This window comes from Bos indicus, chromosome 3 (assembly GCF_029378745.1).
Source record: "Bos indicus isolate NIAB-ARS_2022 breed Sahiwal x Tharparkar chromosome 3, NIAB-ARS_B.indTharparkar_mat_pri_1.0, whole genome shotgun sequence".
NCBI lineage: Eukaryota > Metazoa > Chordata > Mammalia > Artiodactyla > Bovidae > Bos > Bos indicus.
The window spans coordinates 110,836,981-110,889,083 of record NC_091762.1 but is presented as its reverse complement, the minus strand read 5'-3'; the positions used below and the strand labels follow the sequence as shown (position 1 = coordinate 110,889,083).

General features: G+C 39.2%; 1 protein-coding gene across 9 annotated transcripts; it reads left to right on the top strand.

The window, feature by feature from the left end:
- Positions 1-9,111: 9,111 nt before the first annotated feature.
- On the top strand, positions 9,112-50,976 carry ZMYM1 (zinc finger MYM-type containing 1). Of its 9 annotated transcripts, none has more exons than XM_070786867.1 (10): positions 9,112-9,358; positions 21,518-21,681; positions 22,796-22,868; positions 23,075-23,324; positions 28,213-28,387; positions 28,477-28,689; positions 30,602-30,755; positions 31,698-31,820; positions 31,987-32,024; positions 32,635-50,976. In XM_070786867.1, the coding sequence occupies exons 2-10, from the start codon at positions 21,586-21,588 to the stop codon at positions 34,906-34,908; spliced, it is 3,396 nt and encodes a 1,131-aa protein (XP_070642968.1). In that variant the 5' UTR covers positions 9,112-9,358; positions 21,518-21,585; the 3' UTR covers positions 34,909-50,976. The 9 variants fall into 9 exon arrangements, with proteins under 9 accessions (XP_070642968.1, XP_019813437.2, XP_019813438.2 ...); XM_019957878.2 differs by having other exon boundaries at positions 31,695-31,820; XM_019957879.2 differs by lacking the exon at positions 21,518-21,681 and having other exon boundaries at positions 31,695-31,820.
- Positions 50,977-52,103: the final 1,127 nt, after the last annotated feature.

Genomic DNA, 52,103 nt, shown 5'->3' with positions numbered 1-52,103 from the left:
CCTGTACAATGTCATGAACCTCTGTCCATAGTTCTTTAGGCACTCTGTTTATCAGATCTTATCCCTTGAATCTATTTGTCACTTCCACTGTATAATCCTAAGGGATTTTATTTAGGTCATACCTGAATGGTATCATGGTTTTCTCTACTTTCTTCAATTTAAATTTGAATTTGGCAATAAGGAGTTCATGATCTGAGCCACAGTCAGCCCCAGGACATAACTCTTTGGGGATATTAATTAAAGTTGATGAATTTTTAAGTCATTTTCTTCTGTTTCCTATATTGTATCTATTTATTCCAGGTTTATTTTTCCTGCTTCTTAGTTTTTGGTTTCTCCTTTTTACATTAAAACTTTCCTCATGTGTCTGCTGACCCTTGGTGCTATGTTAATTTTTTAGTGCAGCTCATGGAGGAGTAGATTTCACTGGATTTTTCACTGGGAGATCTCCAAATGGCTCATCTAAAGATTTCTCAAGGGTTCTGTTTCTCTGGGGAAGAATTCTTCAGTTCTTCAAGTTCTCACCTGATGATCAATGTGACCTGGGCACAACATGGGGGGAAAAGACTTCAAGTCTCATCCTTCTGTTTGCAGACTTTCATTGTTTTCATACGCTATTTTAATCTCCACTCACCATCCCACCCTCCATTGTACCTGATGTCTCCAACCCTAAAGGCCCTCTGGTTCAATTTCTACAAAAAGGAGTTGGGAGTGGGTAATTGCCTGGCTGTAATAGATGCTGGCGAGAGTGCCGGGGGATCTAAATGTTTTAAGTTTAGAGTGTCTATCAATTCCTACTTTTCCTCCTTATGCCAACTCTCACCATATGCGATGCCTGGTACTTCTGTGTGTACATGCTAAGTTGTTTCAGTCATGTCCAACCCTGTGCCAACCTAGGGACTGCAGCCCACCAGGCTCCTCTGTCCAAGGGATTCTCCAGGCAAGAATACTGCAGTGGGTTGCCATGCCCTCCTCCAAGGGATCTTCCCAACCTAGGGATCAAACCCACTTCTCTTAAGTCTCCTGCCCTAGCAGGTGGGTTCTTTCCCACTAGCGCCACCTGGGAAGCCCCGGTGCTTCTGTATCCACAGAGTCTTTGTGGGCTTCTGTGGAGTGGATTGACTTCCTTCTAGAGATACCTCACCTCTGCAGCTATACAGGTTTGCTTGTGTAAGTTTTACCACTCTATCACAAGCTTTCAGTCTTCCAAATTGTGTTGAACTCTTCTGTTCTTTAGTATGTCCTTTCCCATATTTTTTGCCCTTTTTAAAGTACAGATCTTTTCTGTATTCCTTTTAATGTCAGTTTAGTTGAATTGAAGGAAGAAGCATTTTTAACTAGAATTTAGTCCAGTCAATTCTACTCCCAAATATTTTTCACTTTCTGAGGGAAGCAAATAAACCTATGTAAAGGCTTGTCTCCTGCCATCCTACCCCATGCCAGGAAATGGGCCTGCCATGAGTGGGAAGTCATGGCGATGGCTTGAATAACTCAATGAAGTAATGAGCCATGCCATGCAAGGCCACCCACGATGGATGGGTCATAGTGAAGAGTTCTGACAAAACACGGTCTGCTGGAGGAAGAAATGGCAAATACCTCCAGTATTCTTGCTGAGAGAACCCCATCAACAGTATGAAAAGGCAAAAAGATATGATACTGGAATATGAGCTCCCCAGGTTGGAAAGTGTCCAGTATGCTACTGGGAAAAAGCAGACGGCAATTAATAATAGCTCCAGAAAGAGTGAAGCAAATGGGCCAAAGCAGAAATGACGCTCAGTTGTAGATATGTCTTGTGGTGAAAGTAAAGTCTGATGCTGTGAAGAACAAAACTGCACAGGAACCTGGAATATTAGTTCTAGGAATCAAGGTAAATTAGACATTGTCAAGCAGAAAATGGCAAGAATGAATATCAGCATCTTAGGAATCAGTGAACTAAAATGGACGGGAATGGGTGCATTTAATTCAGGTAACCTTTATATCTACAATTGTGAGCAAGAATCCCTCAGAAGAAAGGGAGTGGCCCTCATAGTCAACAAAGAGTCCAAATATAGTACTGGCGTGTGTAAGGAATATGCTGTGCACAGGCCTGTACTATAATTAACAGGGCTTCTTTCAAAAATAAGAATGACTTTCTCATCACCCCCCAGGTGAAGGGCTGGGAGCAGTAGAAAGTACATCGTGGAAAAACATGTTGAAAACAAGATGTTGAAGTACTGATGTGACTGATGGAAAACCATTAGAGACTGTTCTCATAACCAGAGCCTTGAGGGAGTTGCTGAGAAAGGTCATCACTAGCTGAAGGGCTAAACAGAGTCATGAAAGGCCTGAAGGTTTGACATTGAGGACTGTGCATTGTACATCTTTATCCCTGATCTGAGATTGTAAAAACCAGATATCTCTAGAGCACGTACAAAGAAGTAGATGTTAGCAATAAAAAGCATGCAAGGATTAGGATCTGGGCTTTTGCCTGTGAGCGGCATCAGCCCCCCATCCCCACCTTATTTCTGAGTCTTATTTTTCCTTATTCTTCTGTGGCATCGCTCCCTCAGGTCAGTTCATTGTTGGGCTGGTCCCAACAGGGTGCAATCTCAAAACAGCAGAATGACCTCAATTTGTTTCTAAGATAAACCATTTACTATCATAGTAACCCAAGTCTATGCCCCAGCCACTAATGCCAAAGAAGCCGAAGTTGACCAGTTCAATGAAGACCTACAAACAATCTAGAACTAACACACACACACAAAAAGATGTCATTTTCATCATAGGGGACTGGAATGCAAAAGTAGGACATCAAAAGATACATGGAGTAACAGGCAAGTTTGGCTTCATTATACAAAATGAAGCAGGGCAAAGGTTAACAAAGTTTTGTGAAGAAAACACACTGGTCATAGTAAACACCTTCTTCCAACTACACAAGACGACTCTACACATGAATATCACCAGATGGTCAATATTGAAATCAGATTGATTATATTCTTTGCAGCTACAGATTGAGAAGCTCTATACAGTCAACAAAGATTAAAACCTGGAGCTGACTGTGGCTCAGATCATGAGCTCCTTATTGAAAAATTCAGGCTTAAATTGAAGAAAGTAGGGAAAACCACTAGGCCATTCAGATATGAACTAAATCAAATCCTTTATGATTATTCAGTGGAGGTGATGAATAGATTCAAGGAATTAAATCTGGTAGGTAGAGTGCCTGAAGAACTATGGATGGAATCTTGTAACATTGTACAGGAGGCAATGACCAAAACCATCCCAAAGAAGAAGAAATGGAAGAAGGCAAAGTGGTTGTCTGAGGAAGCTTTACAAATAGCTGAAAAAAGAAGAGAAGTGAAAAGCAAAGGAGAAAGGGTAAGATATACCCAACAGAATGCAGAATTCAAGAGAATAGCAAGGAAAGATAAAAAGACCTTCTTAAGTGAACAGTGCAAAGAAATAGAGGAAAACAACAGAATGAAAGAGACTAGCGATATCTTCAAGAAAATTGGAGATATCAAGGGAACATTTCGTGTAAGGATGGGCATGATAAAGAACAGAATGGTAAGGGCCTAACAGAAGCAGAAGATATTAAGACGAGGTGGCAAGAATGCAAGAACTATCCAAATAAGGTCATAATGACCTGGATAACCACAATGGTGTGGTCACTCAATTAGAGCCAGACATCCTGGAGCATGAAGTCAAGTGGGCCTTAGGCAGCATTACTATGAACAAAGCTAGTGGAGGTGATGGAATTCCAGTTGAGCTATTTCAAATCCTAAACTATTATACTGTGAAAGTGCTGGACTCAATATGCCAGCAAATCTGGAAAACTCATCAGTGGCCACAGGACTGGAAAAGGTCAGCTTTCATTCCAGTCTCAAAGAAGGGCAATGCCAAAGAATGTTCAAACTACCATACAATTACACTCATTTCACATGCTAGCAAGGCAATGCTCAAAATCCTTCAAGCTAGGCTTCAGCAGTACATGAAACAAAAACTTCCAGATGTACAGTCTGAATTTAGAAAAGGCAGAGGAACCAGAGATCAAATTGCCAACATTTGTTGCATCATAGAGAAAGCAAGGGAATTCCAGAAAAACATCTACTTCTGCTTCATTGACTATGTTAAAGCCTTTGACAGTGTGGATTGCAACAAACTGTAGAAAATTCTTATAGAGATGAGAGTATCAGACCACCTTACCTGTCTCCTGAGAAAGCTGCATGTGGGTCAAGAAGCAACAGTTAGAACTGAACATGGAACAAAGGACTGGTTCAAAATTGGGAAAGAAGTATGACAAAGATGTATATTGTTACCTTGCTTAACAGGGTAACTGTTTATGCAGAGTACATCAAATGCCAGGCTGGATGAATCCCAAACTGGAATCAAGCTTTCTGGGAGAAATATCAACAACCTCAGATATGCAGATGATACCAAATTAATGGCAGAAAGCAAAAAGGAACTAAAGAGCTTTTTGATAAGGGTGAAATAGAAGAGTGAAAAAGTTGGCTTAAAACTCAACATTCAGAAGACTAAGATCATGGCATCCAGTCCCATCACTTCATGACAAATCGAAGGGGAACAAGTGGAAGCAGTGACAGATTTTATTTTGCTGGGCTCCAAAATCACTGCAGATGGTGACTGCAGCCATGAAAGTAAAAGACACTTGCTCCTTGAAAGGAAAGCTATGACAAACCTAGATAGCATGTTAAAAAGCAGAGATCACTTTGCCGACAAAGGTCCATCTAGTCAAAGCTATGGTTTTTCTGGTAGTTATGTATGGATGTGAGAGGTGGACCATAAAAAAGGCTGAGTGCTGAGGAATTGATGCTTTCAGTTTGTGGTGCTAGAGAAGACTCTTGAGAGTCCCCTGTCCAGCAAGGCAATCAAACCAGACAATCCTAAAGGAAATCAACCCTGACTGAAACTGAAGCTCCAATACATTGGCCACCTTGTATGAAGAGCTGATTCATTAGAAAAGACCCTGATGCTGGAAAAGATTGAAGGCAGGAAGAGAAGATGGTGACAGAGGATGAGATGGTTAGATAGCAAACTCTGGAAAATAGCGAAGGACAGGGGAGCCTGGTGTACTGTAGTCCGTGGGGCCGCTACTAGTTGGACGTGCTCTGTCCATGCTTCCCTTCACAAGCATCCCACCCCTGCTGCTGCTGCTGCTAAGCCGCTTCAGTCGTGTCCGACTCTGTGCGACCCGATAGACAGCAGCCCACCAGGCTCCCCCATCCCTGGGATTCTCCAGGCAAGAACACTGGAGTGGGTTGCCATTTACTTCTCCAGTGCATGAAAGTGAAAAGTGAAAGTGAAGTTGCTCAGTCGTGTCCGACTCCTAGCGACCCCATGGACTGCAGCCCGCCAGGCTCCTCCGTCCATGGGATTTTCCAGGCAAGAGTACTGGAGTGGGGTGCCATTGCCTTCTCCAGTAAATAAGAGAACCAGAATTTACACACAGGCTGTCTGACCCCAAAGATAGTATTGCTATAGAGTGACTCCTTGCCTACTCTTATGTTAAGAACTAGGACGAGAGCTGTAAGAGCAAAGATACCCAGTTTCAGAAACAGAGAAAGTACAAGTCAGGCAGAGATGCAGAGCAAGAGTTACATAGTGAGTTTCGTTTGAGTTTGTGTGATAACCAGCAAAGAAAATCCAATATATCTTTCAAACAGTTCTCTTTAGACACATAGTTAGGGTGCTTTTAATTATTTATTTATTTTTGGTTGTGCTGGGCTTTCGTTGTATGCACTGGCTTTCTCTAGTTGCAGGGAGCAGGGGTGACTCTTCGTTGCAGCACGCAGGCTTCTCATTGCACTCACTTCTCTTGTTGTGGAGCAAAGCTCTAGACACACAGGCTTCAGTAGTTGTGGCTCACAAATTAATTGTTCCATGGCATGTGGGATCTTCCCAAAGCAGGGCTTGAACCCATGTCCCCTGCATTTGCAAGTGGACCCCTATCCACTCTGTACCACCAGTGAAGTACTGCTGCTGCTAAGTCACTTCAGTCGTGTCCGACTCTGTGCGATCCCATAGATGGCAGCCCACTAGGCTCCCCCATCCCTGGGATTCTCCAGGCAAGAACACTGGAGTGGGTTGCCATTTCCTAGGGGGCTTTAAAAATGCTCTTTTTTAGTATAAAGAACACTGAGGAGGGAGAAGGGCTCTTTAAGGAGACAAACAGAATTATGACTCATTCTTACTCTCCCTGGGGCACATTGTTCCACTTATTGCCTGTTAGCTGGGTATGAACAAGCTGTTGAAATCTCACACTATTTGCATCATTCTTTGACTCTTGATTTTTTTTCCCCAAAAAACTTATGAGACTTTCCCCCCATTATAAAAGTGATACAAAGTTATATTTGGAGTAGTAGGGAGGTAAATCGGAGAAGGCAATGGCACCCCACTCCAGTACTCTTGCCTGGAAAATCCCATGGACGGAGGAGCCTGGCAGGCTGCAGTCCATGGGGTCGCTAAGAGTCGGACACGACTGAGCAACTTCACTTTCACTTTTCACTTTCATGCACTGGAGAAGGAAATGGCAACCCACTCCAGTGTTCTTGCCTGGAGAATCCCAGGGATGGGGAAGCCTGGTGGGCTGCCGTCTATGGGGTCTCACAGAGTTGGACACGCCTGAAGCAACTTAGCAGCAGCAGCAGGGAGGTAAATAAGTAAACAAACAAATATTTTAAGCTGTAAGGTAAAAAGAAATCAACCCTCAGTCTCATTGTCTCAAAGGCAACTATTCTTTACATTTAGCATATTTTTCCATATCTTCTATGAGTCATTTTTTAAAATTTATTTGAAATCGTACTACTTATGCAATCCTTCTCACTGTGTGGTAGCCAAGTGCTTTGAATGGGACTGATACTACCTCCCAAGTCTAAGAGTGGTCCCTGATTGGTATAATTCAATAACAGTATCCTAGACTCCTTACCACACTAATTGGTTCAGAAACATCACAAGATCCCAGATAGGCCTGCTGATGTGAATGAGGAAGCAGATTCTGTGGTAATGACCTTGCTACCATGAAGGAGGCCACCTTGAAAATAAAGTCAATCAAAGAGGGCAGAGCTTCATTATGTTATACACCTGAAACTAGCATACTATTGTAAGTCAACTATATTTCAACTTTAAAAAGAGGGTAGAACTGAGAGAATTATACCACCTAGTCCAGACAAGTATCGAACTTATCCCCTTTCTATCAGAAGCAGAAGTGTGCATTCACTGCTCCAGTTCTCTTAAAGTTGTTACACAAAAGTTAAAGCTTGTCTCACGGATTCTGATATTTTTCACTTCCAAGAGTCATTCATTAGAAACAGGAGCCTACACATCTTATAGGCTCAACTGCTTTATTTTATCAAGTAAGACAAACTTTATTAACCTAGAAACTAAAACACATTTATTGTTAGGAATTGCTCATGAGTACATTTATGAAAAGATAAAGACTTTGGGCTGCAAGTGACAGAAAACCAGGGCAATGTAAGTTACGTACAAAAGAAAATCTATTGGCTCACATAATTTGAAAGTTCAAGAGTTGGATATCACAAATGGGGATGACTGGGGAGGGAAGGTGTCAAAATTGTCATTTTATGACCTAGACTGGAATCTGAGTACTCCGTCTCCTGGGCATTGCGATTAGGTCAGTGATGGTCATTTGATGGAATCAGCACTTTGCCGGAATTTTTTTCCTAACTTATCAAGAAATACACTTCCATATCCAGTGAAAATATCCTTCAGGCATGGGTATAAAATAAAGACATTATTAGAAAAGGAAAAGCAAAAGAATTTGTTACCAACAGACACACTAAAGGAAGTTCATCAGAAGGAAGCTGGAACATCCAAGAACGAAGAACAGAAATGGTAAATATTTGGGTAAACATAATAGACTATTCTTCTCCTTTTGAGTTCTTTAAAAATATTTGATATTTGACAAAGAAATTATAACACTATCTGATGGTTTATAATTCTAATACATGAAGCAACTATAACAAATAGTGGGAAGAGGACAAAAGGATTTATATGGTAATAGTATTTCTACATTCCACCTGAAGTGGTAAAACATTGATTCTAAGTAGGCTATGAAAAGTTACTTATGTTTACTGTAAACACAAAGTGATCATTAAAGAGATACATAAAAAGAGATACGTCATAAACGCAATTGATAAAATGCAATACTAAAAAATGTTCGAATTAGTCAAATAAGGCAGGAAAGGGGAACAAAGGGAACAGAGTAAGTAATAAAATGGTATACCTGATTACTATGTAACTGGATTAGGAAGGCAAGAGTAACTGTTGAAGAAACTTTAGTTACCAGTCTAGTATTCTAGTGAGTTTAACTGTAGAGTATATTTATGGACCAAAGCAGCAGAGGAGTCCCTTTTGACCTGGACGTCACATTTGCAAACGGCCTCATATTTAGCCGTTTGCTATCATCTCAGAAGTATGTTCAAAGACAGGATTGCAGTAAATTCACCATGGAACTTTAAAAATATTTTACAATCCTATTATGACTTGAGGAATAGCACAAGTGTTTGATTCTATACTATTTTAGTGTTGAAATTTAATTTTTTAAGTAGCATTTACAATAGCCATGATTTTTGCCACACCGTTTTGAGATTATTTTAATGCTAACATAGTATTGGCTCCTCAAAACGGAAGAAACCTGAACACCTTCTCTTACTTCTGGGGTAATTCCTTTTATCGGGAATTTACTCTGTACCTGGTATTTTTACTAAGTACCACTGCCTTGCTAATCTTCACAAGTTTACGATGCAAACACTAAAATTATCCCCGCTTCTAGGACGAAAGTGAAAGTCGCGTCCGACTCCTTGCAACCATGGAATTCTCTAGGCCAGAATACTGGAGTTGGTAGCCTTTCCCTTCTCCAGGGGATCTTCCCAACCCAAGAATCGAACCGGGATCTCCTGCATTGCAAGAGGATGTCTAGGACGAAGACACTGGGATTTACACAAATTGCCTATAGAGCCGTCACTCAAATTCAAGAAACCTAAACGCCCCGCCTGCCGCCGCCACGCCCACCGGCTTTCCAGTCCCAAGGTCGCCTTTTCAAGGGGGTGAGCCTGGCCGGATGCACTGCGCAAGCTCGGCCGCAGCGCACGACGGGAAAGGGGCGGGGCCTACGAGACCGTTTTGCGTCGAAACTGCTTTTAGAAACCTCGCGTGGCGGGCGTTCCTGAAAGAAGTTGGGAAGCCTCCTTAAGCGGTTGTGGCGTCGATCTTTATTCATGTGCTTTACCAGAGGCGAGCGGAGAGTTTCACCAGTCAGAGGGAAGATGAAGTGTCCGGGAGAGCCGGGGTTCTAGGAACCCAGCCTTGCCTGTGGATGCCGCCCTGTGGGGGTCGAGAATTCAGGGTCAGTCCCCCTGGCTAGTGTTTGTCGTCTCCTTTAACTTTGTCCTCAGAGTCGGGGCGTCTTTGCCAAGACTTTCCGCGTTTCTCGCCGCCTACTACCGCTGCGCCGTAACTGCTTTTCAGCCTTGGGTGTCTCTCTGCGGCCTCCGTTTCTGAAACGTTTCATTAGATCACACCTGTGGCTCTATCTACCTCGTTAAGGCAATTATTTTTTCAAACTTAAAAAATCTTGACACTCCTTTTGCAAATAGAATTGTACACGGGATGTTTGCTAAGAGAGAGTTTCAAATTATAAGAATTTCGTAATTAATTCGGATTTGAAATTGGAATTAGATGAAGGTGCAGTCTTCATCATTTTATTGCAGTATTTTGCTCTAGTGTACAAGATTGAAAGTAACTTGGTTTCATGGATGGTTACATTTTGAACTTTCTCAGGTTGCAGTCTGATACTTTTCAATTAAACTGAACCGAAAGCTCAAAAGTCGGTAAGTGGAGAGTTCTCTAAGGGTTGAATCATTAATAACATCTGACGATTGCTTGTATTTCTCATCACAATTATATGACAAGACGCCCCCAAAATATATAACACGAAATATATTACAGTTAGTCCTGATGGAATCAGGACTCAGCACTTTGCCCAACTAAAGTCTTAGTCTTAAATCAAGAGTGTTACTCAGAGGAGTAGACTCCTTTGCTAAATAGTGAATTTACTTATAGGATTTTCTGTGAGTGGATATATACAGTTCAGAACCCAAAAAGGATAGGTCCAAAGCTGTAATCTTCCTTACTAGTGATACATCAACTGTGTTCACCTGGATGGAAAAATTATTTTCTATAGGTCTCTGTAATTTAGCACAAATTAAAGCTTTGGAGGTCTCCAAAATACCTAACATTTAATGTGTAACACAGCTGAGTGTATCTTAGGATTTTATTAGGTTTATTTTATTAGGTTTTTTTTTTTTTTTAAGTAAATTTTTACTTAAGAAAAGAACTATGAATGAAATGGTTGCTGAACCCCAAAAGCTTAAGTACAAAGTTTTTATATTCAAGTACTTTCCTGATATGACTCAAATCTACTCTTCTAACCTTATTTCCTTCCTCTGGCACTCTTGCATTTTATCTCCAACCGTATCTTCTTATAGCATAGTTGAGTTAAGGAGACCAGAATTTTGGGTTGCCTAAGTAGTTGAATGGGAAATAGATGGGGAAACAGTGGAAACAGTGTCAGACTTTATTTTTTTGGGCTCCAAAATCACTACAGATGGTGACTGCAGCCCTGAAATTAAAAGACGCTTACTTCTTGGAAGGAAAGTTATGACCAACCTAGATAGCATATTCAAAAGCAGAGACATTACTTTGCCAACAAAGGTCCGGCTAGTCAAGGCTATGGTTTTTCCTTTGGTCATGTATGGATGTGAGAGTTGGACTGTGAAGAAAGCTGAGCGCCGAAGAATTGATGCTTTTGAACTGTGGTGTTGGAGAAGACTCTTGAGAGTCCCTTGGACTGCAAGGAGATCCAGCCAGTCCATTCTGAAGGAGATCAGCCCTGGGATTTCTTTGGAAGGAATGATGCTAAGGCTGAAACTCCAGTACTCTGGCCACCTCATGCGAAGAGTTGACTCATTGGAAAAGACTCTGATGCTGGGAGGGAATGGGGGCAGCAGGAGAAGGGGATGACAGAGGATGAGGTGGCTGGATGGCATCACTGACTCGATGGACGTGGAGTCTCAGTGAACTCCGGGAGTTGGTGATGGACAGGGAGGCCTGGCGTGCTGCGATTCATGGGGTCGCCAAGAGTCGGACACGACTGAGCGACTGATCTGATCTGATCTGAAGTAGTTGAAACTCAAGTGGTACAATCTTGGAGGAAAGAACCTCTGAGGCATAAGCCCTCCAAATTTGCAGACAAATATTCCCCTCCTCCACTTTTTGGGCTTCCCTGGTAGCTCAGATGGTAAAGAATCTGCCTGCAATGCAGGAGATGTGAGTTCAGTCCCTGGGTCAGGAACATCCCCTGGAGAAAGGAATGCCTACCCACTCCAGTACTCTTGCCTGGAGAATTCCATGGACAGAACATGGGGTCGCAAAGAGTTGGACAGGACTGAGCGATTAACACTTTCACTTTCCACTTTTTAGCTAACTCCTGAACTGCACATCTACAAAGCAAGACTCAAAAAAACCTAGGAGAAAACAGCAGTTGGGAGGATAAACACCTAAAAGTAGATTATAGTAGCTTTGCAAAGTTAGGAGCAGTCGAAGTTTAAGTAGAGGGGACTTGGTAAACGTGGACTTTCAGTTGAGATTCCTGCAGGTGGGGTGGGGGGTGGGGAGAGGGGGGCGCCAAACCCTAGAAGTAAAGGTCACAATTCCTAAGAGATAAGACTGCTTTATCCTGGAAAGTGTCCTCAGGGGTAGTCTTAATTTTATAATTATTGCCAGTGGCAGGGTTTTAGCATGCTAGAAGCTATTCTGATAGGCCTCAATTTATCTTGTCTAAGCATATCTTAGTTTTAGTTCTCTCCAGTAATGGCAACCCACTCCAGTACTCTTGCCTGGCAAATCCCATAGACAGAGGAGCCTGGTAGGCTGCAGTCCATGGGGTCGCTAAGAATTGGACATGACAGAGCGACTTCACTCAAACTTTTCACTTTAATGCATTGGAGAAGGAAATGGCAACCCACGCCAGTGTTCTTGCCTGGAGAATCCCAGGGACGGGGGAGCCTGGTGGGCTGCCATCTATGGAGTCGCACAGACTCCATATGGACACGACTGAAGCCACTTAGCAGCAGCAAGCAGCAGCAGCAGAGCTGAGTTGGTTTAGAAGCTGAGTAGAATTTGAATAGGCAAAAATGACTTTGCAAGTAGGAGAAGAGTAAGAGCAGAAGTATAGTGGGGAAGAATGAAAAGATTAAAGTGACTCAGTTTGAAGCATCAGGTTTGATGAAGTTTATATCTTAAGGAAAGAAAAAAATTTAAGCATAGAATTATCTTCTGTGTCCCTTTGGGCCTCCTCTCTCCCCCTTTAGTGTGTAGTGTTCATCTGCATTATACATTAACCAGACCTCCCCCAAAATGGGAATGCCTTCAGGCATTTATTATTATAATGCCAATATATATAATGGCCAGTAATATTATAATGCCGATTATTTTTCCTCCCTCTAGCAATGGAATTTCCTAAAAGATTAGTGTTCTTTCCAAGCTCAGTGAGGAGTCATGGTGACTTACTGCTCACTTTCTACATGCTTATCTAGACTTTGTATCTTTGATGACCTTTATGTAAAGTGTCAGTGTGTTATTTTGACATATGATCCTTTGTCTTGAAAATGAATGTGATGGTGCCTTCATCTCCTAACAGATGAAACCCTCCCCAGCGCTTTCTGAAAGACTTCCCAGTTTATACTCCAGTTGGCTCAAATAAAATCCTCTCTCTTAGATTGACAGTTGTTTAATTTTTCATCAACAGGTTTTATATATGCAGTATTGTTATTTCCAGGAGGGAAGTGTATACATTTCCTCTGGAGGTCTGTTTATGTATCTGGAAGTAACTTCTAATAGCTTGCAAATTCTTTGCAGTCTCATGGGTTTTTCTTTGTTTCATTGAAGTTGACACAGTATTGTGTTAATTTCAGGTGTATACCAGAGTGATTCAGTTATATATTTATAATATATATATATACAAACACATATATATTTCCATAACATATTATTTTCCATTATAGACTATTATAAGATATTGGCTGTATGAATGTTTACTGTGCTATATATAAAGTAAATCCTTGTTTTATGTATGAAAGAAAGTGTTAGTCACTCAATTGTGTCCAACTCTTTGTGACCCCATTGACTGTAACCTGCCAGGCTCCTCTGTTCATGGGATTCTCCAGGCAAGAATACTGGAGTGGGTTGCCATTTCCTTCTCCAGGGGATCTTCCTAACCCATGGATCAAACCCAGGTCTCCTGCATTGCAGGCAGATTCTTTACTATTCTAGCCACCAGGGAAGCCTGTTTTATGTATAGAGGTTTGTATTTGTTAATCTCATCCTCCTAATTTATCCCTCCTTCCCCTCTTTCCCTTTTAGTAACCTGTTAAGCTTATTTTCTGTGCCTATGAGTTTGTTTCTATTTTGTGTATAGACTATTTGTATTATTTTTTAGATTCCACTTATAAGTGATATATTTGTCTTGTCTAACTAAATCACATCATCGTGATTATCTTGGTCATGAAGAACTTTTTTGTACAGTTGTTCTGTGTATTCTTGCCACCTCTTCTTAATATCTTCTGTTTCTGTTAGGTTCATACCATTTCTGTCCTTTATGGAGCCCATCTTTGCATGAAATGTTCCCTTGGTATCTCTAATTTTCTTGAAGAGATCTCTAGTCTTTCCCATTCTATTGTTTCCTCTATTTCTTTGCATTGATCACAGAGGAAGGTTTTCTTATCTTTCCTTGCTATTCTTTGGAATTCTGCATTGAGATGCTTATATCTTTCCTTTTCTCCTTTGCTTTTCGCTTTTCTTCTTTTCACAGCTATTTACAAGGCCTCCCCAGAGAGCCATTTTGCTTGTTTGCATTTCTTTTCCATGGGGATGGTCTTGATCCCTGTCTGCCATACAGTGTCATGAACCTCCGTCCATAGTTCATTAGGCACTCTATCTATCAGATCTAGTCCCTTAAATCTGTTTCTCACTTCTACGGTATAAGGGATTTGATTTAGGTCATATCTGAATGGCCTAGTGATTTTCCCCACTTTCTTCAATTTAAATCTGAATTTGGCAATAAGGAGTTCATGATCTGAGCCACAGTCAGCTCCCTGTCTTGTTTTTGCTGACTGTATAGAGCTTCTTCATCTTTGGCTGCAAAGAATATTATCAGTCTAACTTCAGTGTTGACCATCTGGTGATGTCCATGTGTAGAGTCTTCTCTTGTGTTGTTGGAAGAGGGTGTTTGCTATGACCAGTATGTTCTCTTGGCAGAACTCTACTAGCCTTTGCCCTGCTTCATTCTGTATTCCAAGGCCAAATTTGCCTGTTATCCCAGGTGTTTCTTGACTTCCTACTTTTGCATTCCAGTCCCCTATAATGAAAAGGACATCTTTTTTGGGTGTTAATTCTAAAAGGTCTTATAGGTCTTCATAGAGCTATTTTAAATCCTGAAAAATGATGCTGTGAAAGTGCTGCATTCAATATGCCAGAAAATTTGGAAAACTCAGTAGTGGCCACAGGACTGGAAAAGGTCAGTTTTCATTCCAGTCCCAAAGAAAGGCAATGCCAGAGAATGCTCAAACTACCGTACAATTGCACTCATCTCACCCGCTAGTGAAGTAATGCTCAAAATTCTGTAAGCCAGGCTTCAGCAATATGTGAACCGTGAACTTCCAGATGTTCAAGCTGGTTTTAGAAAAGGCAGAGGAACCAGAGATCAAATTGCCAACATCCGCTGGATCATGGAAAAAGCAAGAGAGTTCCAGAAAAACATCTATTTCTGCTTTATTGACTATGCCAAAGCCTTTGACTGTGTGGATCACAATAAACTGGAAAATTCTGAAAGAGATGGGAATACCAGACTAACCTGACCTGCCTCTTGAGAAACCTGTATGCAGGTCAGGAAGCAACAGTTAGAACCAGACATGGAACAACAGACTGGTTCCAAATAGGAAAAGGAGTACATCAAGGCTGTGTATTGTCACCCTGTTTATTTAACTTATATGCAGAGTACATCATGAGAAACGCTGGACTGGAAGAAGCACAAGCTGGAATCAAGATTGCCAGGAGAAATATCAATAACCTCAGATATGCAGATGACACCACCCTTATGAAAGAAAGTGAAGAGGAACTAAAAAGCCTCTTGATGAAAGTGAAAATGGAGAGTGAAAAAGTTGGCTTAAAGTGCAACATTCAGAAAACGAAGATCATGGCATCTGGTCCCATCACTTCATGGCAAATAGATGGGGATACAGTGGAAACAGTGTCAGACTTTATTTTTCTGGGCTCCAAAATCACTACAGATGGTGACTGCAGCCATGAAATTAAAAGACGCTTACTCCTTGGAAGGAAAGTTACGACCAACCTAGATAGCATATTCAAAAGCAGAGACATTACTTTGCCAACAAAGGTCCGGCTAGTCAAGGCTCTGGTTTTTCCAGTAGTCATGTATGGATGTGAGAGTTGGACTGTGAAGAAAGCTGAGCGCCAAAGAATTGATGCTTTTGAACTGTGGTGTTGGAGAAGACTCTTGCGAGTCCCTTGGCCTGCTAGGAGATCCAACCAGTCCATTCTAAAGAGATGAGTCCTTTAGAAGGAATGATGCTAAAGCTGAAACTCCAGTACTTTGGCCACCTCATGCGAAGGGTTGACTCATTGGAAAAGACTCTGATGCTGGGAAAGATTGGGGGCAGGAGGAGAAGGGGATGACAGAGGATGAGATGGCTGGATGGCATCACCAACTTGATGGAAATGAGTTTGAGTGAACTCTGGGAGTTGGTGATGGACAGGGAGGCCTGGCATGCTGCAATTCACGGGGTCGCAAAGAGTCGGGCACGACTGAACGACTGACCTGACTTGATTGACCATCTGTGTGACTTCTTCAGAGAAATGGCTGTCTTCTGCCCATTTTTTAATTGGGTTATTTGGTGTTTTTTGATATTGAATTGTATGAGCTGTTTATATATTTTGGAAATTAAGCCATCTGCAAATATTTGCTGTCATTCTGTATGTTTTCTTTTTGTTTTATTGATTATTCCCTTTGTTGTTCAAAAGTTTTTTCGTTTGATTAGGTCCCATTTATTTATTTTTGCTTTTTTTTTGCCTTGGGAGACTGATCTAAGAAAATATTGCTATGATTTATGTCCAAAATATTTTGCTTGTGTTCCCTTCTAGGAGTTTTATGGCGTCTTATAATTGGGTCTTTAAACCATTTTGAGTTTACTTTTGTACATGGAGTGAGGGAGTGTTCTAATTTCACTTATTAACATATAGCCGTCCAGCTTTCCTAACACCACTCGCTGAAAAGACTGTCTTTTCTCCACTGTGTTTTCTCACCTCATTTGTCATAGATTAATTGACCATGTGTGTGTGGGGTTATTCTGTTCCACTGAGCTATGTGTATGTTTTTGTGCCAGTACCATGCTGTTTTGATCACTGTAGCTTTGTAATGTAGTCCAAAGTCTGGAAGTATTATGTTTCCAATGTTGTTCTTTTGTGTTTATGGTTCTGTATAAATTTTAAGATTATTTGTTCTAGTTCTGTGAAAAGTATCATGGGTATTTTCATAGGGATTACATGAAATTTATAGTTTGCTTTAGGTAGTATGGACATTTTAACAGTATTCTTCAAATCTAAGGTCATGAGATATCCTTCCATTTCTTTGAATCATATTTAGTTTCTTTTATCAATGTTATGTAGTTTTCAGTGTATAGGTCTTTCACTTCCTTGATTAAATTTATTTCTTAGAGTTTTGTGAAGGGGTTGACATCATATCAAATGGGATTTTTTTTTTACTCTTTTTTTTTTTTGTAATTTTATTTATTTATTTATTTTTAACTTTTGGCAGCCCTGGGTTTCGGCTGCTGCACCCAGAGCTTCTCTAGCTGAGGTAGGCGGGGTCTGCCCTTTTGCTGCGGTGCATAGCCTCTCTTAGCAGCGGCTTCTCTTTTTGCGGCACACAGGCACAGTAGTTGCAGCTCATGGGCCCCATTGCTCCTTGGCATGTGGAATCTTCCTGGACCAGGGATTGAACCCATGTCCCCTGCATTGGCAGGCGGATTCTTATCTGTTACACCACCACGGAAGTCCTTTTTACTCTCTTTCTGATCCTCATGTTTTCTTTTAAAAATAATGTGAGTTTTCTGCTTCATAATCTGTCCCTCTTTGGTTTAAATTAAAATTTGTTTAATTAACTAGCAGGAAGATGTTCCACATTTATTCTGTGACTATTAATAGTCTCCAGTGTAATATGTGGTTTAGCTCCAGTTTGGGAAGATGGATGGGATTATGTTAAAAAGAGGTCTCTAGGACTTGTTACTCCTTTGTTCATCTTATTGAGAAAGGAAGTAATGAATTTGTTGTTCATGTATGTCTTTTGCTCTTTTTGTTTTTTTAGTAGCTAAAGAAGTGTTATGTACCATTTTCTTCTGTCTCAAATATATTTTGATTAGTTACATTTTCAAGGTACTTTCTATTCTTTGCCTGTGTGATGACTGACATGTTTGAAGGAATTCCTCGATATTCTATTTTTAATTGATCTTTAAAGTTAATATAGCATATTTACTTTCAAGTGAAGGGTATCTACAATCTAGTAGTTAATTTCCAGCGAGTTTTACTCTACTGATTGTATATAATGCTCAAATGGACTGAGCAGAGGCTGTATGAGTTTTTATTGCACCGTGAGGCCTTATTTAATTTTCTGCCTAGAGATAGGAGATTACAGTAAAAGCTGAGTTAAAGATCAGGGTGAGGTTGGTGGTTGAGTTCCAACCTCAGAAATAAAAGACAGTGACAGAACTTGGGGATTTTCAACATACTAACTCAGTATAAAACCATAGACCTGGAATTATTCCAGTAAGAGCTTTAACTTAACCTTATCTGTTTTACTTATCTCCTGCCCTTGTAATCATTATTTGTAAAGCAAAGAGTTTCCTTTTCTCATGGAGGTGGTATAAGAAAAAGAATCCAGGAGACTTGTCCTCTGCAGTGAAGATTAGGAAGGGAAAGAGTTCCAGAGGATTTAGAATTGGAGGTGGCAGCTGCAAGAAAAATGGAAAATAGGCCAAGAACCGTCTGCCAACGCAGGAGATGCAGGAGACGCAGGTTCAAAAAGAGAGACACAGGTTCGATGCCTGGGTCAGGAAGATCCTTTGGCGGAGGGCATGGCTACCCACTCCAGTATTCTTGCCTGGAGAATCCCATGGACAGGGGAGACTGGCAGGCTACAGTCTTTAGAGTGGCGAAGAGTTGGACATGACTGAAGCTACTTAGCATGCAAGGAAAAGAGAATGCAAGGAACCAGTCTGTCCTTGAAAATAGAGGCCTTGGGACTGAACAATTGTTACCTGAAAACTGGGTTTACCTCTTGGTGGTTGTCAAGCCAATAGACACAACCATGCCAAATACTGGGAGAAGGAAATATTTGTCATTATTTACTTCCCTGGTGGCTCAGTGGTAAAGAATCCACCTGCTAGTGCAGGAGATGGAAGTTCGGTCCCTGGGTTGGGAAGATCCCCTTGAGAAGGAAATGGCAACCCACTCCAGCATTCTTGCCTGGGAAATCCCATGGACAGAAAAGCCCGGCAGGCTATAGTCCATGGGATAGCAAAGAATCAGACGAGACTGAGCACATATACATGTAGCAAGTAAGGAGAACACTGGGGAGCTTACCCAAAGCATTGTCTCCCCAACAGCAAAACTGGGAAAGTTTTAAACTAAAGTGAAAGAAAGAAAGTGAAGTCACTCAGTCGTGACAGACTCTTTGTGACCCCACGGACTGTAGCCTACCAGCCTCCTCCGTCCATGGAATTTTCCAGGCAAGACTACTGGAGTGGGTTGCCATTTCCTTCTTCTTTAAGGGTACTTGCATATTCACGAAGGGGCTTGAACAGAGAAGAATTCAGCATAGAATTGGAACAAAGGTCAACAGAGCCCAAGGTTTAGTTGATTGAAGTCTGGAGGGTCAACATCATCTTCCCACCCTCCAGCTGGAAGGGAGCCTTAGTTCCTGTGGACCTCAAAGGTATTCCCTTGAGGAACCAGGGCCCTGCCCCCCACGGCAGCAGTGTTGTTTCTTGACTGCTCCTCCCTTGTTTCAGCATTCCCTCATGTGGCACTTGTGGTAAAGAACCCGCCTGCCAGTGCAGGAGACATAAGAGATGTGGGTTTGATCCTTGGGTTGGGAAGATCCCCTGGAGAAGGGCATGGCAACCCACTCCAGTATCCTTTCCTGGGAAATCCCATGGACAGAGAAGCCTGGCGGGATACAGTCAATAGGGTCACAGAGTAATACACAACTGAAGTGACTTAGCACTAGTGTTAGATTATCTAGTTCAACTCATTAATTTTGGACTTCCCTGGTGGCTCAAACGGTAAAGAATCTGGGGACCTAGGTTCGATCCCTAGGTCGGGAAGCTACCCTGAAGGAGGCAATGGGTACCACTCCAGTGTTCTTCCCTAGAGAATTCCAGAGACAGAGGAGCCTGGCAAGCTACAGTCCATGGAGTTGCAAAGAGTCAGACATGACTGAGCAGCTACCACCACCACGAGCAAGAGCATTAATTACTAAGACCTGCTGAAGGGCAAGCATTGAAGCCAGGCTTAGATCACAAAATGGTTTAGGCCAAAATGGTTCTCTTACGTCAAGAAAGCCATATGTGATTCTGTTTCTCCAGGGACTCTAATCTGCTTTGCATAATCAAAAGGCTCCTGTAGTTAGTTCCTCAAAAGTTATAAAATGGGAGTTCTTTTTTAAGCTAAATGCACGCAGTCTTTTATATTTTGATTTTGGATATTAGCTACTGTTAAAAAAAAAATTCAACCCAGTAAATTTGAAGATCTAATCAGTTTCATTCAGAAATCTGACAATATGCCATCTAGTGAATAGCAGGATATTCAAGGAGCTGTACAAGATGGAAGGTTTTATAGGCAGAAAGAAGGTAGGATAAGGAAGCTAAAAGAGTAGACTATTTCAGACAGTGTTTTGGGCAGATTACCTCATTAGTGCTGACCAAGAAATTAACTGACTGGCTTAAAATTTCACTATTTGGAGAGTCTGAAACTACAGTTCAGTTAGGTATTAGTCTTGATGGGACTTAGCACAAATAAGTCCATCTTGGGCTTGTTGTTTCTTCTTAATACTATTTACCAAAAAGGAATTGATGGGAGGTGGAGGAGGCATTAAGTATAATGAGAAAATAGATTCAAGACAATCATTTGATCCAATTTGGTGATGAGATGTGAGACTTTGGGAGAAGAGGAATTTATGGCTATCCCTAGATTTTTGGCCTGGAAAATTGGGTATATACATACCATAAAGCCATTTCCCAAGAAAGACGACATGTATAAGGCAGGCTTATGGGGATAATACGAGAATTAAGTGTTTTGTGTTCTTTGGCTATGGTGGGTCTTCATTGCTTCATGCAGGCTTTCTCCAGTAGAAGAAGGGGCGCTACTCTCTGTTGTGCGTGCAGGGCTTCTCATGCCTCCGGGGCTGCTCCTGCTGCAGCATGCAGGCTTCCTAGTTGCCCCTCATGGGCTTAGTAGTTGTGGCAAACAGACTTAGTTGCTCCTCAGCATGTGGAATCTTCCTGGACCAGGGGTCAAACTGGTGTCCCTTGCATTACAAGGCAGATTTCTTAACCACTGATCCACCAGGGAAGCCCAGGAATATAGTTTTAAGTCTCTTGAATTTGAGGAATGCCTGGAACATTTAAGTGGAGATATTTAATAGGTAGGTAGTTACCTGGGCTAGAGCTCAGGCATATAGGTGGAAAAGAGCATATAGATGATACTTGAATCCCAGATTGTGCCCATGAGCAAGTGAAAAGAGTCCTGAGGAATTGTGCTTAGAGGAACATAGATATTTAGAAGCAGGTGAAGTAAATGAGAAAAAGACTGGCAAAGAGGTTGGAGGAGAAATAGGTCTTGGAGTTACAAGAGTCAAGGAAGGAGAGAATTTCAAAGACAAGAGAAGAATTGGTCAGAGGGAAGGCAGTAGCTTTAGAAACTGGATTTTTTTTTTTTTTTTAATGTATTTAAATGCTTCTGTGAAAGGAACCAGGAGACACAGGTTTGATCCCTAGGTTGGGAAGATCCCTTGGAGGAGGAAATGGTAACCCACTCCAGTATTCTTGCCTGGGAAATCCTATGGACAGAGGAGCCTAGCGGGCTGCAGTCCATGGGATCACAAAGAGTCGGACATGACTGAAATGACTGAGCATGAAAGGAACCAGTAATCAGGGGAAGGGGCCCCTGAGGGAATAAAAGTAGAGAAGACTAGTCTTTATGCCAGAAGAAGGCATAGAGTTTATTTACTGGAAGTGGAAAAAGCAAAGCTATACTGCAGAGTAATGAATGAAGGAAACGTACTGTGAAAGAACCTTTTGTGCCTCCAGAAAATTACTATATTTGAAGGAACTTTTAAAAATCAGACTCTTCATCAGTTCCTAATTTATTTTAGGAAACTGTTTCCCAAGGAAAAAACCCATTAGTTTGGAACTAGAGGATTTCTTTGCATCAGATACTAAGATGAAAGAATCACCAACAAATGGTGACTGTGACAAGGCAGCGGTGACACAAGTGAAGAGGCCAGAGGAAATTAAGGTGGAACCCGACAATACTCAGGTAGATATTTCACCGTATTTTCTGTTTTCCAGGGTAGCACTTAATTATAAATTTTAGTATGCAGATGCTAGTTTATTGATTGAAAATCTTAATTCCTTCCCCAGAGCAGTTGACCAAGTAATGTAGAATGTGTGGTTAAGTGCCATAATAAGCATGTGCAAGAATGTGAGAGAAAGATGGACTGTTTGGATGTGGGTATTGGGTTTAATAAAAAAAAAGATTGCTTAGGGTATTATGGGTCTGTCTGAGGTTAGCACATACTTGTTTTCATTTTTCTTAACTTGAAACAATACAAATAACTAGTTATATGCTTTTGTGCTACTATCTCTATTAAGTAATAGAATTATTTAGTACATTTTAAGTACTTAGAGTTTTTCTTTGTTTATCCAAGTTAGATTCATTTTTATCCTTAAACTTTTTTAGACTTATCAAATGCTAAAGAACATATAAAGGATAAATTAGATCAAGCTGTAAGCAGGGCTAAATTTCCTTAGATTGTCTGTATATGAACCTGTTGAAATTTACAATGAAAAGCAATTTCATTTTAAATTTACTTCTAGTATTCTGTTTAGAAATAACATAAATTAGTACCAAGTAAAGGGTATGACTCCCATTGGATGACAATGGGCAATATTAATATTGTCCATCTAGAAAATACCTGTTACTTCTTCAGTTCTTGAACATTCAAAGACATAGAGCAAGTTTGGGTTGATTGCCTGATGCTCTGAAAAAAAATCCTGCTTTGTAAGACTCATTCAGCCCAGTCTAAGAATTTTTTTTTAAGGTCCTTATGAAGACAATTAGCTGTTGGTGATCAGAACAAGAAGGGGAAATAAGTACCATTATTGAGTATGTCTACCCTCTTTTTGTAGTAGCTGCTAAGGGACTATGTTAACAAAAACTTATAAAGTCGTATCTAGGTACAGTAGAAAATACTGTAATAATTAGTGGGTGTTACCAGCCAGAAGTCACCAGAAGGGGAGTATTTACTTATATACCATGGTTCAATGCAATAATACAATTCACTGAACAGACTTGAGCATAATATATCATTTTCTATTGATTGATTGATGCTTTTCATTATTTTCAACTTTTTTTTTTTTTTTTTTTTTAGGAGTACTGTCAAGCCCAACAGCCCAAAACTCAGGAGAATGACCTGAAAATAAACTCTGCATTTTCAGACAGTGGTAATAGAATTACTTAAGTTAATCATATTTATTCTGACAAATATGATGGCCAGTTTATTCTCCTTTTTTAGAATCCCCTTGAATAGTGCATTGATTGTTTTGAGTTTCAAGTCCAGAAGAAGTAACCTCTAAAAGATAATGAAAGAATGCATTCTTAATTTTATATAAATACTAATTTTTTTTTCCTTCCTGTTTTGTATTTATAGCTCCTCAGATCACTACAGGCATTCAGCTTTCTCTGGCATCATCTGGCATGAATAAGATGCTTCCTTCAATTTCAACCACAGCTGTTCAGGTTTCCTGTTCTGGTTGTAAAAAAGTTTTTCAAAAGGGACAAACTGCTTATCAGAGGAAAGGTTCTACTGAGCTTTTCTGCTCCACACCATGCATCACTGAATACATTTCATCTGGCAGTTCACCAGCTCTTCCGAAGAGAACTTGTTCAAACTGCTCTAAGTATATAATTATAAATTATGCCCTCTTTTACTTCCCTACATAGATCTTGATCAGAATGTTGATTGTAATTTTGTTTGTTTTTTTTCTGAAGTAATCACCTTGGTTTAGGGTAAAGAAGTTGCTTCTGCTTTTGGTTCCTGCAATAGATTGTTCAGAAGTAGTTTTTGTGTGTGTGTTTATTAAGAGAATTGCAGAAATTAAGACGATAGGAGTTGTGTTTCTCTTTACCTTTAAATAATGTGACTTCCAAAACTTATTTTCCTCTTCTTTACATTGGAAATTCTCTACAATTGGGGTAACTGTGTGCCCATTCTGTTTTATCATTTAACTGTATAGAAAGTAACTTACTAAAAACTTAATCATAATAAGTTACTTTTTGACCTTCCAAGGAGTAAAGTTTTATAATGCTTCTCTTGTAGTGGCAAGTGAAGTTGTTTCATAATTTTCCTTTGAAAAATTTAATGGCCTTCAGTAAACATAGATGTATGTATGTAGTCTTAAGGTTTCTGTGAACTATTATTGGGGTCTCTTTGCTAACTTTTTTACTTATGTGAGACAATTTAGGTAAGGAGAAAAGTAATAGTGATTTAATAACATTCAGAATTTTGAACTCTACACTGAGATATATAAAGGTTCAGTGCTTTGAGAGTCATATGGTATTATAAATCTAGTTTGTTATTTCTCATTAAATTCTAGTGTTAAACGTTTTAAATGTTCTTTGTTTCAGAACAAGAGAATACATGAGCCACCAGTTTTGCCACTAAATATGATTAAATGCCTTTCAAATAGTACCTTGTTTTGGGATCAAATTGCCACGATCTGAATCTTGCTTCCTTAGTTCACATTTTGATACTACATGTGATCCCTGAGTGGCTTTATCAACGTCATCTGGGAGCCTGTTAGACATGTAGAATCTCAGGTTTCCCCAGGCCTATTAATCAGAACTCCATTTATCCCCAAGTGATTCATATACATGCCAAAGTTCAAGCAACATTGAGAACTTCTTAGTATTCCCATCTGTCTTGTTAAATGTACACAAGATTTATGATCATTCAATAATACATTTAAGTGGTCAGAACAATCCTGGCATGTAATAAGAACCCAGGAAATGTTGGCTGTCGGTGGTATTCTCTGAACAAACTCACAAACTCTTTACATTGGTTGCTTTAGCTCCTCATTTGGCTGCTGCTTCAGGAGTTAGCCCTGGCTTCATCTTCCTCCCCAGAATTCTACTTACCTTTTCTCTTGTGCTTTGTAAACCTTTTAACACTGTACTTTATTCTTTTTCTTTTTTGCTGTGGGCTGTATGGCGTTCTCTTCAGCATGCTTTCTTTCTCTGCAGAATCATAAAACTGGAAGGGACTTTAGAGATCATCCTGTTCAAACATTTTCTTTTGGTTTTGAGGAAACTGAGGCCCTGAGAAGTTAAGGTATCATGTTCCTGTGTTTGGAGTTTATCCGTTACACATCTTCAGCAGAGCTCCCAGGCAGATTGAAAAGGCTGAAGCAGGAAAGATTTAGTGTGTAAGTTGTTCTTTAAGGCAAAGAAATCCAATATGAACAAAAAATCAAGTTTTAACTTTCTCTGGAATAAAAATGTTTTGATACAAAATACTTAATTGGTGGAAAGGTAGTGATGCTTAGGCTAGGAGAGGCCATCCATTGTTCAGAATAATGTGTACTTTTTTCAGAACTTTTTATTCTGCATTCATCTGTGTTCATTAGCATCTTGTACTGATACATACTTCTCAGAATTTTTAGCTCATTACCAGTTACCAGTGAGGTTTTTTTTTAATAACAGTGATTTAAAATCTGTTTTGAGTCAATATAGGGTTTTTTTTTTTTTTTTTGAAGATCAGTTGATTTACAATGTTGTGTTAGAGTCAGTGTAGTTTTTATTCTGGTTCATGAGCCAATTGAAAGATAGCTTTGAAAATGACATTTTAAATCATGTTAGAAAGATAAGACCCTTTATTTATTTGGCCATACCTAAAGGAGATCAGTCCTAGGTGTTCATTGGAAGGACTGTTGTTGAAGCTGAAACTCCAGTACTTTGGCCACCTGATGTGAAGAACTGACTCATTTGAAAAGACCCTGATGCTGGGAAAGATTGAGAGCAGGAGGAGAAGGGGAGGGCAGGATGAAGTGGTTGGATGGCATCACCAACTCAATGGACACAAGTTTGGGTAAACTCCGGGAGTTGGTGATGGGCAGGGAGGCCTGGCGTGCTGCAGTTCATGGGGTCGCCAAGAGTTGGACACGACTGAGCGACTGAACTGAACTGAACCACATGTCTTGTAGGATCTTAAGTTTCCTGACCAAGGATTGAACTGTGTCACCCTTGGCAGTGAAATCACAGAGTCCTAACCACGACTGCCAGGAAATTCCCATTTTTTTTGTTTTTTTTTTTTTAATAAGGCCTTAGTATATTAGAAGCCAGCAATCTAGTATGCTAGTAGCAGTGAAAGCCAGTAAGCATTTTAGACTTCCATGCTTCTGCCAGTGTAGTTTCTTCTGCCTTCCTTCCCCTCTGGCTAATTTCTTACTATCTGAAAGATCTGCCTCAGATATTTGTACCCTTTATCTGTTCCCATACCATTCCTTCCTCTCCTTTCCCCCACCTACCACCCAGATAATTGTTCCATGGTCTGGGTTTTCATAGTGTCCATAACTCCCAAAACATTTTTCATAAAATAAAATTCTTAAAGAATTGATATTGTTGGCCCTCCACCTGAGTCAGTGCCCAAGGTGCCACTCACGGCCCCCACTGAAGCCACCTCTACTGAGCAGGCGGGCCCCCAGAGTGCTCTGTAGGTGTAGACTGGGACGGGAACAGGCGGGTCTCCTACACAATACTTCATCCTGAAGAGTTGTGCCTACTTTGTGGCCAGTGGCAAGCTCAATCACCAGAGATGATTGTTGGTGAAAGGGATGAATACACATGAGGCTGAGAGAAGGTAGTACAGATTTGTATGGGAAGCCTCAGTCCTTGCTGTTGTAAATAGATGGGTTACATATTCAGTTACTATTTCAGACTTGTACCAGCTGCATTTTCTCACAATAAAGCTGTATCCTGTCAAAAAAAAAAAAAAAAGAATTGATATTGTTCCAGTTAGACTATGAACCTCTGGACATTAGGGACTAGATTACATTCATCTTTGTATGCCCAAATCCTAAACACTGTTAGGGACACAGTGAATCCTAGAAAAACATTTTGTCACAACTCAGATACTGCATTTAGAGCTACAGCTTAAACCAGTAAAATGACTGGTGTTAGGATAATGAAAACTGACGTATTATTTTGGTGCTGTTTAAGGAGGCAGAAAGCTTATAGTACAGATAGTCCCCAACTTCCAGTGGTTCTCCATGATGACTTTTTGACTTTACAGTGGTGCTAAAGTAGTACACATTCAGCAGAAACTTACTTCAAATTTTGAATTTTGATCTTTCCCTGGGCTAGTACAATAATATGCAGTATCATATTCTCACAATGGGAGGCAGCGGCAGTGAGCCCCAGCTCCCAATCAGTCACATGATCACAAGGATAAACAACTCATAAACTTAAAAATTATTATGTACCCCTACAACCATTCTTTCACGTTTGGTACCATATTCATTAAGTTATATGATATATTCATCACTTTATAATAAGACTTTTTATCGGATGATTTTACCCATCTGTAGGTTGTTAAGGTAAGTGTTCTAAACACATTTAAAGTAGACTAGACTAAGCTATGATGTTCTATAGGTTAGATGTACATTTTCAACTTATGATATTTTCAGTTTAAAATGGGTTTATCTGGACATAACCCTGTCATAAGTCAAGGAAGATTTGTACCTAAAAATTTGTTCATATTGGGGTATTAAAGTAGTGTTGATTTCAGGAGTATTTCATTTGGAAAACTATTATCTTGAAAGATTGATACTCTGAAGGATCTAGGTAGCCAGAGATTTTGTTTTTTCCTGTAGTAGCAGTTCTCAGATTTTCTGGTTTCTGGATCCCTTTACATACAACAATTTTTGAAGACCATCTTTATTTTATGTAGATCACATCTAGCTATACATATATTGTGTTAGAAATTTAAACTGAAGAATTTTTAACTATTATTAACTCAGTAAATAGTGCATATTGACATAAGTATTTTTTTATGAAAACAGCTTTTTAAAAAAATTAGTGAGCATTGTTTTGTTAGTATGGCAAACTGCTTTACTGTCTGGCTGGATTTTCATATCTGCTTGTGCATTCAGTTTGTTACAAAATGTTGTTTTGGTTGAAGTCTAAAGAAAATCTGACCTTACAAATAAATAATTGAAAAAAGGAGGAGTGTTTAGCTTTTGAGATAGTTGTAAATGTGTTTTTGATACTACTTGAATGGTAATTTCTTAAATGTCAGTTGTAGTGTGGAATCTGAAACCACATCAGTGAATTTTTTGTACTGTCACCTGAAAATTTAGTGGTCTGTTTGTACTTAGAATGGTTCTTTTACCCACAAATGATTTTTGCTGCATATTATCATCATTTGGAAAATACTGATTCCCTGAGGTATGCAGACTTCCAAATGTTGTCATTTCATTATGGAGTATTTTAAAATCACATTTGCTTTTGTTTTTTTGTAATTTATTTAGTTCTTACTCCTTTTTTTATTCTATTCTGACTTTTTTTTTTTTTTTTTGGGGCCTTGCCCTGTGGCATGTGGGATCTTATTAGTTCCCCAACCAGAGATCAAACCAAATTCAGATTTTCTTATTTCAAGGCTTATGTTTCTACTATTTTACGGTTCTTCAGGTATATGAAACAAGGGGAGAGAGTTATTTAAGGGAGTGGTTTAGGTTATGAAGAGAAAATAATTGGAGTAGTTTAATGGTGCCCTTGTTGTTTATTTTTTAGAGACATTTTAAATCTAAAGGATGTGATCAGTATTCAGCTGGAAGATACTACCACTAGCAAAACTTTTTGCAGTCAGTCTTGTCTTTCATCATATGAAGAAAAAAGAAAGCCAGTTGTTACCATATGTGCTAATAGTGTTTCAGCCAAGTGCAGCATGTGTCAGACGACTACTGCTGTAAGTTGCAATATTTCTTAACCTTTAGGGATTCTGAATATTCTGCTTAAATATCAGAGTTTTTACTGGATCTTTTTTTTTAATCCTAGATTCAGTATGAAGTAAAATACCAGAGTGTGAAACATAGTCTTTGCTGTAATGCCTGTTTTTCAAAATTTCACTCCGCTAACAACCTCATCATGAACTGTTGTGAGAATTGTGGAGCTTACTGTTCCACTAGCTCTAGTATGTTTCATATACTTCAAATGGAAGGACAGTCTCATTACTTTAATAGTTCAAAGAGTATTACTACACATAAGCAGGTATGAATAAAGATCACTTCATTTTGAATTTGATTGCATAAGACTCAAGTGAGAAATGGGACAGTTGACTCCCATTAGTTGGCTTGTGAATGTTTTCACCTTAGGAAAATGTGGGGGTATAGATTTTAGTATCATTGGAATTATTTTTAGTTGGTAAGATAATGAAAGAGGTGAAAGAATAGTTCTTTTTTACACAACAGTTCATTATAAAAGATGCATGGAGATTTTCCTGAAGAATCTCAGGGTGATCACCTTACCTTGAGAAAAGGCCAGCAGAAGGAAGCTTATTTATAAACTAGATGGCAACAATAACAATAGCCTGTTGGTCAGTAAGACTCAACCACAGAAATGTTTTTTATTTTTAATTCCATATATTTAATTCTTACACCTCATAAGCAAGGCTGAAAGATGAATCAAGAATGTCGCGTGCTTTTCTGAATCAGGAATCCTAGTAGGCAGTAAACCAATGAGAAATAATCCTCTGTTTCTGTTAGGAGAGCCTTGGATGTGTGGCTCTGAGAACAGAGAAGCTGACCCTGCTCTACTGGATTGAGATGACACAGTTAGTGTTCTGAGTCCCTTTCATGAGGTGGACTGTCACATGTCTTGCACATTCAGATACTGTTTTGAAATACAACTCTATGCCTGTAAATTCTTCCTTAAAAACAAGCAGTTGAAGATGGGAGTCTCAACAAGCCACAATTCAAATAGGTCATCTGGGAACCACAGCTTTTCTGTGGCAGAATTCCCACACCATGAGAGTATCCTCCCTTGGGACCAGAAATGGGAGAACAAAGGGCATAGAACTCTGTCTGAAAACAGTTAATGCCATTCCTTCTTTTCTTTCTTTACCCCTCACAGTCAGTAAATAGACCTCCCATTTTAAGAACCTATATTTGAGTACTCAGTTATTCGGCATGTGTGATAGGGTACGACTGATTTGGCTAGATGAGTTAAAAGGCACATCTGACACAATGCCATGCTACATTTAAGGTATTGTATGATTTTGATAATGGAGAAAACCCATACTGTTAGTGAACTGTAGTCAGGAATTAGATTAAGTCTTGGCTTTCCCACATGAGTAATATGTTAATTATATCACTCTTGGTTAATATTAAATATTGGTGAGTTGTTACATTTCTCAAAATATGAAAATTCATACTGATAAGGGACAAAAATAGTAATTTTCAAAATTATACTGTTTTTTGTTACATTGTTCCTTTACCAACATTCTTTCACAGAAAACCTATTATCTGTATTTGTCTTTGCATTTTGTACGCCTAAAAGCTGTTTGATTTCATCACTGTTAGTGTTAACTAACCGTTTCACCAGAAAGAGCAGGTGGTGAACCTCTCGATTTCTATCCTTTTCCTTTGCACACTTAGCTGCTTACAGAATGCACTGTGTTCTGTACCTCTCACTGCTTGTATGTAGCTTTCTTAGAATATGCTTGCAATTTTTACCATGAAGTTAGGCTAGAAAACAGTGATTCCCACAGCATTTTGTAATGTGTATTAGGCCCTTTTTTTGACTCCTCCTTAGCACCAGTGGAAGGCTTTCCTTTAAAGGCTGATGCCCCAGTTGGCATTGGGGAAGGATCTGTAATTATAAGACTTGTGTTCATTTATGAAGTTGGGTTTGATTTCTTGGAATGAAGAGCATCTTATGACCACTTCATTGCTTGCATATGTATTGTTATTGCTATTAATATACCTAACAATACAAATAATTATCTAATAGATTAATCAGTTTCCTTTCATTTTAGTCATTGCAACCTATAAGGGCCTTTTTTTCTGGTTTTTAAGAAAGCGCAAAAATGTGACTTTGTTGTTGTTATAATATTTCAATTAAGCATGGTAGTGGGTATATGTCATAGAGCAAGAATCTGAACATTATTTTACTCTCTTAACAGAAACCAGCCAAATCACTACCACCTGTTCTTTGCAAATCATTGAAGCCCACAGATGAAATGATTGAGACTACCAGTGACTTGGGGAAGACAGAGCTTTTCTGCTCTATTAATTGTTTCTCTGCTTACAGTAAAGCTAAGATGGAATCTTCTACAGGTATTATTTGCTTAGCAGTTATCAGAGATTTAGTAACTGTTGAACAATATTACTGCTTTCCCTTAATTTATAACTTTGATTCATTGCCAAATTAAGCTGACTTAAAACAGGTAGTGGCTGGAGTTGAGGCCTGGGAGGGTGGGGAGGAAGCAGGGAGGGGAAAAAAAATCTAAAACTTGTTTCAAAGAAAGATTTTCCATTGTTTTTGCATGAAAGGAATGCCACTTCATCAAAAGATTTAATATTTACTTGTAAAGATTGTTGTATTAGAATACAGAATCTTCTACTTTGCCCTGCTTTATAAAAACAAGGCTCTGAGTTACATTTTTCACATGAAGCAGAGCTAGTTGAAAATACTTTGATGTTCACTAATAGAAAGGGATAGATAATCCAGAGCCAACTATGTATTCCACCAAAGAGTCTCATATAGGACCAGTAGTGTTAATTTCATAGACAGTAGAATGAATAATTCCCTTGGGGCTTATGCATCATGCAGATGGACTTATTATAGAAATCTCTGCAATACCTAAGACACCAGCCTAGCTCCTTCATATTGAAGTTGATGAATCCTGGAATGGTTAGAAATGATACCTGTTAGGAGATCCTATAGGAATCTTTTTTGTGTTCTTCATGGGTAATTTCACAGTAAAGATTTGCTTGAAACTTTAAGCAAATAATACGAAAGGACTAAGAAACTGTGCAAACGTAAAAAGATATGAAAAATGTAAATTATCAGTTTAATGTTGGTGTTAATGTTATCCTAAAGAACCTGGCTATTCGTAAGCCCTAATAAAAAGTACTCCAATACTCATCAATACTTAAAGCTATTAGATACTTATGTTATTCATTGAGATACTTGTTATTAAACAGTGCTTTCTGACTGGTTGATTCTGCCTGGTTTATAAGAAATCTTTTCATTTTTATCAATAAATGTTTCAGCAGTACGTGATGCTTCAACGAATCTCCCTTCTCCAAAGAAAGATGCAACTCCAGTTATAAGCAATATAGTGTCATTGGCAGATACTCATGATGCCCTGCCCATTGTGAACTCTGATGTATTACAAGGTAAAAATTGATGTGAAGATATTTGACATATACACTGTTTTGCCATACTTGATTATAGAATCTGTCTTTATTCTGTTTCCTTTCAGTTGTCTAATATGAAATAAATATAATTAATGATACTATTTTATAGCTTATGGTGTAAGATCTTGAATTTATGCTTTAACAGGTACAGTTTCTTCAGTAACAGCAAATGTCATTGAGGATGTAAGTTTTATTTTTAATTGTTTTTGCTACTGCCTTTTAAAAAAAAATTATTTATTTTTGGCTATTCTGGGTCTTTGCTGTTGCATGGGCTTTTTTCTAGTTGCTGTGAGTGGGGCTACTCTCTAGTTCCAGTGTATGGGCTTCTCACTGTGGTGACTTCTCTCGCTGACCACGGGCCCTAGGCACGTGTGGTTCAGTAGTTGTGGCTCCCAGGCCCTAGAGCTCTGGCTCAGTAGTTGTGGCACACAGGCTTAATTGCTCTGTGGCATGTGGGATCTTCCTGGACCAGAGATTGAACCTGTGTCTCCTACACTAGCAAGCAGATTTTTCACCACTGAGCTACCTGGGAAGCCTACTAACTGCCTTCTTTTTTAAGCTTTCCTTTTTTAAACATTATATGTGTATTTGAACATATTCATTCCTGTTTTGATCCTGGAGCTCAAAAACATAGAGCAATAAACACGTTTTGGTATTCACATTCAGATTCCTAGATCTCAAGTCTGACTTGAAATTATTAATGAGAATACTGAGTTATAATAATTGTTAATGTTTCCCTCTTTAATTGACTGTTTGAAAACTGTTCAAACAAATGTTGTCTTTTTCTCCCAAGATTTCACCCAGTGAATCAAGTAATAGTGTGCAGCAGCCAAGCCTTTCACCACCGTCATCTGTAGTCAGTCAGCATACGGTTGCCTTAAATACAGAAGAACAAAAAGGTCATATGTTAAACCAAAATGCTACAAACAATATGAAATCCATGAAAAAAAGTGACAGACTACGTCACCCAAAATTTACATCCAAAATACAAAAAGTTAAAGGTAAATCACGAAGTATTAAAAAATCTTATTTTCAACGATTAGAAAACAGTATTAAAAAGGATGTAATATTTTGTTATTCATGCCAGTTGTTCTGCCAGAAAAAATTTAACTATGGAAGAGAGTCACTTAGAGCGCAAGGAATTTCCCATTGGAAAAAAACTATGGAAAAATTCAGAAAGCATGAAAAAAGTGAAATGCATTTGAAGTCATTGCAGTTTTGGAGAGAATACCAATTTTGTGATGAAGCTGTTAATGACACTTTATCTAATCAGTCAAAACAGATTGAAGGAAATAAAAAGTACCTAAAGCTTATAATTGAAAATATTTTATTTCTTGGGAAGCAATGTTTATTCTTAAAAGGAAATGACCAGTCTATTTCGTCTGTGAATAAAGGCAATTTTTTAGAATTGTTAGAAATCCGAGCAAAAGATAAAGGAGAAGAAATATTTCGACTTATGAATTCACAAGTTGACTTCTATAATAGTACACAGATTCAAAATGATATTATTGAAATAATAAAGACTGAAATATTGCAAGATATTGTAAATGAGATCAATGTCTCCTCAGCTTTTTCAGTAATATGTGATGAGACCACTGATGGTGCCACTAAAGGACAGTTCTCAGTTTGTGTGAGATACCCACAGAAGACATCAAAGGCTGTGTTAATTAAAGAAAGATTTTTGGGTTTCATAGATGTTGAAGAGATGACTGGGACCAGCTTACACAGGAGTATCAAAGCTTACCTGCAGCAAATTGGAGTTGATTTGAATAAAATACGAGGCCAGGCCTATGATAGCACCAGTAATTGGAAGGGAAAATTAAAAAAAATTGCAGCAGAATTTAAGAAGGAAGAGCCAAGAGCTTTATACCTGCATTGTTACACACATTGTTTGGATTTAGCAGTGATTAGGTTTTGTAAAGAAGTAAAAGAGCTCCGAAGTGCTCTAAATACTCTCAGTTCTTTGTTCAACACTATTCATGGGGAAATGTCGGTAAATTTTCAAAACATTTATAAGCTGAGTCAAAGCAAAACATGCAAGAAACACATATCACAACCGTGTTGGACAGTCCATGATAATACATTACTGTCTGTGATTGAGGGTCTTCCAGAAATCATTGAAACACTGGAAGTTCTATCAAACCATTCTTCAAACACAAGTTTAGCTGATGAATTGAGTGATTTGTTGGCATTGGTTTCTAAATTTGAATTTATCTTTTGTTTGAAATTTCTTTATCGAATACTAAGTGTTACAGGAATTCTTTCCAAAGAGTTTCAAAGTGAAACAATAGACATTTTTTCTTTGTCTTCAAAAATAGAAGCAATTTTGGAGTGTTTATCATCTGAAAGAAATGATACTTATTTCAAAACTATCTGGGATGGAGCAGAGGAAATATGTCAAAAAATAACCTGTAAAGGTTTTGAAGTTGAAAGACCTTCATTTCAAAAAAGAAGAAAAATTCAGAAAATTATAGATCCTGGCAATTCAGACAGTATGTTTTTTCCTACCTCAACAGAAGAACAATACAAAGTTAATATTTATTACCAAGGCTTGGATACTGTATTGCAAAATTTAAAATTGTGTTTTTTAGAGTTTGATTATTGTAAAATGAAGCAAATTTCAGAACTGTTACTTAAATGGAATGAACCCTTAAATGAAGCAACAGCCAAAGATATCCAAGAATTTTATAAATTTGATGCAGACATCATCCCAGAACTTAGATTTTATCGGCACTATGCAAAGCTCAACTTTGTCCTGGAATATGATTTTATCAACTTCAGCAATCTTGGCCATTTATTTATTCAGCATGGTCTTCACAATAATATTCCTTGCATATCAAAGCTATTATATATTGCTTTGTCTTGGCCAGTTACTTCAGCAAGTGCTGAAAACTCATTTTCTACACTTTCTCGTCTTAAAACATATTTATGTCGTACCAGGGGACAAGAAAAGTTTAGTGGCTTAGCCCTAATGGCCGTTGAGCAGGAATTGGTAGATAAACTGATGGAACCTGAAAGGCTCAATGGAATTATGGAAAAGTTTATCCTTCAGGTGAAAGAAATATAGTACTTGCTAGCTTGCATTCACCTGAAAGAATTTTTATTTCTGTTGTATATTATAGTTTTTATTTCAAATGTGTGTCTTTTTAAGAAAAAAGGTTTTTCATCAGAACATGTAGCATTTATCGGTTCAAAATTCATGACATAGAATGATACATAGTGAAAAGGCTCCATCCCTTTTTAAATACTCATTTCCCCCTCCCACAAGTATTCTCTGTTTCTCTTAAATATCCTTCTGGAGATACTTAGTCATAAATGTACTGTACACACTGTTCTTCAGCTTGCCTTTTTCCTTTAACATGACATTTTTGTCATGTTCTGTATATCAATACATAGAGTTTTAGAGTCTTTTTTTAATAACCACATAAGATTTAATTGTATGGATGTACCAAAATATATTGGAGCAGTCCCTACTGATAAACATTTTCTTTCCAGTCTATTTCAGTTGCAGATATTGCTGCATTTAATAACCTTGTACATAGGTCATGTTGCTATAAAATAAAATTTTAAACTGGAACTATTAGGTCAGAAGATTTACACATTTTTATTTTTCATAGATATTGGCAAATTGCTTTCTATAAGGATTGTATCATCTTATAGTCCCACCAACAATGTGAGAGTGCTTATTTCCTCAAATCTTTATTAATTATTAATAAACATTTTGATCATTGCAAAGTGTTATTTGAATAATGATATGTTGACCACCTGTTGCAAAGAACTGACTTTGGAAAAGACCGTGATGCTGGCAAAGACTGAAGGCAGGAGGAGAAGGGGACGACAGAGAATGAGGTGGTTGGATGGCATCACCAACTCAATGGACATGAGTTTGAGTAAACTGTGCGAGTTGGTGATGAACAGGGAAGCCTGGTGTGCTGTAGTCCATGGGGTCACAAAGAATCAGACACGACTGAACTAAACTGACTGATACTAATCTCTGTGGAGATGAAATCTCAGTGGAGTTTTTTGTTTTCACTTAAAAGAGTTTTATAGTTTCTGGTCTTACATTTATGTCTTTAATCCATTTTGAGTTTATCATTGTGTGTGGTGTTAGGAAGTATTCTGATTTCATTCTTTTACACATAGCTGTTCGGTTTTCCCAGACCATTTATTGAAGAGGCTGTCTTTGCCCCATTGTATATTCTTGCCTTCTTTGTCAAAAATAAGGTACCCATAGGCGCATGGGTTTACTTCTGGGCTTTCTGTCTTGTTCCATTGGTCAGTCTTTCTGTTTTTGTGCCAGTACCATACTGTCTTGATGACTGTAGCTTTGTAGTATAATCTGAAGTCAGGAAGGTTGATTCCTCCGGCTCCACTCTTCTTTCTCAAGACTGTTTTGGCTATTCAAGGTCTTTTGTGTTTCCATGTGAATTGTGAAATTTTTTGTTCTAGTTCTGTGAAAAATGCTATTGGTAATTTGATAGGGATCATATTAAATCACATTTGAATTTCCTTTTCTGTGAAATCTCACATTTAAACATTAAAACTAAATTTTGCTGTGGTTTTGGTTGACAAATAGCTAGATGACAGTAGGAATTCCTAATCTACTTTATGAGAATGTGACTGTTTTTTGAAATAATTCTGATAGAACTCTTTTTCTGTCTTTACACTTGGTGTGCATCATTCCATGCATATATGATTTTATACTTTAATACATAGCCTTGCTCCACCTGATTGTAAACTTTATGTAAAACTTTAAGTTATATTCTACTTATCTTTCTGCAGTTTGCCTTTTTCACTTTGAGATTTATACATGGATTTCTAGTTGATACATTCTAACTGCTGAATTTGTTTTTGTTCAGTGGCTCAGTCCTGTCTGACTGTGCAGTCCATGGACTGCAGCAGGCCAGGTTTCCGTGTCCTTCACCATCTCCTGGAGTTTGCTCAAACTCATGTCCATGGAATCAGTGATGCCATCAAACCAATGGATGATGCCAATCTCATCCTCTGTTGTCCCCTTCCCCATTCCATTATATGAATATACATGTTCATCCTTTATTTAAATAGGCGTTTTATATCATCTGATTCTGTATTTTTATTAAACTGCAGTGATCCTTTGTGTATGTGGTATACACTTGTACATCCAGCAAATATTTTTTCAGCATGTATGATACGCCAGACACTATTCTAGCTGGCAGAGATCCAGCAGAGAATAAAATAAGGCCTTGACTCTGGTGAAACTCACCTTTCTCATGTGGAAATCAAAGATGTTAGAAGAGGTTGCTTAGCAACTCATATAGATAGATGATAATACAGAAAAGAATATTTTTATGCTGCATAAGATAAAAGATGAGGCTTTGAAAGAGCTGAGGCTACTTAGGTTGTTCAGTTGCCAAGTTGTGTCTGAATCTTCAATGAGTCAGCTGTTCACATCAGGTGGCCAAAGTGTTGGAGCTTCAGCATCAGTCCTTCCAATGAATATTCAGGGCTGATTTCCTTTAAGATTGACTAGGTTTGATCTCCTTGCTGTCCAAGAGATTCCCAAGAGTCTTCTCCAGCACCACAGTTCTAAAGCATCAGTTGAGGAGGGTTCAGGATGGGAAACACATGTATACCTGTGGTGGATTCATTTTGATATTTGGCAAAACTAATACAATTATGTAAAGTTTAAAAATAAAATAAAATTTAAAAAAAAATGATAAAAGCAAGAAAGTGTTCTTTGGAGGGGATCTCACCACATAAAATAAAATTGGAAAATACAAAAAAAAAAGCATCAGTTGTTGGGCACTCTGCCTTCTTTGTGGTCCAGCTCTCTCTTACGTGGCCCACAGCTGGGAAGGTCTGTTCTAAGGTACTTACTTTGAAGTGGACTTGATGGGTCAAGACTGTGCGTGAGACGCCTAGTTGAACCACTTTTCTACTCCCACCCGTAATACCTGTATCTGTTGTTCCACATCCTTGCCACATCCTTGTCACTTTACTCTTAAAAAAAAATCCATTGATTTCTACTTTAATAGAAAGGAGTTAATCTTTCATATTCCATGCTTATTGCATACGTTTTCATTTCTTTCTGTTTTGTATGAACGTGCTTAACGCTGTGACCTTTCCTCTGAAGTCACCTTTGCCTAGTATGTGTTTGTCTCATTTTTGTTATTTTCTAGCAGTTTGCATTTGTGATTTCAAGAGCTTGGGTGTTTTTTTCCAAATGTTATATTACTTTTTAGTACTCTAAAGTCAGTTATACAAAATTTAGAACTGAAAAAGGAAAATGAGAACTACAATAATTAAAATGGGATTCTTGGTAATTCCCTGGTGGTTCAGTAGTTAGCACTCGGCACTTTTGCTGCTGCGGATCCAGGTTCAATCCCTGGTTGGGGAAGTAAAATCCCATAGTCTCTGCAGTGCAGCCAAGGAGAAAAAAACAAGCACTTTCTTTGTTGAATATTTACTATATAACCTTAGTACTTTTCTCAGTGCTTGTTGTTATTTCACTTCTCACAACCAGTCGTTTTATGGAAGAAACTGAAGTCATAGAAGTTAATGATCACATAATTAGTAAATGTTGGGTGAATCGAGGATTTGTACCAAGACAATGTGACTCCAAAACTCATGCTTCTAATCACTATGTTCTACTACCTTTTATATAAATTATTATCACAGATGTTCTAAATAAAAAATCCACTACCAGGAGTACATTGAAGAATAGAAGATGACAGAAATAGCTGCATTCTCTTAATCTCCCAGCTTCCTTCATAAAAGCAAAAATCTATGCATGGCATCTGTAGCAAGTCTTGGTGACACGGTATCCCCACAATCCCAAAATAAGACCAGATAGTGACAAACTCAAAAGCAGCTATAAAACCTGAGTAGTGCCAGCTATCTGTGTGGAAGGTCATGGACAAAAAACAATGGGACATCTGATGGCCTTGAGAAAAGGGCGTCTCCCAAAACATTGCCACAGGAAAGTGTGGCAGGCCAGTTTCAAAGCAGCCACAAAAGTGAAGGTTCCTGCAGCTGCTAATATGCAGGTGTTTAAGAGGATTGCTAAACTCCACACTTGTCTTGAAACTAACAAATGTAAGCTTTCTTCCAAAACAACCTTTTTAAGGAGAAACTGCTGGCTCTGGACACCAGTTTCAGCAGGAATGGACAATAGGGGCAAAGGAAAGAACAGAGTGAAGTGGGGGAGAAACGAAGCAGCTGTCAGAACTAGGTCATTTATTTTAGTCACTTTGTGAAACTAATATATTTCATGAACCTCAAGGATAGAAAAGTTATTTTGTCCCTTTTAAAAATATTTAAAACTGATCAGTGGAATTGTGGAATATGATAGAAAATTATGAGAATATAAAACTAAATCCTTACAAAACAATCTACTGTTTCAAACCAAGGTTAAATGGTAATATTGTAAAAGAACAGTGTAAACTAGAATTAGAAATGCTCAGATGAGTGGATAAAAGGTGTAAAAATAAATGCAAAGAATTCAGGAAAATATTAGAAGTTAAAAGGAATAAAAGTCAAAGTGAAAACTAAAAGGAACTCAAAAAAGTGAATAAACAATTGATAATTCCTAAGAGAAATAGATGGAACTGGAAAGAAGGAAAGTGTTTTAAATAGAGAAGAGGGATACCTCATTGAAAACCTGATATCCATTAAAAAAGAAGTCTGTGAAGAAATCCAAAGCAATGGACAAGAGCAAATACTAAAAACTTGGTGCAGGTTATTATGCTGTTGTCTCTACAGCCACCCTTCTATCCTCAGTCTTGTGGTGACGAAGTTGGAACACTGCACGTTTCTCCTCTGAGTAAGTGTCTGCTCAGTCATTTCAGTCATATCCGAAATACGGGACTCTCTGACCCCATTTCTGTTCTAGCTGTATTTATATTAGCCTCTGCTAGTAGGGGGTCACTAGAGGGAGAATGCAGGTCTGAAGGAAACAGGATTATGTTCCATCCTGTCTACCTTCTGTGGGCTTTATATCTGCTTGTGATTCTTGTGAGCATTATTCCAGCCAGTGCTGTTACATCCAGCACTTCCTTCCCTAGCCTCAGCTGAATCAGGTTGCAGTTTTTATAACACCTGAAGCACTTTCATCATGCCTACTGTTAGAGATACAAGCGGCCCCTTTTCAGGGATCTTGGTCTTAGGTCAAAGCTCAGAGACCAGCACAAGCATCATCCCTCCTCATTGTCTTAACTTTCAGCTCCACGAGGCTGTTCTAATTCCTCTCCTTTCTTTGTTCTCTCATTTCAGGATATTAGGTGCTCTCTCCTTGGGTTTCCCTGGTGGCTCAGTGGTAAAGAATTTGCCTGCCAAGCAGGGGACACAGATTCAGTACCTGTGTTGGGAAAATCCCCTGGAGAAGGAAATGGCAACCCACTCCAGTATTCTTACCTGGAGAATTCCATAGACAGAGGAGCCTGGTGGGCTACAGTCCACGGGGTTGCAAAAGAATCAGACGCAACTTAGCTACTAAAAAACCACCACCATGATATCTTGATGTTCTCTTTTTATCCCTTCAGTAACCTGTTTATACTTAGTATGTTTTTATATTCTGTTCAGATAACTAGTATGGCTTCTGTTCTGACTGAACTCTGGCTGATACACTGAATCAAGAGAACTTGCTTGAAATTAGAAACACTTTATATATTAGAAAGACACACTGTACACCTAGGAACATTGACCCAGAATAGTCAGTACTGAGTCATGGCCTAAAAAAAAGAATGAAACAATTTTGAAAGGGTTTTTTAAAAGAAAAAGTCCCTGGGAGTCCGGGCCCTCAAACAAAAGCAAGGAGGAAGTCACTTATAGGGAAGAGAAATCCGATCATGTTCATACTTTCTGATAGTGACACTATGTTAAAAGATAATGAAGTAACATGAACTTAGGGTTTTTCTTTTGTTAGGGGGGGTCACACCATGCGAGATCTTCGTTTCCTCACCAGGGATCAATCACGCACCACTGCATTAGAAGCACAGGATCTTAACCACGGGACAACCAGGGAAGTTCCCAAACAGGATTTTATATCCAACCAAATGGACTTTCAAGCATAGAAAGCCACAGGCTGTCATCAATAGTTAGAACAATAGTGTTCTAACTCATTATTTCCATGAACCCTACATGAGGAGTCTATTAGAATAAGGTTCAGATAACCAGATTAATAGGAGAGGCATTAATGTAAGAGGTGATAAAGCTTTGCAAGTATTGAATGAGTAAGATGAGAATATTACCTTAATGATTACCTATGCTAATACCAGTAATACAGTCAGACATTGTGTACTTCCTAACTGATACTAGCATTAGCTAAGAAAGGCATCCTCAGGTATCTGAATTTCCGTTCCATAGGACTCTATCAGGCTGCTAAGTATTAATTTCAACTCTTTTTTTTTTTTTTTTCCCCTCTCCCAGTCCTAGCAGCTTTGCAGTTGCTGCTGCTTAATACCTTCTTGGTGCTCTTTAGCCTTTCTAGTCATATAGTTCAAATAACTCATGTGGTTCCAGTCGCCTGACTGGATGTTCCCTGATATAACACTAGCTATGAATCTTGCCAAATAATTCAATCTGGAGTCTTGTCAAAACCCTAGATCTAACTGCTTGTTTACTGGAAATGTAGGGGGTCAGAGGAGCATATTAAACATCAATGGGATTAACCAGCAAAGTCCAAATCCTGGGAAACTGCACAGGATAAACACTTCTAACAAAAACTAACAAGGAAAAAAATGGCAGAGGATCCTCTAAAAGAGCAGTAGGATTTGAAAAAGGATACATGTTTAACTGAAAAAAAATTTTATGTATTACAGTCCTGGGGGTAATGTCACTGAATTGTACACTTTAAAATGAGGGGATTTAGGGACTTCCCTGGTGGTCCAGTGATTATAAAGGGGACACAATTAAATTCCTGGCCTAGGAAGATCCCACATGCTGCGGGGCAACTAAGCCCGTGCACCACAACTACTGAGCCCTCACTCTAGAGCCCATGAGCCGCAGCTGCTAAAACCCGTGTGCTAGGGCCCGGCTCTGCAACAAGAGAAGCCACGGCAGTTAAGAAGCCCACACACCACAACTAGAGAAGCCCCCAACCACCGCAACTGGAGAAAGCCCAAGTGCAGCAACGAAGGCCTAGCGTAGACAAAGAGAAATATTTCTTGAAAAGAGAATTTTATGATACATGAATTATATTTCGATAAAGCTGTTATTTTATTTTATTTATTTATTTTTTTTCCTGGGGGGATCATGTTTTGTTTTGTTTTTTCTTTTTTTTGCCAAATATCAAAATGAATCCACCACAGGTATACATGTGTTCCCCATCCTGAACCCTCCTCCCTCCTCCCTCCCCATACCATCCCTCTGGGTCGTCCCAGTGCACCAGCCCCAAGCATCCAGTATCGTGCATTGAACCTGGACTGGCATCTCGTTTCATACATGATATTTTACATGTTTCAATGCCATTCTCCCAAATCTTCCCACCCTCTCCCTCTCCCACAGAGTCCATAAGACTGTTCTATACATCAGTGTCTCTTTTGCTGTCTCATATACAGGGTTATCGTTACCATCTTTCTAAATTCCATATATATGCGTTAGTATACTGTATTGGTGTTTTTCCTTCTGGCTTACTTCACTCTGTATAATAGGCTCCAGTTTCATCCACCTCATTAGAACTGATTCAAATGTATTCTTTTTAATGGCTGAGTAAAAGCTGTTATTTTAGAAGGAGGAGTCATATATCAACAAATTGGGTAGACCATGTTTAGATCTTTAAGCAACTGTGAAAAAAACGGATATTTATAATGATATTGTGGTTATGTGTTTTTTAAAAAGTCACTTTTAGAGAAAAATACTTAAGCTGTTAGTCATGAAATTACCAACATGTAATCTGGGGCTTCAAAATAATCATAGAAGTAGAGGGAATATGTGAGGATCAAGGTAAAAAATTGGCCATGATTTCATAGTTGTTGAGTCTAGATGATGGGTATGTAGGGATTCATTGTATTGTTAACTCAGTTTTTACATGTGACATTTTCTATTGTAAGAATGTTACTAAATGATGAACTATTTCCCATTGGAATTCATGCCAGGAATGTAAAGGTGTTTTAATACTAGGAAATTTATTTATGAAATGAAATTTCATATTTCATATTTATTTGTTTATGAAATGCAACAGAATAATATATCAAATTAAGAAAATGATATCAAATACCATAGCATTGCTAAAGCTTTAACTTTTGTGCCTGATTTTAAAAACTTTGGTAAAATTAGAACAAAAGATATTTTCTGTTAACAATAAATTGTTGGTAATATATTTATTAGTAGGTAGGTGAAGACCTAGACAATAGTACATATAACATTATCAGTTCATTTGTTCAGTCATATCCGACTCTGTGACCCCATGAACTGCAGCACGCCAGGCTTCCCTGTCCATCACCAACTCCCAGAGCTTGCCCAAACTCATGTCCACCGAGTTGGTGATGCCATCCTACCATCTCGTCCTCTGTCATCCCTTTCTCCTCTTGCCTTCAATCTTTTCCAGCATCAGGGTTTTTTCAAATGAGTCAGCTCTTCACATCAGGTGGCCAGAGTATTGGAGTTTCAGCTTCAGCATCAGTCCTTCCAGTGAGTATTCAGGTCTGATTTCCTTTAGGATGGACTGGTTGGATCTCCTTGCAGTCCAAGGGAGTCTCAAGAGCCTTCTCCAACACCACAGTTCAAAAGCATCAATTCTTCAGTGCTCAGCTTTCTTTATGGTCCAACTCTCACATCCATACACGACTACTGGAAAAGCAATAGCGTTGACTAGACAGACCTTTGTCAGCAAAGTTATGTCTCTGCTTTGTAATATGCTGTCTAGGTTGGTCATAGCTTTTCTTCCAAGGAGCAAGCGTCTTTTAATTTCATGGCTGCAGTCACTATCTGCAGTGATTTTGGAGCCCAGAAAAATAAAGTCTCTCACTGTTTCCATTGTTTCCCTATGTATTTGCCATTATGAAGTGATGGGACCAGATGCCATGATTTTAGTTTTCTGAATGTTGAGTTTTAAACCAACTTTTTCATTCTCCTCTTTGACTTTCATCAAGAGGCTCTTTAGTTCTTTGTTTTCTGCCATAAGGGTGGTGTCACCTGCATATCTGAGGTTATTGATATTTCTCCTGGCAATCTTGATTCCAGCTTGTGCTTCATCCAGTCCAGCATTTCTCATGATGTACTCTGCATATAAGTTAAATATGCAATACCAAATTAAAATTATCAGTATGAATTATCTAGCATTTTACTGAGTGCTTACCATCTACTAGAAACATTAAAAAGTAGGAAAGTAAAAAGTAAGCATCTTATCTCATCCATTTTTATATCTAGGAAATGATGTTAATGTTATTCTCCTTCCTTTCTAGGCAAGCTAAATCTTCTAGGGAGATGGCAAGGGCAATAAGCAAGTTGAAAAGTGTTTCTACATTACACAGTCCCAGGCCAGCTCACATGGAACACTGTCCAAGTGAGTCTCCCTATGAGCCTCCTTGCCTTTTTTTAGTTCATGGTTTTTCTTCATGTAAACTTACAAAATAGCCATTAAACCAAGATGGATAAAAAGTTATCTGATTTATTAATTACAGTGACATTACAAGAATCTTCAGGAGAAGCAGCACCCTGAAAGGTCTCCCACGTGCATGTTTAAATTTATATATGCATAGAAAACCAAAAAGCCCTCTTGTTCTCTTATTTGACTCCACCTGGTTTCTACCAATATGTCCCTTGAAGAAGTCTATATCAACTCCATGGACTACCCACTTTCCTGCCTCAAATAGACTTATGCTTTTACATCCATCTTGTTTAATTACCTTGTACTGGTGCCTGCTCAGTTCTTCCTTAATAGCAGTTATAACCATATTTTGTGTTCTTCCAAATATGTGGAAACTCTTCCTTTTCAATCAAAAGTATGCCCCTCTGCCCCGAAAAATGTGCGTGTGTATTAGTTCTGTTTCTCTGAAGAACACTAAGATGTATATAACCATTCCATGAAAATGAGTGCAGGACTTCCCTGGCAGTCCAGTGGTTAAGCATCTGCCTGTCAGTCTGACAGAGGTTTGATCCCTGCTCTGGGAAAATTTCACATGCCATGGACCAGCTAAGCCCATGTACCACAACTGCTGCGCTTGTGCCCCAGAACCCACGACCCACAACTCCTGAAGCCAGTGCACCACACAACTGGAGAGCAGCCCCGCTCACAACTGGAGGAGGCCCGTGCACAGTAATGCAGGCCCAGTGCAGCCAAAGAAGAAATTAAGGAGGTTAAAAAAGACGAGCGTGTGGGAAACCAAAGACAATCTTTTCTTGGAAAAAAAAAAAGACTGCTAGAACTCATATCCAAAGCAATTAAATTTAAAATATGATATTTGTGTAGGAATAGATAGCTCACTGGACCAGATATATAATGAAATTTAGTATATGATAAAGGCAGCTGAACTAGTGAAGGCTATTTTGATTATCAAGAGACAGAAGCAACTCAAACTAGCTTAAGGAAACAGATTACTTCGGTGAATTGTGAAGCTGAATTCAGGTAGAACTGGAAACCATGAAAATAATGTTACCACAGCTCCTCCTTTTTATCATTAAGCTTTACTCTTTGTTCTATATTGGTTTCACTTTCAAGGAGTTCTCTCTAAGGTAAATAGAAGATGACCAAGCCTGGCTTTTTGCCTTTCTCCATGGTGCCCATTACCTAGCCAACAGAGCTGATAGTTCCAGACAAATAGGAACTCAGGAAAAGATTACATAGTTGAGCATAAGAAGAAATACAACAAACTGAGTAAATTACAGTACAAGAAGATAAAAATATATACAGAACAAAAAGTTTAAACATACGTAAGCAGGAGCCTCACGGAGAGAAGGGATAATATTGAAAACATCTGTGCATTCACACACAGTTGCTCAGTCGTGTCCAACTCTGTAATTCCATGGACTGGAGCCCGGCAGGTTCCACTAGCCATGGGATTATTCAGGCAAGAATACTGGAGTAAGTTGCCATGCCCTCCTCCAAGGGATCTTTCCAATGCAGGGATCGAACACGCCCCTCCGGCTTCTGCATTAGCAGGTAGACTTTTTACCACTAAGCCGCCTGGGAAGTCAATTGAAAGTGTAAAGCAACACTTTCTAACACCATACACAAAAATAAAATGGATTAAAGATCTAAACGTAAGACCAGAAACTATAAAATTCCTAGAGGAGAACTTAGGCAAAACATAATCACAGCAGGATCCTCTATGACCCACCTTCCAGAATATTGGAAATAAAAGAAAAAATAAATGGGACCTAGTTAAAAGCTTCTGCACAACAAAGGAAACTATAAGCAAGGTGAAAAGACAGCCTTCAGAATGGGAGAAAATAATAGCAAATGAAGCAACTGACAATCTCAAAAATACACAAGCAACTCCTGCAGCTCAATTCCAGAAAAATAAATGAACCAATCAAAAAACAGGCAAAAGAACTAAATGGACATTTCTCCAAAGAAGACATACAGATGGCTAACAAACACGTGAAAAGATGCTCAACATCACTCATTATCAGAGAAATACAAATCAAAAGCACAATGAGGTACCATTTCACGCCAGTCAGAATGGCTGCTATCCAAAAGTCTACAAGCAATAAATGCTGGGGGAAACCCTCTTACAGTGTTGGTGGAAATGCAAACTAGTACAGCCACTATGGAGAACAGTGTGGAGATTCCTTAAAAAATGAAATAGAACTGCCATACGACCCAGCAATCCCACTGCTGGGCATATACACTGAGGAAACCAGAATTGAAAGAGACACATGCACCCCAGTGTTCATCGCAGCACTGTTTATAATAGCCAGGACATGGAAGCAACCTAGATATCAGCAGACGAATGGATAAGAGAGCTGTGGTACATATACACAATGGAGTGTTAGTCAGCCATGTAAAAAGAATACATTTGAATCAGTTATAATGAGGTGGATGAAACTGGAGCCTATTATACAGAGTCAAGTAAGCCAGAAAGAAAAACACCAATACAGTATACTAACGCATATGTATGGAATTTAGAAAGATGGTAATGATAACCCTGTATACGAGACAGCAAAAGAGACACTGATGTATAGAACAGTCTTTTGGACTCTGGGAGAGGGAGAGGATGGGATGATTTGGGAGAATGGCGTTGAAACATGTATAATATCATATGTGAAGCGAATCGCCAGTCCAGGTTCGATGCAGGATACAGGAAGCTTGGGGCTGGTGCACTGGGATGACCCAGAGGGATGGTATGGGGAGGGAGGTGGGAGCAGGGTTCAGGATGGGAAACACGTGTACACCCATGGCGGATTCATGTTGATGTATGGCAAAACCAATACAATATTGTAAAGTAAAAATAATGAACTGAAAGTCAAAAAAAAAAAAAAAAGCATGAAGCAAGAATAGAGTTACAAAGGGAAACTTAATACTGGGTACAAAAATGTGTAATAATTGAAATAAAGAACAGAAAGTGTAGATTGGAGAAAATAATGAGAGAATATACCCTCCCAAAAAAGGAAAAGGAATCTAAATGTTTAACTACAAAAAAAAGAATACAAAAGAAGCCAGTAATGGAGGAAATGAGGGATGAAGACCTATAAGGCATACAGAAAATAGCAAAACGACAGAAGTAAGTCCTTCTTTACCAGTAATTACTTTAAATGGTTTAAACTCTCCAGTCAAAAAACAGGGTAGCCGAAAACAAAAAAACCACAATGAAGCTCCATTTCATACCCACTGCTGCTGCTAAGTCGCTTCAGTCATGTCCGACACTGTGTGACCCCATAGACGGCAGCCCACCAGGCTCCCCCGTCCCTGGGATTCTGCAAGCACAAGTACTGGAGTGGGGTGCCATTGCCTTCTCCATCATACCCACTAGAAGGGCCATAATCAAAACACTGAAAACAGCCAAGTGTTGGTGAGAAATTAAAACTGTCATACACCTGCTAGTGGGAAGTGGGTACTGTGGAAAAGTTTGGTGGTTCCTCAAAATGTTAAAGTTACCTTAAAACCGAGGAATCTCACTCCTAGGTAGATATTCAACTGAAAACCCATGTTAACACAGAAACTTGTGTGTGAATGTTCGTAGCATCACCATTCACAAAAGCAGAAACAACCCAAGCACCCATCAATCGATAAATGGATAAACAAATTCTGTCTTATCCATAGAATGGAATATAAGCCCGTGCACCACAACTATTGAACCTGTGCTCTAGAGCCCAGGAGCCTCAACTACAGAGCCCATGTGTCTAGAGCCCATGCTCTGCAACAAGAGAAGCAACTACAATGAGAAGCCTAGATGCCACAACTAGAGAAGAGCCCAAGCAGCAACAAGGATCCAGCATAGCCAAAAATAAAAGTTTTTAAAAAGACAATAAAGAAGTCAACATAAATTTATTAAAAAAAAAAAAGACGTCTACCCTGAGACTGTCGTGCTGAAGCTAGGAGTAGGCATTCCAGTCAACAGCCTCAGCTGAGCCCTTGGCCAATAACCAGCATCTGGCAATCATGTCAGTGTCACCTTGAATGTCACGTCCAGGGGATTTTGTGATGACTGCAGACCAGTCAACAACTGACTGCAATTGCATGAGATCCCAAGCAAAAATGGTCGTCAAGCCCTTCGTAAATTCCTGACACATGAAGCTGTGATGAAGTAAAATGATTGGGGTAATTTATTACACAGCAACAGGAACCAGAACAATTCCTGTCTGAGATGGACCATTTAACACATTTGATTTTTATAAGTCTACTTGCCAAAACTGGACTGAGAGATTTACTGTGAAATCTGATAAAGTTCTTCATTTGGTTACCTCACATCCATACTCAGTCTTGAAAGATAACGCTGTGTACACATGATAAGGAATCTTTTCATTAGTATAATTTTTTATGTACAGAAACACTGGCCTAGAGATTAGAGCATAAATTTTAATCTCAGTTCTGCCATTTACTGATGTGAAGTGAAGTGAAAGTGAAGTCGCTCAGTCGTGTCCGACTCTTCGAAACCCCATGGACTGCACCCTACCAGGCTCCTCTGTCCATGGGATTCTCCAGGCAAGAGGACTGGAGTGGGGTGCCATCGCCTTCTCCGAGCAACAACCTATGGGGCTGCAAAGAGTTAGACACGACTTAGTGACTGAGCACTCACGTAGGACTAGTTGGCATAGAGCAGAGCAGGAGAAAAGAACAGGGATCTATCATCGACTAACAGAAGAAGTGAGTACCAGGCCCAGATCATGAAGGAAATAACCAAGGTAATTAGAAGATGATAAAGTCATGTATCTCAGCATTTTGGAATTTCAATTGAAAATGTGAAGCAGAAGTTGATTTTATACAAAAATATCAAAGTCAGAATGACCCTTGTGGCAAATGAGAATTAGTAAGTAAAGTGACATGTGAAGCTTCCAGGAAAACACATGCAGAAATGTCCTAGTTACCAGATGGGATAAAAGCAAAAGAAAGCTGTGGAGTCTAATATGGAAAAAGCCTATTTCCTGAAGGTAACAATATATTATTTACTAATGGTTCCTTAGTATGAACCATTGAAAGCATATTTTTTTTTCTTCTTCCACAACGGTAAAGATAATTCCATATTAAACATTACCTCTCAAAGGCAAGGTCTGTATCTTTTTTAGAGGGGTGGAGAGCGGGGTGTGGGCCAGCGACACTGTGCAGCATGCCAGATCTTAGTTCCCTAATCAGGGATTGAATCCATGGTCCCTGCAGTGGAAGCCCAGAGTTTTAACCACAGGCCAGCCAGTGAATTCTGAAGGTCTGTATCTTATTTTGCGTTCAGTCGCTCAGTCGTGTCTGACTCTGCAACCCCATGGACTGCAGCACGCCAGGCCTCCCTGTCCATCACCAACTCCTGGAGCCTACCCAAACTCATGTCCGTTGAGTCGGTGATGCCATCCAACCATCTCATCCTGTTGTCCCCTTCTCCTCCTACCCTCAATCTTTCCCAGCATCAGGGTCTTTTCCAGTGAGTCAGCTCTTTGCATGAGGTGGCCAAAGTATTGGAGTTTCAGCTTCAAAATCAGTCCTTCCAATGAACACCCAGGACTGATCTCCTTTAGGATGGACTGGTTGGGTCTCCTTGCAGTCCAAGGGACTCTCAAGAGTCTTCTCCAACACCACAGTTCAAAAGCATCAATTCTTTGGCACTCAGCTTTCTTTATAGTCCAACTTTCACATCCATACATGATCACTGGGAAAACCGTAGCCTTGACTAAGCAGATCTTTGTTGGCAAAGTAATGTCTCTGCTTTTTTAATATGCTGTCTAGGTTGGTCATAACTTTGCTTCCAAGGAGTAAGCGTCTTTTAATTTCATGGCTGCAGTCACCATCTGCAGTGATTTTGGAGCCCAAAAAAATAAAGCCTGACACTGTTTCCACTGTTTCCCCATCTATTTGCCATGAAGTGATGGGACCAGATGCCATGATCTTAGTTTTCTGAATGTTGAGCTTTAAACCAACTTTCTCACTGCTCTCTTTCACTTTCATCAAGAGGCTCTTTAGTTCTTCACTTTAGTAGACCATAAAAAAATGTTCCCTGAGTAAAATGTAAGATGTCATTAACATCTTAGATACAGTGCCACATGTGCATGCCTGCTAAGTCGCTGCAGTCATGTCCGCTTCTTTGAAACCCTGTGGACTGTAGCCCAGCAGCCTTTTCTGCCAATGAGATTCTCCAGGCAAGAATACTCAAGTGGATTGCCATGCCCTCCTCCAGGGGATCCTTCTCACCCAGGGATTGAACCCTTGTCTCCTGCAGCTCCTGTATTGCAGGTGGATTCCTTACTGCTGACCCACTAGGGAAGACCTAGATATACTGGATAAAACACCGAATGTGGAATAAGTTTCGTATCTGAGTGTCAGCTCTGCCATTTACTAGTTCAGAGACTTTGGATAAGCCATGTTCTCTCAGGCTCAGTCTCCTTGGTAAAACAGGAATTCTTTCTAATGTATAAAATAATTATACTGTTATTTTAAATTTATTTTACACCAGGATTCTCACAGAGGATTCAAAGTCCAGTAAGACATGCTCCCTGCCACTCAGAGGTCTAATGGGTGAAACAACTGTAGACAAATAAATCCAATGGTTAACAATAAAGGAACACCAAAGGAGTCATCATTTTTCTTTGTGTGTCTGCATGTGTGTGTGTACCTCTGAGTTGTGGAAATTAAAAAAAAAAAACATGTTTTATAATAGAAAAGTAAGAGTATCCTGAAAGTTGATATTTGCTAGTCTTGAAACGGAGCAGGACCCTATGGTCCTTGCCACCACCCACCCGCCCCCCCTCATGTCCTCTGCATGCCTTTTGTCTGTGGATAACTTTAGTCAAAGAACAAGTTTAATCAGAGAAGTGAGAAATGCTGAAACAAAGGAAAACAGTCATAGGAGACTAAATAATTATAGTCATTAAACACAGTCAAGGACCTTTAGTTTTTTCCCAAGGGCTATAGATAATATTCTGAGCCACACATCCTGTGAGCTGTCTTATAGATACTAAAACACCAGGTGGAGAAGTTAATTACATGATGACCAGAGTCTACCCAGGACATGAGCTGCTACAATTTTGAGAATTGGAACAAATGGACCCTGGAAATAAAAATTAACTGTACCTGAAACAACCTAAATGATGCTAGTCAGACCACCGATGACCGATTTGAAGATGACTATTCAAGATGACCAGAGAAGGCAATGGCATCCCACTCCAGTACTCTTGCCTGGAGAATCCCATGGACGGAGGAGCCTGGTAGGCTGCAGTCCCTGGGGTCGTGAAGAGTTGGACACGACTGAGCGACTTCACTTTCACTTTTCACTTTCATGCATTGGAGAAGGAAATGGCAACCCACTCCAGTGTTCTTGCCTGGAGAATCCCAGGGACGGTGAAGCCTGGTGGGCTGCCGTCTATGGGGTCACACAGAGTCGGACACGACTGAAGCGACTTAGCAGCAGCAGCAAGGAGTTTCAACTTCATCTTGAGTTGACCAAAAAGTTCATTCAGATTTTTCCTTTCTTTCTGGCCAACACATACAAGAGAAAGGGATTCTGAACACCACATAAATAAAATTAGAGTCCGGGGAAAAAGCCTGACAGCCGTGCAAGTGCCAGTGAAGAAGGGGAGACTCGTAAAGGGTAGCAGAGTCCAAGTGGAGTACACTGACACTGGATTAGGATGGTTTGGGCAGATACAAAAAGGGCTTGAATTAGATATTTAGGAAGTATAATCTACAGTACTTAGAGAACA

Bases quoted from the DNA above. Each gene is read 5' to 3' on its own strand.
- ZMYM1 (XM_019957878.2), top strand. From the start codon at position 21,586: ATGAAAGAATCACCAACAAATGGTGACTGTGACAAGGCAGCGGTGACA. The intron at 30,756-31,694 runs GTATTATTTGCT...TAAATGTTTCAG, and splicing joins TAAGATGGAATCTTCTACAG to CAGTACGTGATGCTTCAACG. The intron at 32,025-32,634 runs GTAAGTTTTATT...TTTTCTCCCAAG, and splicing joins CAGCAAATGTCATTGAGGAT to ATTTCACCCAGTGAATCAAG.